We start from the raw sequence: 62,003 nt of genomic DNA, 5'->3' as shown, positions 1-62,003 counted from the left end.
AACAAGAAACCCATCAGGGACATCCCTCACACACTTACTCAGATCTTCACAGAGTTTGTCATCACGCAGATCAACACCCGACAACTACCACAAGAGTCCAGCAGAGAGGCCATATTGAAGCTGGCGAAACTGGCCTTCACTTATCTACAGAGTCAACAATTTTACTTCTATGAGGAGGATCTCAGAGAGTGTGGTATTGACACAAGGGATGTCTCTGTGTTCTCAGGGTTATGCATTGAGATCATCAAAGAGGAGTCGGTCAGTCGTGGAAAGCGGACCTACTGCTTTTTTCATCTGACCATTCAGGAGTTTCTAGCAGCTCTTTATGTGATCCACTCCTTTGTCACTAAAAATACAGAGGCTCTGGAGTCTTTTTACGTTCTCGTGTCGGATAGGAACATGGACCTGTATGACCTGCTGAAGGCTGCAGTGGATAAGTCCTTGCAGTGCGAACATGGACACCTGGATCTTTTTCTCCGTTTCCTAATAGGACTTTCACTGGAGCCCAACCAGAAGCTCCTACAGAGCTTGCTTAAAGGCACACGCAGTCGACCCTCGGACATCAAAAAGAAAATCACTGAGTACATGGACCAGATATTGAAAACACAAATACGCAAACAAACCATCATTTACATTAAAGAGCTCAGAGAGGAGAACCTCTCACCCGAAAGGTGCATCAACCTCTTCCACTGCTTGATTGAGATGCAGGACTTCTCCATGCAGGAAGAAATCCAAAAGTATCTAAAATCAAAGAGGCGCCAGAACCTCTATCCGGCCCAATGCTCGGCTCTGGCATTTATGCTCCAGATGTCCGAAGAGCCGCTGGACGAACTGGACCTGAGGCAGTACAACACCACAGACGAGGGCCGCAAAAGACTAGTACCAGCAGTACGGTGGTGCAGGAAGGCTCGGTAAGTCTATGAGTCTATATGTTGTTTCTTCAACCAGAATTCCTGCAAAGGCCTGTCTCAGCAAATTTCATGGTAGTTTATATATGTAGTATATATATGTATTATAACAACAGAGCCTGGGACTTTGCCCGACAGGCTCTGTCAGCTGTAAGCATCCCTCCCCTTAAAATGTAATCTCTTCCCTTCACTGTTATTTTGCACTGTGTTGTTTGAAATTGCCCATGGAAAATATTAACGTGGTATCCAGTGTACTTTGATTAAATGTAACCAAACTATAAATACCAGCTGGGGAATGGATCCAAGATACAGATATCCTACCATCCGCCCAACCCCTAATCTCAGCATCTTTGTGGTCCTGCAGGTTGGATTGCTGTAAACTGACAGTGAAAGCCTACCAGACTGTGGTCCTTAGCCTGCAGTCACTGGGTTCACCACTGAGTGAGCTGGACCTGAGCTACAACAGCCTGCAGAACTCAGGGCTTGAGCTGCTGGCTCAGGGGCTACTGAGTCATCATTGTAAACTGCAGAAACTCAGGTGGGATACTGAGATAACCAGTTCAACATATTGTGACCTCACTTTCACTTAACCTAAAATGCTTATTGCTTATGTCAATGTTGACAAAGTTAACAAAGCGATTCATTTCAATTGTAATTTGTCATCTTTTGTCTTGATTAACTCAATGAGGTTCATGAACTCAGACATTGTGACTGCTCAAAATGTTATTTTTTTGTTTGTCTTTTGGGGGGGACAGGGACTTACCTACATATTTACAGGTTATACAAAGACTGTGACTTGTGTGTTTGCAGTTTGGTTGGCTGTTACCTCACAGAATTGTCCTCTTTGACAATGGCTTCAGTTCTTCAGTCTGAATGCTCTGCTCTGAGAGAGCTGGATCTGAGCGACAATGAACTACAGGACTCAGGAGTGGAACACCTCGCTGCTGGTCTGAAGAATCTCAACTGTAAAGTACACATATTGAGGTGAATCACTCGGACAGAATCTACATATACCTTGGTACACTGTTGTGCTGAGATGAAGTGGAGAATGAATTGTAGCATGAGAGATCTGATGCTCTCTGCCCCTTATTACTCTCTCTTTCTCTGGTTCAGGTTATCGACTTGTCTTGTGTCTACCAAAGGCTGTGCAGCCCTGGCTGCAGCGCTCACCTTTAACCCCTTTCATCTAAAAGAGTTGGACCTGAGCTACAATTACCCCAAAACCTCTGGAGTGGAGCAGCTCTCCGCTAGACTACAAGATTCTGACTGTGCTCTGGAGACCCTGAAGTATGTTAATATATTGTAAGCGTATCCTGAGTTTGTCATAGAGAAACACCAGTTTGATCTGGAAGTTGAAGTTGGCAATTATACCCATCCTTACAAAATGGAAGTGGTTATGTTGAAAAAGGATTAATTCCTTTAAACAGTTTGTGATGAAGTAATGCTTCTAGTCTATGTCTGTCTCTTAATGTGTGTATGCATGATTGCATACATTATGAGTAAGTGAGTAACTGTGTTAACGTTATGAATGTTATATTGCTTAACCTTTAATCTACCATAACTTTTCTTCTAGTGTCAAGCATGCTGGAAAGTACCGTTTGCTGTCAGCACCACAGAGATGTAAGTAAGCTGTGTGTTGACTCAGTGTATACATAGTTAATCAAATTTCCAGCATTATTATTGGATGTGGGACTTCACGGTTTACACCTGGTGAAAACCGATATATAAACAGTAAACCACTGTAAAAGAATTGGCTTTGGATTAGTATTAAAAGAGGTATTACAGCGTTTTTGTTTGAAACCTGCAAGCTAACTACGTGATAGGCAACATACTTTACATGCAATCGCTAACAAAAGTTGTCACTGATAGATAGTTTGCTATCAGGTCAGTAATCTGACCATTTATCACCAAATATGGTAAAAACCTGCCTGTTTGATCTATAACTAGCAAGCTAACTACCAAAACAGATGTTCCTTTCATTCTAGTATTTCATTTTCCATACTAAAGATAATTAATCAGGGTATGTAGCCAACATCAACTGTTTGTGTGTATATATACAGTACAGTATGTGTGTTTTCCAACAGATTTCCACAAGCTGCATCTAGACCCCAACACGGCTCATAGGAACTTAACACTGTCTGAGTGGAACCAGAGAGTGACTAGGGGGTCAGCTCAGCCCTACCCAGACCACCCAGAGCGCTTTGACTGCTGGCCCCAGGTGCTGTGCAGGGAGCCTCTGACCGGACGCTGCTACTGGGAGGTTGAGTGGAGTGGGACAGCTGCCATTGGATTGACTTGCAAAGGCATAAGGAGGAAGGGAGGAGGGGACGATGTTGTGCTGGGACACAATCCTAAGTCAGTGACTCTGTACTGTGACGAGAAGAGCTACTCTGTGTACCATGGGAAGAGGAAGACAGAGATCGAGTTCCCCCCGTTTGGGTGCAATAGGGTTGGGGTGTTTCTGGACTGGCCGACTGGCTCGGTGTCCTTCTACAGAGTCTCGTCTGAAGGTTCACTGCACCTACACACGATATATGCCAGCTTTAACCAGCCACTGTATGCAGGGTTCACACTATACCCCTCAGACACAGTCATCTCTTTGTGCAGAATGAAGGTGTGACTAGGCACACACATACAGTACACAGAGATTCCAAATCACCAGTTCTAGGATGCAGTGATCACTTTGACACACTTCTTTAAAAAAGGTCAATCATGAAAATTTGTCATTTGTGTGCAGTGATATTAAACTCCACATTTCTATCATGTCATATCAAAGGAAATAGTGGATGTTTAGATGTGCTGCCCTCCATTAGCTTGCACTTTATTTGTATAGAAATGTAGCATGTGTAGCATAGCATGTCAAGATCATTTTCCATTTTGATTGATGTGATGTAGGCCTACGGTAATTGTAGGCTATCAGTGCATTGTTTGTTTTTTTATTTTATCTGGTTTTATCTGCCTGTAAGAAATGTCCAAAACATGTGGTCATTTTTGCATATCATTTGTGTCAAATATTGTGACTTTGACCACCTCAGTATCATGTATGACTCATATCCAACATCAAAATGTCACTGCTGTCTCCATTGTGCTCACTACCTTATGCTTGCCAGATAACTTGCTTATACAAGCCCACATCCTAACATCTTAATTGTTCAACTAATTATGAGCCTATTATAAATATGGTAACTGAGCGATGGACTATCTGTGTTATCTGTAACTGACATACACCTTTTCTTGGTCAGTGAGATGACTTACAAGGCTTGCACTAATGACATGGGTGGCCAACTGTAAGGAATTAAGGTCTTTCAATTTTTTAGATTCTGTGTTCCATCATAAATTGTATGGTCACAGGGGACCTGCAAAATTATAAACAGTGCAAAAAAGTGGATATATCGGTTGTACTCAGTGAGTGCTTGGTAAATAGTGACATGTTTAAAATTTGAGGACCTTTGTCGACAAAATTAATGTATTTCATACAATCATTTATACTATCTATGAGGTCAAGTTGGAGAAGCTGACCCTCCACATTGTGACCTTTTTAATCAGACTATCTGCAGTCATGAAAACAGCTTTTGTAATTATTATGAGTTTACATTCTGTTAGTACAACTAAGTTTTGTTGACTTGAGAAGACAGTTTTATGCCTCCAAAGTTTGCCTTAGTTATGTACACACAATCAATGCTGCCACATCAGCTTCCTTACACACAGAAGTATAATAAATTATCGACATGTCATTTATGAATACAGTGATACCCTGCAATGTCATACCAAAGGCACAAAGAAACAAAAGTATACATAGAAGAAACCTATTAAAACTCACCATTTTATTATGATAATGTTATTTTGATATGTCAAAATTACAAGTGTGTGATGTAACATAAAAACAGTTACAAACATATGTATGCATATTTACATGACATTTATGAAAAGTAACACGCTACATCTGTAATAAAAAGAAAATACAACTATGATATGAGTTATTGACTATAAATTTTACATCGTATAGTTGGTATTTTCAAAAAAAAAAAAAGTGATAGAAGTACCTAGAATGCATATAAACCGTTATAACCGGAAATCAGCACTGTTAAAGTTTAGATGAACACTACAATGGATGTGAGGCACTTGTTGAGGTTGTCAGGGTGTGTGAGTGAGCAGACAGCACTGGAAAAACAGAAAGAAAGAAAAATAGAGATGCAGAAAAAGAAAAGAAAATTCAGGCAGTGTTTATAGAAGAATTATCAGAAGAGTACCATTTATACTGCAATTTTTTTTTTTCAAAAAACACAAATGTTTTTTCCACTACCAAGAACTAACCACGGGATAGTTACACCATCGAGCGCTGGAAGAAGAAGAAAGAAGCCTAGCTACAAACATCAGTGCACCCAAGCATCAGAGAAAGTGAAGAAAGAAACAACTCAACTGCTATGAAAAGTAAATTCTTTCATAAACAATACACTCAAGAAACATGTTCATATATGCATTTCTTTTCTTTTTTCTTTTTATTATTATTATTTTTAACCCAGACAAGTCAAGAATGTATGTCTTTCTGCATTCCAGAGTTATGCACAGTTTCCAAGATTGAAGGAAGATAGACTACTGTATAGCAGCAAAGTGGTTAAAAACTGAAGTCATGTTTATGCAAAGTTAACGGATAGGTTCATAACAATTAGACAAAAAAAAGACATGAAAAATCCAAACAAAAGCAGACACCTTGCATATAAAATACAGTACATGATATGGAGTTGCACTGTGCTAGTTAATGCAGAATGAAACTTTGTGGCATTATACAAGATTCTGTATAAATATTGGTAGCCTATGGGTGTCCTACATTTAGCTTCTCAGCCAGCAAGTTTTGTTATGGTTCCTTAAACCTTTGTGTAGGGTGGTGGAGATATGGAAAGCAGTCCAATTCAATCTGGTGCAAGACTATAGGCATAGCAAAAAAACATATGCTCAGAGACATGGATGCACATACAAAACAAACACACCTACAGAGACAGACAAACAAAAACAAAGAGACAGATTTGTGATCTCAGGTTATATGGTATCAGAGAACTAGGTAATATTTCAACAGTCTGAATTCTGTATTTTAATTTTTTATTTATTTAATATATATTTTTACCCTCAACATAATAAAATTAGTGATTGTTTCTAGCAGCTTCATATATCAAACTTTTTAAAAGTGGAACTGCCACTACTGTACCGCTCAGCACCCCCTCCCACCGCTCTCAATATAAAACTAGAAAGAAACTCTATTTAAAAGCTCACTCCTTGTCTTCAGCTCCCTCTGCTTTTCAATGTGAAATAATACTAAAAGGTGACCTATGTACATAATGCTGTCAATGTCAGCTACAGTACTATACTGACAGCAGTGATAAATACAACTCTATCTTCAAAATTTAGACTGGGATTATTATTACGGTTTAAATATAGTGTTACTTATTTACATTACAAAAAGAAAATAAAAGGAAAGAGTTTGGTACCTGGGGTAACTTTTTTTTTTTTTTTAAAGTGTCATGTTACTGACTGCAAAAGAGGTTGATTTTTTTTCTTCCTTTTAAGTGATCATAGTTGCATAGAAAGTAAATAATGCTGTTACTGGGGTCTGGAAATAGTCATGGTAGCTACCGCTGTCCTGCAGTCAGGAACAGCCAAGATTCTACAGTGAAGATCAGCTCTGCTGCTAAATGAATCAAGAGTGCTGACGCTTCAGAGAATTTTGCTCCTTGGGTTTTGCACTGGAGACTGCAATGAGGTTCATGGAGTTCACATTTAAAGCTTTCAGGCCTGCAATCATGAAAACTACATGCCAAAGTCATACACCTTCCTAAAAGCACTACCTCTAATACTGAAGAGATGTTTTACTTTTAGACACTGTACATGTTGTATATGAAAAGGTACCACACAGATCAGAAAATGGCAGCGGCAACCATTCTGAACTTAGAATTACTTTGATATTACTAGAATAGCATAGTTTCGTTTTAATTTATATACTTTAAATTGAAATACATTATTTTGCCTTTTTATGGAAATGTTCATGAACGAATTACTGATACTACAAAGTAGTAATACAAACTACTGGTATTACTGTGCAAAATGTCTTTTTTGGGCAAGTGTGCGATGATTTTGGCATGTGTTGCATGATGTTTGCATAAACTCCTGTGCTTTCATCACTTTAATCCATCCTAATCTTACAGCTCCAGTGCGAAACTAGGAGGAACATTTTTGTAGTCCGAGCATGTCTTGAGGTGATCAACTTAATTTGGGGTAAATGAAAATTTTAATTGTATTTGTCACTGAACTATTCCTTTATATTACAAGTCCTTTACTTGGAGAGCATCCCTTACTAAAAATGCTTTCACACATGCCTTAGACCTCTAGCAATCTATACATAACTCAGACCAATCTCATTGGATGCTTTTAGTCAATTTTCTATAATTGTGCATGACAGTAAAGGGAAGTTCTTTGAGAGGGGTGTTCCCACACCTGAGCAGAAACTGTGGTTTGTGTGCGTGTGTGTGTGTGTGTGTGTGTGTGAATATGTATATGTGTGGTGGTGGTGGTAGGGGTCTGTGTGAGACACAGTCAAACACAACTCACATATCACAAAAGAAGTGCAACAGACATAAACTAGACATGGAAAAATGAATGTCCCAATGTGCTGTGTGATACTCAGCAGTGGGATTCAACAGATGCATTATATAGGCCTATACATATTTCAAACTAAGAAATGCTTGCTTAAAATGACAGTTGTTTATTCTTCATACTGAGTATATGGTCTGTCTGTGCATGGTTGTGTACCTAACAATTACATACCATGAAGGTGTCCACAGAGGAGTACTTGAGTTCTCCATTTCAACTTGTGAACTCCTGGTGCTTTGATGAGGGGCAGGTTAGACTCCTCAGAAGAGCAAAAAGGACCAGATTCTTTTAGATAAGCCTAATGGTAAGTGCCTCTTTTACAACAAATAAGGGTGCAAGGGTCTCTTCACCCAAACAATAAAAACGACAAATAAGAAAACAAAAACATTTTTCAAATGAAATTAAAAATAAAACTTGCTGGTTGAGCAAACTTTTTGTTTGTTTGGAAATGGTTTTTAAAGCACAAATGCCAAGGAGAAAATGTCAGTTTCATTCTGAAACGCACACGCAAGGGGGTGGACAACACTGACTAAAAAGGATAGCTGCAGCTGGGATTGGGGTGGTTGGTCTTGTGAGTATTAGGCAATGGGCAATATCTTTATTCCTGACAGTAGGGCATGATTTTTCTTCCTAACTACCCCCCTTTCTCTTTTGAGGGAGGTGGTTCTCCTTCAGTTTTAACTAATCCTCCACTGGAATGCAAGTAAATGGTCCAAAACAATTCTGTTTATACAGGGATGGAAGTCCATTCGACATGTTAGAATCGTCAAAAAGCTATTTCAGATGACACCCTTCAAAAGCAACAGTGTTACTGTACTTGAACGGTCTTTGCAAAAGGAGAAACAAGGAAACGTATGTACATCCACCATAGACATAAGAAAAGATAAAACATCTCTGCACAGCTAAAACACAAGAAGGGAGTTCCTGTTAATGTACCATTAGAAGCCATTTGGGTTACCTTATATAGAAGGAAAAATAAACATACCTAGTGCACTTTTTCTTCTGTCTAAATGATTACACTGTCAGCGAATGCTTAAGTCAGAACAGAAAGGCCACGGTTATCCAACTGCAAAGTCACAATAAAAAGCAAGAACAAATCCCTTTTAGCATTTTAACTCGTACAGTATATTTTTCTGTAAGCACAACTGGGTACTGAGTTCCATTTTTTATTGTAATTATATTCATTTGTTATGATTTTTGATCTCTGTACAAAAGGAAAAAAGACAGTATTCCTTCACGAAGATACACATTACTTTCATGAGTCTGAAATGGTGGCCTGTTTGTTTCCATGTTCGAGTTTATGCAAGTATAGGTGTTGAACGTGTGTGTGTGTGTGTGTGTATGTTCAGTAATATCTCCACATCTGGTTATCCTGGCGCTTCTCCATTGCGCATTGAAAGCCTCCGCTGACACAAAGAGCCTTCCAGATCCACTGAAGCCTTTCCTGATGGAGCTTCTGCTGCTGCGCCTCAAACAAATCGCTAAAAGCCTTCCCGACGGCCTGGAGCAGGAGAGAGAAGATCCCTCTCCCTCAACCCGTTTTTTCAAGGCCAACGGGGAGCAAAAAGGGACAAACTACATGGATGCCGACGTTTTGCTCTTCCGCACCACTTAATTCTCTTTTGTTTGTTTCTTTGTTTTTTCTAAATTCCAAAAAACAAAATCCTCTGTGGTTGCGTTGTTATTTTTTTCCAAGGGTGGTCATTGGCGACTTCCGCGGGCGTGGCGAGGAGTTGCCGCTCAGCCGGCTGCCTTGTGCTTGCCGCCGCAGCAGTGGCACGCCTCGCCGCAGTGGTGGCACAGGCGTAGCGGCAGGTAGCAGCACATGCACGGCGCCACCAGTGAGAGTGCCAGCAGCGCCGCCCAGCGCAGGCAGAACTGCTCGTCGGACGTGTCACATGAGCAAGGGTCTGAGAAGTCGCCCTCCGAGTCGGACATGCAGTGGTAGAGCAGGCTCTCGGCGCAGAGCATGCAGCTGACGCGGTGGATGCACTGCCGAATGGGGTCGGGCGCGTCCGGGCACTGCCCGCGCCGGTTGTCCTGTCGGTTGAACATCTCGCGGCAGTAAAGGCAGCGTGAGCGCTCGCCTTCCTCCCGCCGCCGCCTTGAAGCCTTGCTTTTGAGCAGTGGCGACGGCTGCTGAGTTTTTACCGGTTCTTTGTGCTCGTGGCCAATGTCTATGCTGCGGACAGACGCCAGGCCGCCGCCCACGCCCCCCAGAGATCCCTCGGGGTACAGGTAGGTGCAGGGCTTGGAGTTCTGCTCGTCGCGCTCTGCCTCCTGCCTCCACACCACCGGGTGGCGGTAGTCCTCGTAGCCCCGGATCAACACATCCTTGCGGGGGTTGATGCGCACTATCTCCTCCTCGTCTGTGTGGAAGGTGACATGGCGCTGGGAGCTGAAGGAGACCTGGGCAGATGGAGAGTGAGAGCGGGAGAAAGAGAGACTCTCTGAGCTGATGCAGATCGACTTGCAGAAGACACCCACACCATGATGCTATAAACATGACCATAACTCCTCAAGGTTTTATCCAAAAAGGTTTTTTTTCCTCTAGCAACGCAGAATATCTAGAATCTAATTCACTTCTTCTACAACAGTTAGCCTAGCTACATTTAAGATTTTCAATGTGTAATCTGAGAATAGTAACCCACTTGGGTACTTTTATAATGGTCACCCATCTACTTTTTAAGACCTCTTTAACATCAGGATCGACCCATTTTAGTAGTGTCCACTCTTAGTGGACAGACCAGCACAGGAGCATGTCCTTCGGCCTTCACAGGATGCAAAGCCTATTGAGGAGGGTGTGGGGTGGGTCATACCTGGGGTGGCAGGTAGCGGCGGTGGGACGTGGGGAATTCGTCAAAGGGCTGGGCGCGCACGTAGCAGCCGCGGAACTCGTTGGGCAGCATGGCCATGTGGGGCGAGAAGGGCTCCTTCATGGGGCTGCAGATGGAGGGGGGCTCTGTGGGTACCTGCAACACAGATAAACGAACACCCGCATAGTGAGGAGCACAAAATCACCATGCTACAAAACAGAACAGAACACACAGGAAAGTATGCAGAGGCATTAGTATGAACTACTCATACATATACAGTACCCTCCAGAATTATTATTGGCACCCTAATTTAATAGTGAAAAAGGCTGATGGAAATTCCTCCTGCTTTTTATTGAATGTTGTCTTTACACAACAGAAAAAGAAAATAAATACATTCCATATGAGCCCATCGACACAAAAAATGAACAAAAGTCACAGGTGTTTAATAAACATGTTTGTTATTAATTAATTCATGAATTCATGATGTATTATTGGCAACCCCTCATTCAGTATTCTCTGCAAAACCTTTTGCCAACTGAGTCTTCTCTTGTAATGACTTATGAACACACAAGAGGAGAATTTCGACCATTCTGTCAATGCAGAATCTCTCCAGATCTTGTAGACTCCTAGGTCTTCATGTGCACTCTCCTCTTGAGCTCAACCCACAGTCATCACAAGATGTGATTGTGTTTTTTTTTAACCGTTTCTGCTTTAGATTATTTTCCTGCTGGTTCTAACCACAACCGAGTTTTAGCTTCTTCGCAAAGGCAACCAGATTTTGATTTAAAATCACGTGGTACTTCCTGGAATCCATAATCTATGCAAGCAACACTGCCCTGGCCTTAGGAGGAGAAACAGCCCCACAGCATCACAGATCCTCCACCATTTTCAATGCTTGGTATTAGGTGCTTTTCTCTGTAGCCATCCTTATTTCTACACCAAACTCACCTAGAATATCTGGAATCAACACAGGGATCAATTTTTGTTAATTGTTGTTTAGATTTTTTTGTCCCGCTTAAAGCAGATTTGAATATGGAATAAAAATGTAGAGCAGCTCTCACTCTAACCTCTGTAACCAGGGGGAGTGGGCCAATTGTAACGCGATTTTGTTTTTAAACTATACATTTTCATTATTGCTTTTTTCTTAGACTAAGCTTACTTCAAGTAAAGGTATCCTTAGATTTTATAATATTTAAAACTGTTCAGGTGAATTTTTTTTAGAAGCTTTTTTAAATCAACGTTAGCCTGTGTGCCATAATGGTGCGTTCCATTTTCCTTGGAGGTCGGAACTCAGAGTTGGGAATGGCATCACGCCCGAGTTCACCACGTTCCACAAACAAGTCGGTAAACAGATGCAATACCAGTTGATATCAACACATTACTCAATATTTTGTACACACAAACACTGTATCAATGTGTCCACAGATAGAAGTTGGACTGTACTGTTTGTATGACTGATTTAATGACACAAAGTGCCAATAAAGTTGACAAGAGTCGTGGGAACAGTCATCTTAAAATAGTGAATCAGGGTTGGCGAGGTTCATCTGACGGAGTTGATATTCCGACTTGGAACTGGGAAATTCTGACTTCCAAGTACAACCTGGAACGTACCATAATTCTGGATTCATACTGTACAGACTAAGGTGGTCAATATTATTCTCAACTTATAAAAAAACGTTAAACTGCTACATTCCATGTGCAAATGCCAGCAACACACACAAATAAACCCAATTCAAAAGGTACAAATCTTCAAAATGGAAACACAGGTAGAGGGTAAGCCTCCCTTTGTGCAGCAGTAACTAAACAGGTATAGGAACGCAGTCCCAACATTACCAGGGGTCAAATGCTTATACTCATTATAAGCATACTCATATACTCATTATCTGTCTTCAAAGAACACTGAAGAAAGAATAAAAAAATCAATACAAATATTTGCTTATGGTAACCGTATTGTATTGAATGAAGGATTATGTAGCTCATGGGGACGGACGCAGTCTCCAGCTGTCCACAAGGTGGAGCTCTGTGCCTAGAAAACACATGTGCTGCTTGATCACTCCACACCTTCTGTGTGAAGAACTTTCGAGTTCCTGTCGTCCTTGCACACGTTCCTAGCATTTTTTTTTTCTCCCTTCTCCGTCTTTCTGTGGGTGGGTGGCAGAACTAGGGAGCTGTGACTGATGTACACCGAGAACCTTTGAATGTGCCAAATGCAAGAATTCATCACTCCGACACCAGTGCATTCCTCCCAGTGACAAATCCCTTCTTCACCAGCTCCCAGACATCATTATTCTATAATACAGACTTTATCTAAATATGGCTGCAAGGACAGGAGAGGTCAAATTACAGTAGTTTATGTTTCATGATCGCCTCCTGATATTTCACAGCAAGGGGAGATAAGAGGGGTAGGGAGGAACTGAAAAGGAGAGACAAAGCCTTTCGTACGCACACACACACACACACACGCACACACGCACACACGCACACACGCACGCACACATATATAAACTTCATGTAGATAAAAAAGGGTTGACTGAGTGAAGACATCCCCCTTGTCATCCTTCCTGACCAAATGTCCACCCTAGGGCCAGCGTGAATTCCCTGCAGGAGAGGCATCCAGCCTCATGAAGGACGTCTGTTTGGGTTGCCTGCTTACTGTGCCGACTTTTGCCTTCCTGCACTATTGCTAGCATCACAACGACAACCTGTGTGTAAACATGAGCGCAATGGCTTTGTCTTTGCCCCCTCTCTCGGTCTTACTTGCACGCAAACACATGCAAACCTACATGCGCACGTGCACACTTTCTCTCTTCCTATCTCTATTAACCACAGACAGACAGACCGACAGACAGACAGACTTAAAGACAGGCCGACAGACAGGCCGACAGACAGACAGAGACAGACACACACACACACACACGCACACACACATTCACACACACCCACCCACACACACACACACACACACACGTCCTGGCTTCTCTGCGCTCCGTGTGGAGGAGGCTGCTGGCACTGGTTTGTTGCTGCCGTGTTTTGTGTGTGTGTGTGTGTGTGTGTGTGTGTAGTAGCCCACGCCAGTGTTTTTAACGCACAGCGGAAATCTGGTTTGCTCCCAGCTGCTGCTACAGTAATTACTGTCCTGTGGTTGCTAAGAGATGCTTCCTTTGACTTCTTTTTTTCCCACTCTCCCTATCTCTCCCTCCCTTTTTTTCTTCATTCTCTTTTCCCCCACTCTTTCGTTCTTTGCCGTCTCTCTGTATACGCATGTATGTGTGTGCATGCGTTTTTACGTGTGTGTGAGTCTCTATTTCCCCTAATTCTGGAGTGTAGCATGCTGTGTGAGTTTGCGTCAGAGAAAGAAAAAAAAAGACAGGAAAAAAACGTATGGACAGAGAGTTAAAGCGAGAGCATGTGTGAACGAGCGAATGAGTGAGTGAGGGAGAGGGTGGCCAATGAGTCTGCCGGGACATTGTCATAAACCAGATCCAGCTGGAGAAATGTTGCCCAGAACTTAAAAAGCCAGATGACAGCTGTGTGAGAGTGTGTGTGTGTGCGCAAATGTGTAGGAGTGTAGGGAGAAAAGGGGGGGGTATTAAAATGGGAACCAGACTCTTCTAGCAGTCCAGATTCTTGCATGGTCCTAACCCTAGATCAGGCAGACAGCAATGAGTGGGGAGGCTAACAGCTAGCGATTCGCAGCTAGCCTCATAGACCTTACAAAGGAGCTGCAGAAGAGCGGCTTTCATGATCAAAAAGCCCAAAGAGTCGATCACAGAACTAGCCACACTTAAGGTTAAATCCTACAACAACAGGTTGTGAAGTAGTTGAGCAGATGTGAATGTGGTCACAGAGGAAAAGAGAGAAGTGATTTTGGCTTAAATTCTTTGTTCTCTGTAAAAGATGGTCGGTTAGAATACAGGTTTTGCACGTGTGTGGTTTACAGGATCCGCTTTTTTGATGGAAACGTTTCAGAGACTGATAAGACGGTACACACACACACACACACACACACACACACACACACACACACACACACACACACACACACACACACACACACACACACACACACACACACACACACACACACACACACACACACACACACACACACACACACACACACACACACACACACACACACACACACACACCTTTTGCGCGCCACTTCCAACACAGGGTTAAGCGTCATAAGATTCAGCTAAAAAAACAAGTTCAACACCACAAGTCTTCTTTGGGGCCCATTAAAAACATCTCCAAAAATGAAATGATCACCCCACAAGACTTGATTATTCCTCTACACAACTTCCTCGGCTCTCGGGAAGAGTAAGCAAAAGAGAGAGAGAGCGAAAGAAAGAGAGAGAGCGCTCTAGCCAACGGCCCCCTTGGCTGCAGTTAAGATGGCTGCAATCACACAGGGAAGGGGAGACTGAGACGGAGTGCTCCTGTTCCCAGTGGGCCAATCTGGCTGTTCCATTCACATGTGTGGGGCTATCACAGGCATTTACACAACACTGTGGCATTCCAGCTCAATCGCACATGTGCAGCTCTTTCAGGCCTGGAATCTGCTGCTGCTGCTGCTTTATGGAAGTTCATGCAAGAAGCATTCTCTCTCCCTTACACACATACACGGACCCTCGCTCGTTTGCTCATTTGACTTGATTGTGCGGTATCTCCTCTCTGTGTGTATCTTGGCAGAAGAAGAAATGGCTTTATCAGAGAGAGCAACAATACCAAAACTGTGCCAGAAACAGGGTAATGTGCGAACGGTGACATGTCTAGTTAAGTGTGTGTGTGTGTGTGTGCGTGAGCATGTGCTAGTGTGTTAGCATGTTCTAGTGTTTGTGTGTGTGTAGGTGAGACAAATGTGCCCTTGATGGTGTAGTGTGCTGAAGGAGGGCTGGATCACTGCTGGGCTGTGGGCGCTGAGCAGGAGGAAGACTGTGGTCTTCAGTCACAAGGAAAAGGCAGAAGGGGGAATGGGTGCTGCTCACCACCCGGCAGGATGTGGGTCATGGTGTGTGTGTGTGTGCGTGTGTGTGTGTGAGGGGGAGGCGAGGAGTTATCTGAACATTTGCTGCTCCAAAGCTGCAGCTGGACTGTGAGACGAGATGTGTGTGTGTGTGTGTGTGTGTGTGTGTGAGTGTGTGTGTGTGTGAGATCGAGGGGGTGGTAAGGCCATGGTTCCAGATGCCAGGACACTAACGTGTGTGAGCTGTGAAAATGCGCACCATACCAAGGCCTGGGTCAAATCAGATTCCACAAGTCTCTCCGAGTGTGTAAGACAACATGAACATAAAATTCCCTACCCTCTCAGTAAGAGTTTTTGTTTTGTTTGTTTGTTTGTTTGTTTTTTAAAGATAGAAAACCAAGCCTTCAAGCAATTAACGTGTCAATACCATGATCTATTGCTGTCTATGCGCTGAATATCAAAATGACAGCAGTTCAAAAAGAGAGGCTAAGAAAGCCCTCATCCTTTCACATTTCCAGAAGGCGAGATAAAAGAGACATCCGTTGTAATTATTTTATGGACGAGTTCCGAGAAAGGAAGTGATTGGCTCATTGCCATCTGGTGTTTGTGTTGTTTTGTGGTCTGACTGTGTGCGCCTTTTGCTCTGAAACACTGCAGCGTTTCGGTGACTAAGTGTTTCGTCCGCTCCCAGGCCTGAAACCCTGCGTGCGGTCTGATGCCATGTCACCATGGCGACACCCTCGGCGGCTTCGCTGCCGCTGCCTCCCCCTGCCTGCTCCTCTGCCGCCTAGCAACAGCCGAGCCACTGGGCTTCCTGTATCATTGATCTCAGGTGATCTCCGCGGGAACAGCTTTTCCCAGCGATGTCTGTGAATGAAGGAGCAGGAAGGGGGAGGGAGGAGGAGGAGGAGGAGGGGGGAGATGGCTGCTGCTGCTGCCACTGCTTTCCTCCTGAAGGCTAACTAACCAGCACCTCAGCACATTCACATGTTGTGTACTAGATTAGATCCATTTTAGTACACTACTTACCGCTTTGCTTTAAAATATACAATCTCTTCTATAAGCAGTACATCAAAAATGCTACACACTGGTCAGAATAATTAAAAATGATATCCATGTTCATTTCCAAACCACAGCTCTTCCAAAATGGCAGGGGTTAACACGGCACTTTACCTCCCATCCGATTGCCATACTATCCAGCTGATTGGAATGTATGACAATTTAAAAAACAAAAAACAAATCAACCACCTCACGAAGGTAATCATACATACTTGGATTTCGCAAAGCTCAAAACTTCACAGACTTAAAATAACACTAAAAGAACACTGTTCCATACTACAGAATTATAAGCATGGGAACCATACTTCAGAATGATCAACACAGGAGCAGCCGGAAGTGTGCACTAGAAGAAAACAAGTTGGATCGAGACGCAATACATAATATGAAGGACACAGGCGGCAAACACGGGAGACACTTTGGGGACCTGGACTGCAATTAAATATAGCCTCAGGGGTAACATATTGTGAGGCCAACCTTACCATATCCCAACTACTCAAAACCCACTATAGACTCATTTTGTGACATTCACATTTATTGGGATCTTATGCATTTGGGGCTTTAGTGAACAGTATTTTTTTATTTCTTTTTTTTATAACTCAAAATGGACCATTAAAACAAAACAAGTCCTCTCAGCTACAGTATCTGGAGGAGGACAGGGGACACTTGGCCAAAGCCTTCAGGAGTCGGAAGCCTTACCTGCAGTCCGTCTTCAGTAGTGTCTGAGTCGCTGTGCACTGGACAACCTGTGGAGGAAAAGATGCACAGAATGAGTCATGGCTTTAGCTGCATGCATACCTCAACATTAGCATGGAGGCGGACCCTGCATTAAGGGCGGATTATTCCATCTGTTAAAATGGAAGACGGTTCCATTGACATTCAGTGACCATTTCTGTCTCTGCCAAATTGTTCTGTGAGGGTGAGTGAGGGAGAAACTATGCCCACTTTCTTATTGTCATTACAAGCAGGCTGTGCAGTGAAGGGGTTGGCTGTATTTGAGTAGAGTTGAGCCCATGTTGACTGTGTATAGATTGCTAGCAACCAAAGAAAGAGGCAGGGAGAGAGGCAGTGGGAATTTTGTGGTGGTTTGTCTGAACAGATATGCCTAGAATTTTAGACGATATAGTTGATCTTCAGCATTGGCAGAGAAAGTGGTGAATGAGAGGGGAGAGAAGAGAGACAGACAGACTGACAAAAGAGAGAGAGAGAGAGAAAGAATGAAAGGCTGAAAGAAAGATCGAGAATGAGAGAGAGAAGCCAAGAGACAGAGCAAGACAAAAAGCAGTAGGGTGAGAGAGAGAGAGAAAGAGAGATGAGAGAGAGAGGAAGGCAAGGAAAGGGAGGGGTGGAAAGAAAAAGCAAGAGAGAGAGAGAGAGAGAGAGAGAGAGAGAGAGAGAGAGAGAGGAAGGCAGGCAGGCTTCAGCTTCAGGCTCCCTGCAGCACGACTCCTCCAATGCCAAGCCACTGTTCTGGATGAGCCATGTGCGCCGTTGCCGTGGCAACAGAGCCGTGCATAGCTGACACACACTGCGGGTCCGGGCAGCGGCACGATGCAACAGGAATACAGAGGAACCTGCTCACTCTCTCCCTCCCTCCCTCCCTCTATCTCTCCCTTTCGCTCTCTCTCTTTATCTAGCTTGCGCGCTCTGGCGGCATTACACAACACACCCGTGCCTTAACTACTCAAGAGACGGACACTGGTTGTCTGGCCGGCCTGCTGCCCTGTGCTGTGGCGCTCTGATGTGGCCACTTCAAATGCGCTGAGGATGTGGCCACTTCAGATGACTGACCTTCGGGTTAAAAAAACAAACCTCCCAAAACCACCATCAAAAAGTTCAGATGATAAAACGTTTACCTCAAAACAACCTCAGTGCACTTTGCATAACTAAAAGCCGTTCAAACGCTCTCTTGGTTTTCCAAAAAAATCTAAAAAAAAATCCTTCTTGGTGTGTATTTCAATTTTGGAGTTAAAAAATAGCTATAACGTCAGAAGACGTTTATGGTATCTAACATGCGAGTCTGACCTTAGGCAAAACAAACAATGTTATTTAAGACATAACTTTTGTGCTATAAATCTATTTATTTATTTGGATGACACAGGGAAACATTTGTTTATACATTAAAATCACATCCAGATCGAAGCAGATTCAACCGTAGTCTGGCCGGATGGTCGACTATTGTGCAACACCGGTGTGGTATATAGAGGTCTGCTGAGCTGGCTGTTTCCATGCTAACCACTTGCCTCGCGTTTCTCTTTCCTGCTTGCCTACTCTCGGGACCTGACAGTCCTGTGTCAATCAAACTCTTCCGCTCATCAACACCACAGACTTGATCCTGACCTTAATGAATAGGATCCTGTAATGTGATACAGTCGCTCCAAAACACTATGACAATGAGTGCCTCCGTTTTATACGGCTGGAGTTGAGCAACTCTGAGATGCATATACGAGAAAATACGCAGAATCATGCTTGTTTAAAAACAGATACAGATCAAATCTATACAGTTGTTGGTTGTTACACAGTGTCAGACATAAATATAAATTCAGTCAGAACACTGACACAAGCAGTCAGGTTGGGAGAGCACTGCGACACATACAGCCGCGGAAAAAATTAAGAGACCACTTCAAAATTATCAGTTTCTCTGGTTTTACTATTTATTGGTATGTGTTAAAGTAAAATGTACATTTTTGTTTTATTCTATAACCTACTGGCAACATTCCTACCAAATTTCAAATAAAAATATTGTCATTTAGATCATTTATTTGCAGAAAAATGACAATTGGTCAAAATAGCAAAAAAGATGCAGTGTCTTCAGATCTCGAATAATGCAAAGAAAACAAGCTCATATTCATTTTTAAACTACACAATACTAATGCTTACACTTAGGAAGAGTTCAGAAATCAATATTTGGTGGAATAACCTTGATTTAAAATCACAACTTTCATGTGTCTTGGCATGCTCTCCATCAGTCTTTCACATTGCCGTTGGGTGACTTTATGCTACTCCTGGCGCAAGAATTCAAGCAGCTCGGCTTCTTTTCATGGCTTGTGACCATCCATCTTCCTCTTGATCACATTTCAGAGGTTTTTTATGGGATTCAGGTCTCGAAATTGGGCTGGCCATGACAGGGTCCTGATCTGGTGGTACTCCATCCACACCTTTACTGGCCTGGCTGTGTGGCATGGAGCATTGCCCTGCTGGAAAAAACATTTCTCAGAGTTGGGGAACATTGTCAGAGCAAAAGGAAGCAAGTTTTTCTTCCAGGACAACGTTGTACTTTGCCTGGCTGAGGTTTGTAAAAGACCATAAGGATTGAAAAAAGCGGACCGGAGGGTCTTCTAGTTCGTCTTCTCTGATGAGTCCAATTTTCAGCTTTGCCCAACACATGGTCGTCTGATGGTTAGACGGAGACCTGGAGAGGCCTACAAGCCAGAGAGTCTTGCACCTACTGTGAAATCAGACTCATCAGAGAAGACGAACTTAGAAGAACCTCCAGTCCGCTTTTTCAATCCTTATGGTCTTTTACAAACCTCAGCCAGGCAAAGTACAACGTTGTCCCGGAAGAAAAACTTGCTTCCTTTTGCTCTGACAATGTTCCCCAACTCTGAGAAGTGTTTTTTCCAGCAGGGCAATGCTCCATGCCACACAGCCAGGCCAGTAAAGGTGTGGATGGAGTACCACCAGATCAGGACCCTGTCATGGCCAGCCCAATTTCGAGACCTGAATCCCATAAAAAACCTCTGAAATGTGATCAAGAGGAAGATGGATGGTCACAAGCCATGAAAAGAAGCCGAGCTGCTTGAATTCTTGCGCCAGGAGTAGCATAAAGTCACCCAACGGCAATGTGAAAGACTTGTGGAGAGCATGCCAAGACACATGAAAGTTGTGATTTTAAATCAAGGTTATTCCACCAAATATTGATTTCTGAACTCTTCCTAAGTGTAAGCATTAGTATTGTGTAGTTTAAAAATGAATATGAGCTTGTTTTCTTTGCATTATTCGAGATCTGAAGACACTGCATCTTTTTTGCTATTTTGACCAATTGTCATTTTTCTGCAAATAAATGATCTAAATGACAATATTTTTATTTGAAATTTGGTAGGAATGTTGCCAGTAGGTTATAGAATAAAACAAAAATGTACATTTTACTTTAACACATACCAATAAATAGTAAAACCAGAGAAACTGATAATTTTGAAGTGGTCTCTTAATTTTTTCCGCGGCTGTAGATCATTTAAAAATGGCACTACACACAGAAAAAAGCTAAAAAAGTATCTACATGTATCAAATCATGTCAAGATATCAAGTAGGCTATGTGTGGAGTCAAAGTCAAATAATGGTGAAAAAGTGCCTTTATAAGATGTGGCAGACATGTTTATAGTAGCTTTGGGATTGCAGAGAGTTTCATTAATGAAATGCAAATCTGGTTGAAAACACAACTTATCAACCTCTGAACTGCCCAATCTGTAGTCAGGTACGCTAGGCACAGGATTATAGGGCTCACAACGCTTTCCCACTTGACCACAGAGGAGAGACAGAGAAGTACGACATAAGCCGATACAATTCTTGACACTTTTAAGAAACCTTAACTGGCAAAGCAACATTTTGGGCTTTCTTTCCATAGCTTCTCGATGCCGGTATACCATGAGCATTTATGTTATGCACAACAAATAACTATCGGCTAGCAGAGACAGGACCCATTAAAGACTTCTACACACCAATAACGTACTTCTGGTCAAAGAGAGACCACAACATTTTCCATGACTACCGGCGAAGAACTCAGGACAAGTCTTGCCAGTTTGGACTGAAGATGTCAAGTTGTCATGGACCACACTACTCACATAGAACAGGCAGTATCCAGAAGATGTGACTTCCTCAAATAAGCAGCACCAATTCTCTGAAAGTGCTTGACTACACATGTTAAACTACAAAGAGACTAGTTATGAGGCTAGACCTCAAAGGCACCCAAAGATCACAAACCATATCAGAATTTCATTAAGAAATGAAGTATAAAGAGAGGTCCCACCTTGCTTAATGTCTTCCAGTGCTCTGCGTATCCCCCTATCGAAGGCCCGTGCATCAGCCGGACTCTGAAAGGTCAGGCCAAACTTTTTGTTGTCGATCCTCCAGTGGTGGAATATGGGAGTGACTTTGTTGTAGACCAAATCCCTCGTGATGCTACACTCCAGTACGACCTATGGACAAAGAAAGGGTAGGTATATGAAGCTTCATGGTCAGAATCTTGACTCTGTTAAAGGAGCTGGCATACAAAAGACACATGGCTGGCACATTGTATAACACAGTAATGAGATGACATTTCATTAAACTGTTTCACAGTTGATAAAACCAATTGCCAGCAGAGTCTGTGGAATGGTTTCAGACACTTTCATTTTGATGTGTGAATTCTTAAACAAGCCTTCATGAGAGAGAATTCTTTTGGCAGATCCAGCATTCAGAAGTCCTCCATATGCCAAACTACGGAGGAATATTAATTGTTAAAGTCTCAGGCAATGGTATGGGGCTTATTAAAGCAGCACATGAAGAGCAGTCAAAGTGTGCATTCAAAAGCCCATTATTAATGAAGACCTTTCAATTGGCTCCAGGCCTTCCCATGAGCAGATGAAATGAAACCAGAGAGGCCTATTAGTCTTTGGGGCTTAGTGTGCGAGAGGGTGGGTGCGTGCGTGCGGATGTGTGTGTCTGGTGCCGGCATGCCCGAGAGCATGCATATGTTTAACATGTGCATGCTTGTGTGTGTGTGCATAGCATTCTCAAAAAAGAGCAAAACAACCTAGAGTAGCATTCTTTTCTGAGTAAAGCCATTCTAAACAGAGTTCCCTCCCCTTTGACATACGGCATACATACAACAAACACACATTTGTCATAATCCAAACCCAAACAAGGGGCAACTAAACCCAAAAGCCCCGGAGGGGGTGGATTTCAAACGGGGCCTCCAGAGCATTTCCAACTTCAAAAGCCGGAGGTGTCAGGAGGTTGGCTAACCCCTCAAATAAACTGAATGTAAGTGGATTAGGGCCAGTAAATGCCCTAATGCAAAGGCTAGGCCGATCTGCTTGTAATGTGAGCTGGTTAGTCCTCTGGGCGGGCGGGCGGGCGGGCGCACACACACACACACACACCACAATCGGCATGTGTTGCCTGCTAATGCTAATTGTGCAGGTGAGCTGGGAACTGCCATTAGGGGCAGGTGCATGTACACACTAATGGTTAGATGATCTATTTGCATTGGTGTGAGTGTGTGTGAACACATATGTGTGTGTGTGTGTGTGTGTGTGTGTGTGTGTGTGTGTGTGTGTGTGTGTGTGTGTGTGTGTGTGTGTGTGTGTAGATGGGTGAGAGTTGAGCCCCATGTTTACCCAGTCGCACACAGGGCTGGGGGTGTGCTGGGAGTGGGTGGAGGGGTTCTGTCAAGCAGCCTGATTGTGAGGGCGAGACTGAGCGGAGCCAGGGAGAGTCAGGTGAGCACAGGCGCGGCAGAGGAGGAAGTATCCCCGTTACAGCATACGAGGATGACACTCTACACCGCATTCCACCAGAAGGGGATAGAGAGGGAGCAAAAAGAGGAAGAGAAAGAAAGAGGGGTGGAAACAACAGCAAAAAAAAAAAAAAAAAAAAAACTGGGGTGAACTGGAGATGGTGTGCCTTGGAGGATGTTTGTGTGTGTGTGTGTGTGTGTGTAAGTGTGTAAAAGAGAGTCTAAATGTAGCTGAATGGGATTTGAGCTGAGCGTCCATAGCCAGTGTTTAGCGCTGGGCTGGGGTGGCCTCACTGAGATTAGAGATGCCCCATAGGCCCACTGTTGGGTAGGGGAAGAAGAGGACCAGCAAGGATACAACATGAACAAGAACCCACAGGCAGGCACAGCTCAAATGGTTATCTCCCTCTCTTTTTTTTCCTTCTTAACTTCACATTTCAATGCCTGTTATGGTTGCATATTTCAGGTTTCCAATCTTATATACCCCACCGCCCCCTCTGGCTGGCTGGCTGGCTGGCACACACACACACACTCTTTCCGATTCATCCCCATTTAAAGCCATTTGACATGTAGTAATTGTGTAGTCAATTAAGCCCGAGTCCTTAACATGGGAATATTAAGTGAGTGCAGGCACATTGGGAGGCTATATTCGGCACTAGCTGACTCATCAGTACACTCTGTACCACATCGTTACACACGTGTGGGCAGACCGCCCCTTCTGACACTGTTGTCATCAGCTCTCGCTCTCGGTTCCGCTCTTGCCCCGTCTCAGTCCTTGAGTCAGGGTCGGTCTTCTCGCTTTTCAAGTCTGTTGTTTGCTGGTCTCTTTTTTGGTTTTTAGTCTTTGCCTTGGTCTCCTCCACCATACCTCTCATTCTTTACCCTATTTCTTTCACACGACATCCTCTTGGCTTATTCTGTGCACGCAATTCTTTTCACTTTAAGCAAAAGCTAAAATGTTGTATTTGTCAGGGAGAAAATGGTCATTGTCATCATAGTGAATTTGACATCCACTGAGAGCTGGTATGCTGCAAGTTACATCATAAGTAACCTCAGGCTGAGGAAATAAAGTGCATCTAGCATGTTAGCATGGTAGCCAGAGGATACAGTCCTCTGCAGTGAGCAAACCTCACTCCCTGACACCTTAGCACCCATGGTTTATCGCCTTCTTGTGATCACACACGCCTCCCGTGCCTGAGGTTGTGAGTCCGTTGTGGGACTCTGCTTGTCTACACAATGCAGGTTCCATTAACACTATGTTTACATGTCCCTTAATTCCTGGCCCTTGTTTTAATGAAAACTGCTAAAAGCTAGCTGGTAAGGCAGGGCTCTGTTTGGGTGTAAAGGGTTACTATGAATTTCCTGTATCCTCTTCTGCAGCTCCTCAACACTTAAATACTGCGGCAGATGCAGGACCGAGGCAGTGAATCATCCTGTTTGGACTCCCCCGTGAGCTCTGCACAACAGAAACCCAGCCAGCTTTATCTGGGGCTTGAGAACGCAAGGAAGCGGCTACTACCGGGTAAATCTAATTCAGGCCCGGATTCACGTCATGCATCTAACCAGCCAGTGAGCAATTGTCAACCCCACACGCACATACATGCGCACACACACGACCACTCACTAGTACAGCAATGGAGTCTCTCCTACTTGATGAGAGAATGATGCTTTACCCAGGAGCTAGGCGGCTATTTTCAGGTACCTGTGCTGTGGAGGAGAGCCAAAGGCTCACTTCCTGTGCAGGGTGAGAATATGACGCCAGGACCTCATCCTTATCTCCGGACACCCCCACACCACCCGATAGCACACTCTTGACTAACCTCCTAAGTAACCGTGTAGCAGTGTCGTCACGTGTTTAATGAGAAGGGGAGTGTGTGTGTGTGTATGTGTGTGTGTGTGTGTGTGTGTGTGTGTGTGTGTGTGTGTGTGGTGGGTGGGATCTGGAGTGGTGCCTGCATGTATGACGCATGTCATGCGGGACTGTGTGCTGAGGTAGTTGTGAATGTTGTAGCAGCGTACCGATTTGTCTTTGAGCCGCTCCCCCTGGATGAGGAAGTCGGCCCCGCAGCCACTGCCGTTGCCACCGTTACTCCCGTTGCCGCCGCCGCCACTGCTGCTGTCGTCGGGCCGATTGACTCGGTGGACGGTGACACAGCTCAAGCCTCCGCCCCCCAGGGGGAGCCACCCTCCGCTGGAGTCGTCCCGTGTCATCACCACTGCTCTCACACGCGCGTAACTGTCACTATGGGAAGATAAACAGAAAAAAAATATATCATAAACGGCAACATAGTTTCAGAGAAAAACATAAACACACTTTCCACGTCTACTGTGCTCAACTCTCATGATGTTGATATATGAATATTATTTTAATAAACGTCAAGCAGTAGTATGCAGTAATGTACCAGTTTTAAGGTATGTTTTCATAGGCAACAATTTTGTTTGCCAGCATAGTCAAACTCATTTTGATGATATATGGTCTTGTGAAAGATAGATAAATAAACCAGTCCTTCCCACTGGTTGCAGAGGCTATGCACAGCACCATGTCACCAACAGAATCACCAAAATAGACTCACTAGCATGCTACAAAGCTCAGTCATGACATGCTGCTGTTTGCATGGTTTTGCATGCTTTATAGATTTTTTTAGCTGGCTAGTTTTAAATCAAAACACATTACTGCTGCTTTAAGAATAAGCTCAACCGGAATGGCAAGCGTGCTTTCCAGCAGTCATGGTGTTTCTACAGTGCTGTGTGCCAAGCTCTTTAATATTACTTTGACTGACGAATTTCACTCGTGTGCCACTGGAAAATGGTCAAAGTTCACGGCAGACAGCCCTTTACAGATCCACTGGTGACACATTAAGGAAGGTGGGACCGGGAGAGGAGGAGGGGGGAATTTGACCCCTGAAGACATCTCTCGCAACACACCACTGACGTTACATCAGCTGCTTCCTTATCTTGTTGAAAATTGATGGCAACAGCAGGATGCACTCTCACTCCCCCCTCCCTCCCCCCACCGGGGCCGAACTGGTCAGAGAAGCGCTAATTAGCGAGGTCAATAACTCTGAGGCTAGAATAGTGTGCTCAACCATGTGAGAAACTAACGTGAATTAAACAAACTAGCTTTTATGTAACATCAGCACAGCTGCACTGGAATGTGGATCTGATTGGTTAGAAATTAACCTTGCTTATCCGTCTTCCTCTTACTTCTGTCCTAGGAAAACTGCTACTTGTCTGGTGACTGTTTGCCAACCCTCCGATCAGGATCAATGGCCCGGTTAATAAAAACAGGGCAGTTGCTCTGGCTGTCAAAGTCAAACAGGGTCACACAGCCTTAAAATACCCTGACTACAACAACAAAAAATGAGATGTGTGTGTGTGTGTGTGTGTGGGGATAAAAGTCAGCTTGAACTAAGACAGTCGTGATTGTGAATGTGTGTGCACTGTTAGGCTCCACCATCTGAAGGGGGAAAAAGGACAACAGATTTATATATAAAAAAAGGCTGTTTTTTTTGGCTTTGGGACACTTTTCTCTTTTTCTTGTTTAGTAAGCAAAAGAACCACTCTCATATCCCTCTCGGCAAAGAGAAGTTCACCCCAGGGGAGAAGGACTGAGGGAGGGGTCACTTCCTCCTTGAGACCTCTCACGCCCGCAGTTTCTGACCAACGTGCCTGAAGTCACAGAGACATGAGAACGGGCTGGGAGGGTTGGCGCCTGGAGCCTCGCAGGTAAGGCTTGGCTGGTTCTCCACACACCAGCGAACAGAAACACACACGAAAAAAAAACCTGCCCGTCTAACAAGAGGAGCTGTCACTCACACAGCAGGGAAGTGGCAGAGGAGAGGCCAGAAATGCTGTTCAGGCATGACCAAGGCACAATGACCATGACCTGCCTGGATTAAAACATGTGCATGCAGATATGTGCTGACACACACACATACGCACACAGCACTTAACATCAGAGGCAGCTATAAGGGGTTAAATCACAATTTTCAAAAAGACGACATAACGTAAAAAAAAAAAAAGCTTGCCAACGCAATAACATGAAAGGGTTCCCCTACTTTACCATTTTCTATATGCCCTTGTGTTGCTGACGCAAATACATTAGAGGACTGGGGAGAGGGAGAAAAAAAAACACACACACGACGTTCCTGTGACTCCAACAGAGCCTCCATATTGTGCACTTCCCGGTTTTGGCGTGCACCATGTTTGACGTCAGACTGGAGGTTTATCAAATCATCACGGTGGGATGGTCGCTCCTCATTCCTTAAAATAGCCCCTGATTTCCAAGCACACACGTGAGCATCTGTGGCCTCACTAGTGGCACGAGCTGACAGATTAGGGAGCGGTGGGATGCTTGTGCGCTGACGTCACACACACACACACACACACGGGGGTTTCGTTCTCTTTGCATCCAAGCCACGACGACAATGAATAACCTGTGTCTTTCATATTAAAATAAATTTAAAAAATTAACCAGCGGGTCACACCTACCCTCCATTATGGCCCTTGTTTTCCATTTGGCAAAGCACGACCCCTTCTTTAACTATCTGCTACCATCTGGGGTACCCCGCAGTCTGACAAGGAGAGAAGGCTCTGTCTACCAGCACCAAGGTCACGGGCTTCCGAGGACATTCATGTTATATGCCCATACCTTCATTGTGCTTTGTCCGGCCATCTGCTCTGGACAACTTACTGATCAAATGTAAGGGACTTCTGAGACTACATGTTATATCTTCTGGAGATCTGAAGATCTTGCATCCTGGGAATGGAAGACGTTTCTCCCTGTTTTAAATTCATCCCAGGAAAAGAATGAATTCGTAGGAGACAAAAGGTTTGGGAGCCGTAGCCCCCCTCTCCTCACTGAGAGAGAGAGAGAGAGAGAGCACAGTCCAGTGGTCACACAGAGACAGGCCGGAAGCAGGATCAGCTGGTCCAGGGAGGCGAGGGTCAGGGGCCGGAGGGGGGAGGGGAGGAGGGACCAAATTATCCTAAGTTAGTCTGCTGGAAGACTGACTTCATTTCCGAAGGGGAGGGACAGATGAAAACAAAGGAGTGGGAGATGTGTGTGGAAGTGTGAGAGAGTGTGCGTTGGGGGGGGGGTCGAGTGCAGGCTGTTGTCATTCATGTTCACTGCCAAGATCAGTGGAAGTTGCCAGCCTTGCCAAATTATAATAAAAAAGGGGAAGAACAAAAAAATAAAAATATTTCACTGGACTGATACAGGGTTCAGGATGCTTAACCCTTACTGTCCTGTTTGACACTGGGGGGGGGGGGGGGGGGGGGGGGGGGATTTAGACATTCACTTAAACCTAGAGTTTATTAGGATGGGAGGCCATGCTCCAGCCATCAAGTGTCTGCGGTCTAGCATGAACCATTTGTCTTTTCAGGATCCTGTGCTCCAGGGGCTTGAGCATAGCATCATTAGCTTAGTCTCCATGGAACTCCATGGAACTCCTTGAAACATGTGTGCTGGACCTTGCATAGTGTTTGTTATGGTGGGATGAGAGGCACTGGGATGTGGCTTGAGCCCTGAGTTCTCGCCAAGTCAACTCCTCCTCCTGGACCCTCTGTGTACGCCACCCTCCCATTCCCTACCTTCTCTACACAATGGCTGCTTCTCTGCTGAAATTTCACGTTACTGGATCCCCGAGCCTGGAGTTTTGTGCCCTCACAATGTCCAGGCAGTGGAGCATGTAGCCGGAGAGACACGCTCTGCAAGCTAAGGCTAGAGAAACCTCCCCTGGTCATTACCATCTCAAAAGAAATGGGCAGGGGGGTGTGGAGAGGGAGAGCGGGATGTGTTGCTCCTTTCCTCCATTCTTTCCTTCACCCATCCAGGGGAGGCCGGGCAGGCTCCAGTGGGGTCCTTAACTTTAGAAACAAACATTTCTTTTTTGATGAAGGGCATATTTTTGAAGACACAAAAGGGGGCAAAAGCAAGTACTTCAAGCATAAAACTAGTCATTCTGCACCATGTTCACAGTATGGACACAATCACCAATATCCATGACGCAAAGAATAGGTTAAGCCAGATCTTTCTTCGACAGAATCCACGAAAACAAGGGAATGAAATGTGAGAGCTAATCACAATTTGGGTAGCCTAATCAGATTAGCAATAATCTGTTCACTAGATTGGACTCTATCCCCCCAAACAAACAATCAAAAAGGCTTAGTTATGTTAAATCATGTATAAAACAGACGCAAAACAAATTTGCTCTTAGACACCAACACAACCATGGGAAATTGTCCTTCACTGACATAAATTACAAAAAAAATGTGACAAACTCCAAGAATCTTCTCAGTTTCTCACCTTATTTCACATGGTTGACATATCATGTTATAAACAAATGGCTGCTATACAGAAAATATCTAGATAACCAGCCATTACATAACACTTGATCAAACCATGGTTACAGTCATTCCATCCATCTTCAATGGTCATCTCTGCCTAACCAACCTTAGGGGGGGAACGGTTCTCACCTAAACTCAAGATCAAAACGACTAGCTGCGCCTGCTCTCCCACTGCTTTACTTTCAGGGCTCAAGGACGACCTTGTCCGTTCCTTTAAATAATAGCCTCATTCTGCCAAACATCAAGACCAGGTACCTCATAAGGCATCACTGTCATTCTGCCACCGTTAAACGGGCTTTGGAAGGAGAGAGCTTGATTTGTTCACGCAGTGAGGGCTTCTGCGATGCCTTGTGTAGAGATGCACCTACACCGATGGCTGATGACTCATCTCCGGCTCACGAGAGTTTCCATCTTGAGCAGTGCAGGCGACACCGAGCGAGGCCGCGTGAGAGGCAACATCAGACAGACATGGAGCTACAAGCTGAAGAAGCATCAGCTCCAGTAAATGACTAAAAAAAAAAATCTAGGCTAGACCCCAATAAAGAGTATAGTTCCTGAGGGTTTTCTCCTAACAGTAATCACCCGCCTCATGCTAATATTTGCCTACAATTGCTGGTAGCACAATAGATTCTTTTTTTCCCCTTGACTACCAAGATGAGGGTTCACTGCTGCCACTTCACACCCATGAAGTGATTTTGTAAGATTTCAAGCAGAATTCAGAACGTAGAAATTATATATACATATATATAAATTAAAGACAGTTTTTCAAAGTTTGAACGTTTTTCAAACGTTTGCTAGTTGAGGACTAAAGCAAGCAATATAATACATTGTCACAAAGCAGCAGGGGTGGGATAATATAATACAGAGGGGCCTAGGACTGTAATGCCTACATTTAAGACAAAATCAACAGTTTGTACCCCACCTCGATGCTAATCCTGCTAGTGTTACTGGATCGGACAGCTGAACCCACGGTGCGATTCAAAATGGTTCTGCTACCCTGCGACTGTGGCACAACTGTAAATCTAGGTCTTCCATCTGCATATCAAATGCAGAAACAAACCATTCTGAAGACATCAATCATGCCACATATTGAGATGATCTTAATTTCCACCGCAAGCATTTGGAAAATTAAAACCTTGCGCTGCAATTACAGGAAAGAGAGAGGGAAAAAAATGAGAAGAGGAACCACAGATTTGGACTGCAACAGCAATGCTGGGAGGCTTTGATGTGAGGAGTCTCCAGGGATCCTGCTCTTGTTGAAGGAAGGAGGGAGAGAACACAAAGCAGGAGGAAGGAGGAGAGAGATGAGGGTTTGCTGGGCGAGCCACCATTACAAGTCAGCGCTTGGGGGGGGGGGGGGGGGGGGGGGAGTGTTATTGTACACTCAACATACAATCTGGCTAAAATCCCTGTAAAAGCCCTGCACTTCCTGACCCAACTTTATGGAGGTGACAATGCAGAACTTGGTTCCTCTAAAAGCAAGGTCTTCTTGTTTTGAAGACATGAGGTTTGCTTTCTGCATGCGTACACATGCATACAAACACACACACACACACCCTTTAAATCCTTCCTGTTTTTCAAAGACTAGGGGAAACTCAAAGACACAAGGCTTGAGGTTTCCATCTGTGCCCTGTTATGTTTGTGGTATTATGGGGGTAGCTGTGGGGTGCAGTCGTATACTCCATATGCCCCAAAACCATGCCTTCATCTAACAGTATGCAACATTCTAAAGTCCTCTGCATTTCTACAGTGTCCATCTTTGACAGCTATGAAAGAATTTATATATCAAAGTTACGCATGAATATGAAGGCGGTTGAGGGTTAACAAATGGAAAAAAAAAAAATGATTGGCTTGGTATGGGCAACACATGGAAGCTTGGGTGGTCAACAATCTCTACCCCTAGGGGCATATTCTTTATACCAAGATCTTCATGTTGCATCAAGAACAGGAAATGAATGAGTCAAAGCCTTTCCATTTAGCTACCAAGCTGAACCTGACTGAATATCATGAGCTAATACCACTGAGGACTGGGGCTTTAAAATACATCTCACCACTGAAATACCAAAGGGAAGTACACAGAATTTAGCACTGACCATGGGAAGAAACACACTGATCTCACACTGTTCACGATAAACAAAGCATCACACACAGGGAACAGTGGTCGCATGTCTGAACCTCAGCAATAAACTAGATATGAATTTCCGCAAGAAAATCTGAGTGTGATTGTGCCACAGCAATAGTCTGTCATTGCATACTGTAGCTGCAATTATGCAGATACTAACACATCACCCCTAAGAAAAGAAAGGTTCAACTTTCCTAACCCCATTGAATGAAAGGTAATCATCTAACAAGGCGCAGGGCAGCGAACAGTAGTTAAAAAAAAATACAAAATTCAAATATTTGGCCAGCTTGTGTGAGCCTTGTGTTTACAACCATGTGTGCAGCTTGCGTCAAGACTGAAACGGCCTTTACATTACACATGATTGCCTAGGACAAACTCCATTACCTTTGAAATAAAATGAATAATATCCATGAACTTAAATACACAATAAACTCATAGTGAATTATGCTGCAAAGAGAAAAGCTATGTTAAGAATGCTTCAGACTAAATTTAAATAGGAATAAATGACTGTACACAGGCATAAGACCAATGCGCAACTGACATTCTGGAACACATAGGCAGTAGGCTACACACTCAGCAATTCAAAAGTAAATGTTCAATCAGTTGATGGTCTTTCATTCATCCTGTGCAATGCACGTTATAGAGATCTAGGTTGCATGTTCATTCTTTGTGATTAAAAAGCACAGCTGATATTAGAGCGGTGCGTGTATATGCTGTACCCTCTGTTATAACAGACTTCACTCCCACCACACGCACAAACACTGTTTGTGGGTTTTAATAATCATCATCATGACACGAGATATTTGTCTCCAAGTTAGACCTATAACAATTAACTGAGGAAACATAATAGTGTTGCATACTAGGCTACATATTAACATTTCTACAGCGCTCAGCAATATTCTGGTACCTCAAAAACCAATGCGTCCACTCGTTTCATGATACAAGTGTCATAATGGACAAATACTGCTCTACACTGCTCCTAGAGAGTTAACTATTTTTGGGAATGATACTGTCTGCCTAGCACTCCAAATTCATCGTCACGACTAGCATGCCAACTTCACATAATGAACATGCTTACTTTCAGCACATACCCACATAGCCAATTCTTCAAATCTGCAAATTCTTGATTTGATTGATAAGTAATTCTGACACTTCATATAGACTAACCAAAGGGGTCGAGTGCACACAAACACATTTTGAAACTGCAGCAGTGTTGTGCTTCATGTGGCACAAGATACTGAAGTTTTGTGAATATAATAAATGTTTAGACAATATGATTTTTATGTTACATTAGATCATATTTGTGTCAACTCTTCTCAGAAGGGTTAAAAAGTCCTGACTGCACGACACCAACATTGCAGTGCTGGATAATCAATTTAGCCAAGAAGCTAGTCTCTCTACTGAAAACGTTTCCACCAACATAATAAGTAAAACTAAATGCACTAACCTTCACAACCAAGTAGGCTATCAGTAACAGTAACATAGGACAGACCATGATACATTTACATTAAATTGCTCACGTTAGTCAGACACCCCCGCAAGTGAGCTTATTTGAGCACAAACTACAGTGTCAACGTTAGCCAACCAGAAATTGCCTTAAACTATATTGATTTGTCATAACATAGGCTACATATAAAAGGATATTCTGGGGTAATTAATGAAAATGTTCCCATGTTGCCCCTTGCTCCATGCCTTGCACATTCCACCCTACTGAAGGGTTGAAAATGGCATAATGTTCTGAACTGAACCCATACTCATAGTTCTTCGAGAAAACAACTTCAAATTATGGAAAATGACCAAGATCAACAACCTTTACACTGGACTGATACTGCCCCTTGAATCAACCGTGGGCACTAACCACAGCAAGATGTGAATAGGAGTACTAGTCATTTTTGAACCATGTCTCCACCTCCATGAATTGTCATAGAAATGTCAAGACCACATCGAGACTTTCTGTGTGAAAACAAGTAAACACTTCTGTAACCTTTATGTTAAGGCAAATTCTAAAAAGAGACACTTGTGCTCTGTGTACTCATAGGCTATAAAGTCACAGAGTGTCCCTTTAAATTCAGCTGATGTCACTGTAGCAGTGGCTCCAGCTAACTGGCTAGGATAATAATATATAGGTACTAATTGAAGGGTAAGAAGCAAAACATGCAAGTTATGGTGAACACTTCAACATAAGCAAATGTGCCAAAGGCAGTCCACATCCTTAAAAAACAACTAATTAGGGCATTGTGGTTTACTCTGGTTCCCAGAATCCTGAGAATTTGCTATGTTTTGCATACATGTAAAGCAAGTCCCATCTTAACCAGCTAAAGGTTCACCCTGTAGTTCTAGACTGGATTTCAGTTTGAAGGTTTAGGTTAAGACACACAGGTTTTCCTGCCTGCCTGCCCACCCCTACACCACCACCACCACCACCACTACCACAATATTCAACCTAGAGATCTGATCAAAAAGAAAATCTCACAACAATTTGTAACCTTGTAAACATCTATCTTTTTTAGCCATAAATTATCCAGTCAGTTCAACTCAGAGCCCTTGCGAAAACCACTATCACAGGAAATACAGATGCTTAAATATAGATGTGTGAAAACTAAGGACATGTGAAATTAGTGTTGAGAGGGGATATGGATTGGTTACCGTACACTGCTAACATTTTAGTAAAAAAGCACTGGGTTAGTTTAAGACATCTGTAAGGCTAGCTTACAATGTCCTCAGTAAATAAAAAATGATAGGCCCCCTCAGAGCCTGGGAAAGCTTCATCAAAAGGACATGTTACACATTTCCCAGATCACGCTCACACAGTCCTGGCCAAGTCTAGTTATAAATCCTGAAAAATAGTTACATAGATAGAATATTGTGAATGGAAATGAAACCCCTACTATTTTAAATGATGATAATTTGCCCTCAGTGTCAGATTGCACTAATGGTTCTGGCTGATCGTAAATACTCATGAAAAATGCAGCCCTCTCAAATTGGAAATGGTATTGGGATTTAATACTAAAGAATCTCTATCCAGGACCACCAGCAAAGCCTAGTAACAAACCATCATTTCTTACACTCCAACTGATCTGAGGAAGAACAAGCCTCTGCTCCATCCATTATATTACGAAACATAGAAACCAGAATCTAAACATGAAATGAGCATACACCATACCACACACAGCTATCCTTCAATGTCATCTGGCACTTTGGGTGTTAAATATGCAGTCCACGATTTAGTTTCGCAAAAAGGTTGCTGATATTCAGCCAGTCATATTCACAACCCTCCCTTCCATTCTGCTGAAGCACATGTTTTGCCTGGAACTGTTTATGGCTCGGTCCGAGACACTGTTTGTTTCCCGCAGTGTAAGGACTATGTACGAATACCAATTCCTTTAGTGCAAAGACTGAACAGACAGATAGGACTGTGTAAGAATTCACTTAATCTGACAAAAAATGTATGGGATTAGAATAGCCATCCTGACCTTTAAACTGGCCTAAATTTGTTTTACACCACAACAATTATGACGTCAACTGTGAGACGGTACTTGTACCATACAGACTTAATCCATATGTTACAACATGAAATGTGTTAGCCACTGTAATGTCTGTATTTTGCTTATAGTTTACTTGAATGGATTCCTTTTTCTCATGACATGGAGCACCTTTTCAGACATTGGCTATGCTTATTCCTGATAAACAATCTATAGCCTAGTTTGAAACATACATCATCAAATATCAAGACACGTTTAAATATAATAGAGAGACAATATATAAATAATGCGATAATTATTATTACTGCAAAGACAGACGAAAACTAGCGAACAGACACATTTTCTGTCTTCTGGTAAGAAGGAAGGAAAAATGATCAAAATGGCATCCTCAAAGCCCATCAAAAACATCTCGCTTCTTTGTGCATGGCTTTGTCATCAGAAGCATGTGCTGTTCTTGGGTGTTACGTAAAAGGGCTCCCCATGCAGGGGGGGGGGGGGGGGGGGCAGACTGCTGAGCATCAATATGCAAATGTCTCATCTCTTTCACTTCTTTCTACTGTTTCGAAATATGAATTAAAAGCTCCAACTGTGCTTGCAGGTTTACTGGTTTGGTTACGAAAGGACAAAGCAGCTACTATACCAGATGACCATGAGTCACATAGGAAATAATGCCACTAGGAACATATAGGACATATTCAAGGACAAAGAATCTGTTCACTGACGTGAATGAGCCTGATATACAGGAAAAGAATGCTAGCTAGCTGAAGAAATTGTCGTCTACTTTGTCATGAACCAACTCATTCACGCCTGGAAATCGTATACATTTTTTATTATTTTATTTAAAACAATTCAGCGTCGTGAATTAAAAAAAAAAATAAAATACTGCCAGCATTATACAAACTTAAGGAGTGGTAGTCGATCTACAAGATTAAGATTAAGAAGAAGATTCTTTGTGCAATCCTGCGGGCGGTGCATAGACACACGGCACTGTACAGCTTGCTGTGAATGGGCAGCCAGGTACTTTATGAATGGAGGCGGTCACGTGACCACAGCACCTCCCGAGCAGATATTTCTCAGTGACTGTCAACAAGCGCACGCAAGCGATCACCCATTAAAACAACATGTCTTTACGGCTAGAAATAAACCGATTTCGAACAAATGTATCGCTTTTCTACTTCCCTTTATAAAAAGGGTTCTAAGTTCACAAATCCTTCGACTAATATTGCGAGCAAGAGTGATTTTTTATCATTTTTATGAATGAAGATTGTGATATGCAAATTAGTGTGATTGAGAAAAAAATGGCGTCTTCAGCTTTTTTTTTAGTCAGACATTGCAGTAACCATCTTATAGCAATGCACTGATTAATGAAGAAAAAAATAAACAACAATTGTAAGAGACATGCTGTAAGTTACTGAATACATTAAGACGGCGTTACATACATTTTTCCGACACCGATAGACACGGGTTAGTTCTAACTAGTGGTCACAGCATTTTGAACGATTTCAAAGTTTTCAGAATGTATTCTCCAACACATCAGCAAGCTTTAGACATGCAATATAATAAACGTTGAACTGGCCTAGCTTTTCAACGTCTTATAAAAGGGTCTTGATGAAATGTAGACAAGCCGCCTATTTCCCTATATTTAAGGTTTTAAAAGGCTACGTAAACATGAAAACTAAGACGATGTACTTCTTGCTTGTTTAGTTCCTACATTAAAATGTATACAATATGATGGCCTACTATCCATGGAGGTTAACATAGACTACTGTATCACACATACATTAATTCACCATCAATTACGTGGCAAACAGGATTGAAAAGTAGGTTGTGATCATTTCATTTTAGAGTGAAATACATGTGTCTGGATATAAGAAACGAGGAAAGAAAATACGTGGCCGTCTTAAAGAAGTAACTGAGCTCACAGCCGAGATAGTAGCCTAGCTAAGAGCCTATAAATGGAATTACAAAATAAAAGGCCCTGAATTATTGACCTGCTTGTAGTTCTCCATTAAGAAATAATGATGGTGCTGATGACAAGATTGTGACATAAAGCGAACGGCATCAAAATCGTTGTTACACACAAGTATGGTGTGCGAAACTAGTCCTATATATTTAACTAGACCATGACATCTTGACAAGAAAATAGCTTTGACTCCTAACTGGAGGCAGAGATTAGAATTACACATCTGTAATTGACATTTTCCTGCAGCGATATGCCTCGAAAGACTTTCTTGACTAACTTTGTTACATTGAAATCATGACAAGACACATACCCGGGGGCAATATTGTAAGCATGAAGGCTATATAAAATTATAGATGTTGACTTACTCGTTTGGATTTGTCGATTCTTCGCTCATTTTTTTCTCACGGGGATCCAAATACTGGAAATAGCATCGACAACGCAGTCACGGCGGAGAAATTAACCGCAAAAATAACCATTTTCGTTCGAAGAAAAAGCCAGTTATTCAATATAAATAAAGGGTCAACAATGATGCATGCCGTTTAGCTCTCAGAGGAAAGCGAAGAACTGAAATTAGAACGGGAAAGGCAACCGCTGATTCATTGTATGTTCCACAGAAGTAAAATCCGATTGCAATGAAATAACCATTTTCAGCATTGTCCTCTGCCACGACGATAACCAAATTCCAATACGTTCAATCGGTTACAAATGCAGATGCAATTCGACTCAGGCTCGTTATTCTTGTTCCAGCTAGCCATCGAGCTATTCCCTCTGCAACTTCTCAGGGACAACACTTGAAAAAGGCAGCAGCGTTTCTCCGACAATATTTCAGTAACTGTCCTGACGAGGCTTCCAGAAAACGTGAGGTATTTGGACAAGTATCCGAAATCCTTTCCTACACAGCAAAAGTGATCACGAGAACAGACCTAGGAGATTTCCTAATTGGAAGTTCTGAGCATCTATCTCACACGAACTCCATTTTCAACTCGGCCAATGCATAGCCTATCTAAAAACTGGGCGGAAGCGTTGACCTCCGCTCTTGAACAAAATCCTTCCGCGGATAGCTCGAAAAAAGCTGAACAGCTCCAGTCTTTCTGATATCTTATATGCTGTCAGATGCGATGCCTCGACCAAAAAGTAATGTACATTTATTGATTATCATATGAGAATCAGCTATGCAATATCTGCGAAAACGGTTTTCTGCAAAGTTGTTTGAAAATAGTCCCGGCACTTCCCAAAAGAAGTTTCCCCACAATAACGCGGAGTGGATTGATACATAGAAAAGAGAAGAGACTGTGTGATAGCACGCACCGTTGAGGGAAAAATCTGCAAGACAGGGTACAGGGGGAAAAAACTTCACCAAACACTGGTCAGTCCTATTCCTTCAAACACCCGGAATTAAGCCTAGGTGAGATATATACAAGTTATTCGGGAACTAAGTTTTAGAAAATACATTCGTGGAAGACAAAACCTATCTCACACTGGTGCTACAGCACGTGGAATTACATCATATTGCTTGTCGCTAGGTACACAGTAAGGATCCTGGAGGGAGGATATTCGTGTTGGAAGAGGGACGCTTAATATCCTGGAAGAATCATCACTTTAATCCTTAGGATGATAATGTATTATTGTACATGTAAAATAACCACTTTAAATGAGACTTCCTTACCTATGTGGAATGTTTCTTAAACATGCTGACCTGCATATATCAGCGAAAAGGTTGAAGTGTCATTAAAATACCTTATCAGGCCTACAGGCCTGTTGATGCAACTGTCTACGGCCTTTTCAGTAGACCATTTTCCAACACGTAGGCTACTAAAACGCATTTAAGTCAGGTACAATTGGCCTGTTGTGGTGAATTGCTATTGAAGCGTTTAACATTACATTTTAATCATATATGAAAACGTGCATTAAGTATTCATCCTTCGCAAAAATGAACCTGGACAGGAGATTCTCTGAAATGCTTATTCCCTAACAATTCACAAGGTGGTACAGAAAAAAAAATATTTGTTAGTTTTTAAGTATTTTTGGCTCGTGAAGAAGAATATGGAAGAAGTAAAAAAAAAGTAGGTGGATGAGAGTGGGTGAGGTTGTATCACCTACTTTTTAGTGTATGCGCATTACAGTGAAAGTAGGCCTATGCCTAATGACAATCCTTCAAATACCTGCAAAGATTTAAGAGGAAGTATTTTTAGAAACACATGAAAGACTTGTATACATTAACAAAAATAGCAGCAAATGTCAACTGGATGAGTCTTATCTTAGTGTTCAATACTCTACTCTGTATGTTCTATGCTATGCACAGCAGCCAGTAGGAAGGTTATGTAAGAGTAATGCGATTGGATTTCTTTGCTATGTGGAATGGAGAGAGATCAGGCTGAATGATTCTGCCCGGTTGTCATAGTGACAGTATGTTGTGTGAGAAGTTTCTTTGTGTTCCACTGGCTCAAATACAGTTTGTGCCTCAGCCTTAGTTGAAACAGGCATCGCCAGATATCTACCATCAGCATGTATATGTAGGCCTAAATGGTTATGTAATAGCATTTTTGATAAACATTTGTTATTTGCACTTTTGTAATGTCTTAAGGAAACAGCAGCTGTATTGTGTCTGATAAACAACAGATACTAGAAGAGCCCTAAACATGAGATTGATAAATGACTAATGTCATAATGTCAATTATGCAAAAGAGGGTAAGGTTAGTGGGTAAATAAAAAAAAACAAAAGAAAAAACTGTGGAACTTTTAGTTTTTTACCATCTTTTTTTGGAAAGAAATGTAATGTCATTATGCACTCCCTCCCTGTCTTCTTTTTATTAGTTTTTCAAATTACAGCCTGTGATGATCCCAATAGATCCAACTTTAAAATTTCTTCAGCATGGCTCTGGCTCTAATCATGAAAAAAAAAATTCATTTCCTGATCAAGGCCATATAAAGTGTCCCTTGTCTAATTTTTGTGTTACAGAACAACAATGACCATCTTTGAGATTTCAAAACAACATGCCTCTATCCTTTGGAGTATTCAAAGTTCAGGAAGTCAGTCAGCTTTCTCATCTCACAAATATGGATGTCTCAGTGCATTTCCTGTGTTGATCACACAGAAATGTGTACCGAACACAAGGGCAACAGGATGTTTAACTCAGAGAAGTCTCAAGATCCCAGGCCATGCACATTCGGGATGATCTCTGAAATGTACAGGACTGAAAAGGAGTATTGGCAGTGACTGGTGTTCTTTACTGTGACAGTTGGATGCATTGGTCAAAGAAGTGCCCTCTCGCGCCGTAACGCTGATTATGTTAAATCTACGCCTTAAACAAGCCCAGTGTCTGCATTTACTCACACCATATCAAAAGTGATTTTCTCTTTCAGCAGCACTGTGAGACCCACTAATGAATTGGAGCATGCAAGACCCTGTTCAGTCCTACCACACTGTTTGCATTAGCGAGTGAGGGAAGAAAACTGTAGACATCAAGGTCCTTTATGAATATCATACAATCTGGGTGTAGTCTGCCTTCACCTTGACATTTGAGTTGATCCAACAAAACATTTACACTAATGTAAACAGGAGGCTTTTCTTGAGAGAATGAAAGGTGTAAAGTATGAAGAACTGTAATTCTGTTTTAAGAGTAGAGATTGTAGGAAATGTCTAAGAACGACAGCGATCATTGGTCTGAACCCCCTTCTGTTTTTACAGTTAAATGAGTACACAAAGCATCTTTTGTCGGCAAAGTGTGGGGTGAAAACAGTCAGAACAGTGTAGCGCCATCACACCAACCTCCGTCGCTGCCATTATATTTATGTTTAGCTGTGTTAGAGAAGTATGCAGGCATAATGCCAAGCCTTAGATCTTAGCCTTACCCATTGTGACTCATGAGACACAGTTTGGGTGGCAATTGTCAAGGGTCACAGCTAAAGAACATCTATAGAAACACTCTTGTAGGACAAGCTGACAAATCATTCCCCGTATCTCTTAACCGTCATAACTCCTGCCCCGCAAGACAGTCCTTTTCCTTTCAATGGTGTCTCTTTATACATGTATATGCAAGACTTCAGCAAACTCATTTTGAAGGGTGGAGCCAGTGCAAGGTGCTGTTTATAGCGTCGTCACCTGATTGCAACAACAAATGCCTATGATTAGAGCAGGCCCAGCCTCGGAAGCGGGTGGTTGTCAGGCATGCTAATTGCAGGTTGACAGGAAGCAATACAAGGGTGTAGTAGCTTGAGGGAACACATGGCCTTTGGGTACGTTTCACTGAGCCGGTCTCACAACAAACTGTGCACGAGGAACAAGTCAGTCAATGTAGCTGCACTACAAATTCATTTGAATCTGAATACTGCTAGCATGTGACTAAATGTTTATGAATCTGAAGTAGGCTTGTGCCTCCAGGAAAAGTGCATTGCCTTAAATGAACCAGCACTGATAACAGAACAACAATGGGCAAAATGTATTGGACTGCCAGTAGTGGTCTCATGATAGCAAGGTTACGGGTTCAAACTGGGGGTATGGTGCTGTTTTCAGACCTCCTGGTAGACCCTTTGTGAATCCAAGAATAACCACAAAACGGTGTTATATAATTATAATTGTAAGTACTGCATTATGCATTAAAGCATACATTGTAGTCTATTAAAAATGGGTGCAGTCTCTCAATTTTTCAGAGAACTAAGAAAACTGAGTGAGCAGTTTATGTATGAGCATGCAGAGCTACTAAGAAGACATGGATATTCTAGATACAAGAGCAATTCATCCCCCATCAAGGTGGAACACAATGGAGCTCTTTGGCGGCCGGGGAGACCGGATGAAATAGCTAATCCCTTGTGAGGGAGTGTCCATCTGGGAGGCGTGACTTGTGTTCCCTCTAATTAATGGAAGCCATGGGATGAAAGGGATTAATGCACAGGTGGCAGAGGAAGTCGCTGATTACTGTTTTCCACCATTCCTGAGACTACCAGTAATGGTCATTTCTGAGTGTGTGTGTGTGTGTGTATGTATGTGTGTGAAAGAGAGAGAGAGAGAATTGTTTGGAGTTTGGAACACTGAGGTACATGCTATTGCTTACAGATGTGTGCAGCAGTGGGGTCAATCCAACATTTATTTGTATTCATATTGAAAAAAAAAATGTTTTGTGTTTTTTTTTTGTCCACAAAAAAGGATACAGAGAGTGACAATAGAATAATAAAATGCTTGAACTGGAGCGGAAGTTTATTTTCCTCTACAAGTCGTGAGTCAAAATGACTGCTATATAAAAGTGATGCACCTCTAAACTATTCAACATGATTTCTCAATATTGGTTGTTCATTTTCCCCCTCTTTCTGACTAAATGGAATTATCTGAGTGTTTTTCCCCCCATGGTAACCATTAAACCCTAGAAATACTCCTCTCTGACAGAACAGTATTAGATGCAGAAAGTGCTCTCTTTCAAGTCTGTGTGCTGCCCCATTGACACACCCGAGCCCAGTCTTTCTTGGGAAGCAGTGACAATGCACCCGCCCTTTCTCCTCCATGTCTGTATGATCCGCTTCTAATCTCTCTAGCCTCATCTGGAAGCCACCGGCAGCCCCTCTCATGAAGAGCTGCATTGTGCCCAGATTATTTGATTGTTTTCAGATGTCGGAGCGTCCTACACAAAAGGAATGGACAGGGTCCTTTCCAAAAAAGCTTCCCAAAAAAACCTCCGCACAGATGCTGGGAATGGGAGGGGAAAGAGTTTGGGGTTGGGTGGGGTGAGGGACGTGGGATAGGGGGGGGAGTCTGGGGGTCTTGGGGAACGGACATACAACTCAGGAAGTGACCCCTGCGATGAGAGATTACAAACAATGTGCTCTCTCAACTTCTGCAGTGCTGGAACGTACCACTACTGAGCCGCTCAAAGGGGGTTGCTTGTGACTGCCTCGGCTTTCCCCCTGCTACGTCGATTAAAAGCGGGGGAACGCTCGGCACTCCACTGATGAAAAGTGGCCATATGGAAACGGGGAGTGGGTGGGGGGGTACGTGGGTGTGTGTGTGGGGGGGGGGGGTTAGTGGTGGTTGTTGGCCTGGTCCCCTTTGCAGACATGAGTAAAAGGGAGGGGGAGGAGGAGGAGTTGGAAGCGTGAAGGGAAGGTTTAGTCCAGCAGGCTGCAGAATAATGGGCTTGATTCAGGCTTTTCAATCACAGAGTCTCGTGCCTGCGAAATAGCATGTACCACTGGACCTTCTTCTGAGTGTGTTTGTGTGTACGTGTACTTGTGTACGTCTGCATGCACTTTGTGTGTGTACAGTATGTATGTATATGTGAGTGTGTATGTATGCATGTATATGGATGTGTGTGTGTATGTGTGTGAGACGAGTAGTGTGGAGGGGAAGAGGCTGGACACGCTGAATGGCGCTTTTGTTCTCAGGCCGCTGTGGCTTTTTCACATTGGGCAAACCCTCCAGATACAACTGCCTCTGCATGAGAGGAGCATTGAAATGAGCTCTCTCGCTCTCTCTCTCTAACACACTTCTCCCTCTCTTCTTTCCCCTCCACCCCCATTCTCTTCTCTCCCTCATCTCCTCTTCCTCTGACTTCGGTCACTTGTGGCAGTCTTGTGTGTCTGTTAGTGTGTGCCGACTGAGCTCACTTCAGGACACATCCATCCCTGCACCTAGCTGTTGGAACAGATGCTGAGCAAGGCTGCTGAAGGAGGGAACAGAAAGACCCGGATGGTGCCCACGACCAATCCCCCGATCCACCCACCCATCAGCTCTGTCCGTGTGTGAGTCACACAAGCGAAGCTGCGGCATCGAAAGAACTTCAAAAATGAAGCCTCTCTCTGGCTTTCACAGCGCACCCAGCACACTGCTTTAAATAGCTGCACCTCTTCCAAAACACAAAAAGGAAGAAAATCCATATATTACAAAGGGTTGAATCATACATGAGATAAAGCCATAGAGAGCAGATTCTTATGCAAATCACTGTCTGAGGAACGCTGAACCCGAACAATGGCAGTTTGTCTGTACCTACAAACTGTGCGTGTGTGTGTGTGCATGTGTGTGTTTATATTTATTCATGCAGGTTTATTGGGTGTGCTTTTGTATTATCTGGATACAAGTGATCCTGTGTTTGAAGGCTTGTTTGTAAATGTGTGTGTGCTTGTATGTTTGTTCAATTTGTTCCCAGTACACATTTAAGTGTGTTTGTACATGTTTGTACAAGTGTTTTTTGTGTGTGTGTGTGTGCTAAGCTGGTAAGATTGTGTGAATGTTTTGGTACACTGTTTGTGTGAATGTGTTTCCTTTTCAGTGTGTGTATGACTGTCTGTGTTTATGCTCAGTGTGGTATGCACCTGGCCTGACAGGCAGGCAGAAGAATGCTTCAGGCTCACGGCCCGCCCAGGAAGACAAGCTGGAATGTGGCCCAAGTCTTCCTCACTCTTCATTGCACAGAAACCTGTGTGTGTGTTTGCAACCAACACAATCAAACCCACGTGTGTGTACCTCCCCCCTTGCCAGCAGGCCTCGGGTCAGCAAGCAGCCAAAGGAGCAATGTGCACCTGTGTGCGTGTGTCTTTTATCAGAGGTGTTTTCTCGTGTGTGTGTGTGTGTGTGTGTGTATACGTGCAAGCACGTATGTGTGTGTGTGTGTGTCTTCAGTTATTTGAAAAGGAGAAAAAAAGAGATCTGGTTTACAACCTGAGAGCAATTCATTTTCCCCATGGACTGGAACCTAGGTAATTTTCACTGCTTCACGCATTGTTATCAAGAGGTTCTACAGTGCTGTGAATTTCACCCATCCAAGTTAGCACACTTCTGGTTGCAAAGACAGACCGTTCTCTTCCACTTTCATGTCAGAGTCATGAGGCTTTTAGCCAACATAAGCCACAGGATGACACCCTGAATAGCACCTCCAACCACGGATGTGTTTGTGTGTCAATATTAACAAAAGACAAGCATGTCTTTGCCAAGATCCTATCTTGAAAAGTACTATTTACATGGGATAAATTGTGTCCGCCAATGTGAATAAGAACTGACTTCGGCTTGAAGACAGAGAGAAATTAATTTGTTTGGTCTCTACAACAAATACAAGCTCCTGGGTGATGTGGAAAGACTGAAGTTGTTTAAAGATGTGGTTGTTTGGTATGTGATGGTAAATCAGAAAAAAGTAAATGAACACCCCGAAGAAGAACAGCAATGTGTGTTTAGGACAGTGTGTGGTGAGATGCAGTTCCTCATTTGGAACTACAGACATACATCTGACATCAACAGGTTTGCCTACTAAGTAGTTCTCTAACATTGCAAGGGGGAGAGAGTAATTCCTCCAAACAAGCACTCAAAGAGTGAATACCCCTGTGGATTGCATGCGATTAATTTATATTCTTTCATTTGAGTTTGTTTGCGGTCATCTTGAAAAAAAGTGGTAATGCTATGATGATATTTAAACAGAAATCATATAAAAAAAAATATTTAAAATAGAATTAAAATAGAACAAAACATCTATCTGTACCGTGATTCTCTCATGTTCAGATTATTTGATGTAATGTAGTTTGCCGTACAGTATTTTATTTAATACACAGTCTTCGGTTCAGAGAGCCAGAAGTGAAATGTCAAACCGACACATGCACATGCCCATATGGCATGAAAGCTTTCCTAAACAGCCTCCTCACATGTGGGAGCTTGTGTGTGAGTGTCTGCATGCGTGGGTGGGTGTGGGTAAGCGCTTGGTGGCGCATTTGGAGACCGTCAGCACTTCCTGTTCCTCTGCTGCAGTGAGCCGCCCCACAGGACGCCCTCCAGCCCAGGCTTAACACACATAACACAGATCAAAGAGCTAATTAGCCAACCCGGGAAACTTAGGGGAAGTTTGGCTTCCATGGTTTATGTGGCTGAAAAATACACACACACACAAACTGCATACACGCACAGACCCGTGCATGCACAGGCACAAAAAAACACACACAGACTTATTCCCATACGAACACACACGCATGACACAAAGCATGCCACAAAATAGAGAAATGAAACTACAAACAGCCAGGGAGTAATTAGTTCATTGCCTCCAGATAGTCAAGCATGTTTCAAGGTCAAGGCAGACTCAGTGATTCCTATCTTTTATCCCCCAGCTGTTCTTTAGCATTCTGTTTGCTGACAACCCAGTGCAAGTAATTAGAAGGATGTGCACTGCAGTGGGTCAGAAGTATATTTTGAGGGGGAACATTAGGTACCGCTTCTGAAACTGTCCTCCATGTAAAATCAATCCAGAGAGGGTTTGAGGAAGGAAAGCTTTTAAACCTTTTATGAAATAAGTGCTGCTTGGAAAGACACAGAGATCGAGTCTCTGGCATAGTGCTGTCTTTCAGGGCCAATTTGCAGCATGCTTGTCTTGGGACTTGCAGAGCCAATTGATTTCTGCATTGCCTTTTATTGGTATCTCTCGCACACAAGCTTGCCGTATCAGGATCTGTTAGTGTTTTCACAGACAGCACAAATAGTCACGGACTGTCTGTTTATTTGAATTGGGCACAGGGCAGTTAGTGGGCACAACCCCATGGGAACTCAACTCAGGGATCTGTTGCACTGACTTTCAAGCGTGGCTAGAAAGCTAAGGCAAAACCCTCCCTTTCACATTTAAAGTAGCCAGTCCAGTTTTGGCACTGGTCTGACCAACTGAAAAGTGTGGGGTGCGGGTGGGGGATAATCCCCATGTTATATAAAAATGATTTCAATATGAAATTGCCACTGTGCTTTTCTTTCATGCAGAAGACCAGTTAAGTAACCGAAAGCAGTAATACGTATTATGAATGCAAATCTCCATTCATTAACGTGGAGATAAACGTGTACTACATTTTGTTTTATGGTTTCTACCGCCACCTGCTGGTAAAAAAATATACTCCCCATTAATCATGTGAAGGGGAAATTCCTTCACATGCAAGATGAGGTAGAATCAGAAACACGGCTTCCTTATTCACTCTTATGAGTTGTCTTTGTGGCTTAATGTGAAAGGAGAACTATTTAATCACAAATAAACAAGCACCGCAGTCATGGTGACACACAGACAAACATTAACCCATGTTTTTAACAGGCATGCAAGTCAATACAAAAGCTGTCAATATGTTACCACATTGATTGATACAAATGTTGGATACAAACACTCGACACAAACACAAGTGATATGGACATTGCCAAATAAATGACAGATTGTCTAGTGTCAGTGTATTTCCTTACCTCAGTTACTGACACCATTTTTTAATATAACAAAAGAACTCAAAAACACCACTGATGATAGGCTGTACTCCCCGTCTGCGCCTTTCTGAGGAAAGATACAACTAATCAATTTACCATTTAGGCAACTAAAGAATAAACACAAGTCACATGCACCTTAATCACCACCTGAAACTTGGGTGAGCATTAATCCATCTCTTAAAACTGAAGCGTGTGGTGAAGACAAGTGTCTTTGAGTACACTATAAAAGAGACGTGTGGTTTGGAGGGCCTCCAGTATTGATTAATAATGCATGGCTGGGCTGAGCTCATTATCTCTGCTGATCTGCTCAGCTCTGTGGGGCTGTTGTCTGCCTTACTGAGTTTCGTCTGCATTCTCTACACTATCCTGGAGTGTCTCAGTGGTTTGGGATTTTAAGTATTTTCAGCACATTCCCCTGCTGAGGACGATTCTCTACAGAAACGGCTAGACTGAGAAACTGTTGACTCTCCCTACAGCCTGCTATATTAGTGTCTAATAATTTCTGTATTGTAGTCTGGCTGTAACCGTTGAATTTGATTCTGTTACATTATCATGACAGTGTCTGACCTATCATATATTCACGTGGAGAAAAAGCATATACAGACCATAAACAGCTGAGAAACAATGGAGAGAGGGAAACTGACATAGAGAGACTCTGCTTCAGTTAAGAAAAACCTACCGCCATGCAGATGAAGTCATAGAACAACATACTTTGTATTTAAATATTTAGATACTGTCGATTGCATGTATGACTGAGTCAGTACCACCGGGCTTAAGATGTTTTGTGAAAAGGTTCATACATCCGTCTGAAGCCTCTGTACTCACACTGTGCAATGTGACTTTCAGCAGTGAAGACCTAGCATGCTGAAAACACACCTTGGACAGCATCTGAATGTATGGATATACAAACAACCACACTACACAAATTCATGAGTGAAGGTGAAATAGAAATATCTATGAAAGGACGCAAGTCAATTAAGACATGAAACATGATGACTAAGGAGGATAGTAACCTGCAAACAGAACAACAAACTCTCACAAAATCCTTCCTGGTGGCCCCAATAGTTTTCAGCTGCTCTCTAATGGCGGCTTCATTAGGTCTGATAATTATTTTGACTGTCTACGTTTATAATAAAGTGGGGCTATGTTACTAAAAATAGTTCCTAAATCCGGTGCAGTGTCATTGATTTTTTTATAGAAATGACAAAGTATGTGACTCTTGATACTTCCACAACTATTTAAACTCCCCTTGAGGGTAGTCTACAGCTGTTGACATTTAGGTAGCTGCAAAAACCCCAGTGGATTTCGGAATGGTTCAAATTCCCCAGAATATATTCTAAGAATGAAACTAAGAGGTTAAAGGAAGTCCTCAGCCAATGGCAGTGAGGGCAGACAAGAAGTGTTGTCAAGCCTGCTTCTGTATAAGCCAGAGCACAAATGTTAACAGGTGCTGATTTGTTTGTTTGACACATGTGAGGTCAAGGGGGAGAAGGAAATGGGGAAGTTCTGAAGATTTTACTGCACTGGAGTGCACCTCCGGGTTCCTGTTACAGTCAGTTTGGGAATTGTTGGTGGTCATAATATGTTACATCACCTAGGCCTTAGTACATTATAGTTATTTAATATAAATTCGACTTTAGTGGTTTCTCCTGTTGGGACAACCACATGTTTAACATAACATTATTGATTTATTGTATATTAAAGCTATATAAATACACATAAGAATTTGATCACAATAGCTTTTTTTTTTCTCAAATCTAACACAGAACAGCCTATTTTTACCTTTGTGTAGGTACTGCAAAATTACTAACAACACATGTTTCATAGGTCCATTTAAATAGAAAAAGGGAAGGATGGCTTGGTCGCAGTCTACAAATCTTTCTTTAATCAAAAAGACTCATTTCAGAAACCGTGCCACCAAAAAAACTATTGTGTGATTGTGGTTTGAAAATGTGACAAGCAAACAGCTATGACCAGCTATAAGCTGCTCGTAAGAGTGACATCTGGTGGAGAAGCTGAGTAATGCATGTAACTGTCACACCATGCCCTGAGAAAAGGGTATTTCAGTGCAGGATATGGAATTCATGTGAACCACAGTGAATGAACTATGGTTTGTAAAATCTTCAAGCCATTCAGCGATTGCGACGATACCTGCCCCATAATTCCTGTTTGTGTGTAATCATAACTTGCAAATACAGTATTCGTAAAATTACACCTGTTTTTTTCATGCCTCCTGAGGAATAAAAGTATCCAATTTCAAGTTTCTATGTAATTTCTGCAATGACAGTTAAAGAACAATTAAAGCCAATTGCACTGTGCATTACATGCTTATGTTTGTAGTATAAACCTAAATCTTTTTAATCCTCATTCTCATCTCTAGCCAACTATAAACAGCCCTCTCTTGCGACTACACTCGGTCTTCTTAAGAGGAACATTTAAGAGCTACCCACATTTTCTTTGAAAAGCATAAATTCCAGTTATGTCACTTAAATAAGGTCATGTTCCTAATGTATGTGTTTATGTTTCTTTCACAATAACATAAACAACTCCTGTTATATATTGACAGACATGAGGTGTGCTGGCCAGCCTGGTCTCAATCAGCCGTCGTTAATTTGATTACGAAAATCTTGGAACATACTAGTTCATAGACAACTTACTAAAGCAAGGGAAATGTTGGCATGACATCATTAACCAAGCGCAATGGAGGGATTCCCTCCCATGTTATTGTTTGTGTTCAGTCTCTCTTAACATGGTGAAGGAAATGCCACGCTTGAAGAGAGCTCTGCAGTTCTTATGCTGCTTTAGGGCAGCAGAAGATGAGATAGAGGACAATGAATATGCTGACCTGCTTGAAAGAGCAAGGCTGCGACGGGAGACATGGCGCAAGTGTGAACTGGCCCGACTAAAGATTGAGTTGGAGAGCCAAGGGGTCAAGACTGAGGAGGTGCCCAAGAGTAGGAGCTTTAAGAAGAAGAACTTCAGGCAACAACTCTGGGAAGAAAGCAGGGCTGAGATCCAGCAATCTTTCCAGGCAACTCAGGACCTTGACAACGATAAGGCAGCTGGAGGGGAAGGTGTGGAGATGGAGAATGAAGCAGAGGAAAAGAAAAGAGCTCTGCTTCAGGAGGAACAGGAGAGAGAAAGAGAGGAGCAGAGAGTGGCAAACGATAAGGCAGCTGGAGGGGAAGGTGTGGAGATGGAGAATGAAGCAGAGGAAAAGAAAAGAGCTCTGCTTCAGGAGGAACAGGAGAGAGAGAGAGAGGAGCAGAGAGTGGCAAACGATAAGGCAGCTGGAGGGGAAGGTGTGGAGATGGAGAATGAAGCAGAGGAAAAGAAAAGAGCTCTGCTTCAGGAGGAACAGGAGAGAGAGAGAGAGAGAGAGAGAGAGAGAGAGAGCGAGCGAGAGAGAGAGAGGAGCAGAGAGTGGCAGGCCTGATGCAGATCAGATGCCAAATGTTGAGGAGGGCAAAAAAGGTCAGACAGAAGAAACTCTGTTGAGAGGATATAGCCTAAAGGCCTGTTCAGGACTGGTTAACATTCATTCTGTCCTTTTAATCATCATAGGTCCGAAAGGCACTGGCCGTACGGGTGTTTGAGTCTCAATTCAGCATTGGCACAGTGTGTGAGTGTGAACACCATACTAACCATTCAAGGCCATTCAGACAAAGACATGTATTTACTTCTAGAAAAAGATATGGGGTATCTCGTCATTAATTTAAGCCAATATGTTATGCCAAAGCATATGAGCCATTGAAACAGATACGATATGTAGGATGTAGGCAAGGGGATGACCAATTGTTTCTTTGTCTCTCAGTGATAAATCAGGGTGTCAATGGGACGTCCACATATGTCATCTGGAAGGGCTCTCGGGTCACCCACCACTTACTCACCCACCGCAAGGTAAATATGTTACACATCACCAGGGAAATTCTGGTGTCAACAGGGCAGAGATAATTTTGGAAGTCATAGAATTAAGGCCATTTGGCATTTTGGATTTGGAGGTACAGGAAGTAACTGGAAGTTGGAGATCCTGGAGTAAACCACTGTGTATGTTTTTCTACCCTTTATGAGGGAAAGGACTTTGGGCAGCTAGCCCTGATTAAATGCCCCAAGACACCTCAGTCGTCACTAGGGATGGGTATCGTTTGGGTTTTTTCCGATACCGGTACATAACCGATACTTTTAAAACGATACCGGTGCCTAAACGGTGCCAGAACCGATACTTTTTTTTTTTTTTTTTTTTAAATTAAAGACATTTAAGGCTTATTTATTGCCAAGGCAAATAGTTTTCTTCAAATTTAACAATATATTAACTGTTTAAGGTATACTATAAATAAAAATAAATACAAAACACTTGGCTTCAAACCTTTTAACTTCGAACAATATATTAACTTATAACAACTGTTTACAGTATACTTAAATAAATACAAAACACACTCTGTACACACACTTCACACTTCAGTAATTATTTTGCAGAAATATGAGCATGTTTGCCTTCAGAGTAAAAAAAATATTATTTTGTTTGCATTTATTTAAACCCACTGGTTTCGTGAATGTGTACTGCCCCTTTAAGAGTTTAGGTTCAGGGCCTCTTGAGTTCTCTCCCCCATTTACACGAGATTTTGTTGTTGCATATGCTGCACGTCGCATTGAATCTTTTTGTGCGAAATACAGCCACACTTTTGATCGTTTACCTTTCGGCATTTTCTCCGTTATATTGATGGCTAGCTCTGTTTGTGCTTGCTCTGTGCAAGGCTGCCTGCTCTTCACTGTCATTAAACTGTTGCAATGTTATTGTAGCGTCCGAGTTAGTGCTCTCTTAAGAACTCACATTGAGAAGGAATATCTTTGGGTGAGACGGTAGCTCTCCGTTTAATAAAGCTTATCCAACTTCTGTTTAGAACAGTGGTCCCCAACCACCGGGCCGCGGCCCGGTACCAGTCCGTGAGGCATTTGTTACCGGGCCGCACAGAAAGAATAAATAATTTATTTAATTTCCGCTGTATTCATTATAAGCGTCTGAGAGGTGTTTTATTTTGAAAAATGACCGGATTTTCTAGGACGTATCATTAGCCTGTGCCTCTTGTCACGTCAAGACGCTTGTCTCGTTCAAGTGATACGTCACTCAAAAAGAATCCCGCAAACTAGCGAAAATGAGTAGCCTACAAAACTAAAATCTTTGGAGAGCTTATTTTGAAAAGGCCCACTAAGGAGCCTACGGCCTCCAAAACATAAAGCTTATTTTAACAGACAATACCAGGAGTCATACTTAAAATACGGGTTTATCGCAACAGGTGATTCTCACGCAACAAGTCTGCTCTGTATAATATGTGGCGACAAAGCTAGCAAATAAGCCAATGAAGCCTTCAAAACTGCTTCGGCACAGGGAGACCAAGCACTGATTCAGCGTTATGGTGAGTTGTATTTTTCATGCACTTAACATTCGCAATACAATGGTGTTGGTCGCAAGTTAACGCCACTTCACGTTAATGTTAGCTTTTATAGACTCAATTATATCAAACTCGCGCTTGCCTTCACATCAATATGAATGGATGACATGATTTACAAGTGGTGAAAAAAATTGCCTCGTTAAACTGGTCCGTGGTGCAAAAAAGGTTGAGGACCCCTGGTTTAGAACAACCACACTTATCTTGAAACCGAAACCACACACGTCAACCCATTACCATGGCAACTCCTCAACACAAATCCCGTTTCCACTAGTCCCATATGGAATGTTACATTATCACCAATGAGCGTGAGCGACACAGGCGAGAGTCTACATTGGGAGCAGTTTTATATGTGCCCAACGAAATCTGTTAGCAACACAAAAAAAGTATACAGATTGTACTCAGAAAGATCTACGCCTCTAACGTTACTTCTCGTTAGCTATCGCTAGTTTTGTTAAATTATTAATTAAAAAAAATTAAAAAATCTGCTCAGGCACCGAAATCTGCGTTGCCGGTGCCGTATTGGTACCGGTTCTCGGTACCCAACCCTAGTCGTCACTCGAAAGCATGACTGTCACTTTCTCCGAGTGGGAAACCTGGACTTAGTGAGCATCCTTAAGGTAAGATTCCCAAGAGGAAAGGGTTCAGAAGTATAGAAGTGAAAGCAGCATGGGGACTGGAATTATACATACATGTGTTGGGTGTCTTTAATTATACATTTGTTTGGGTTGAGTCGTGGATGTTTGTGCATGTCTTGACACACTTTGAGTATTGAAGGATGTGAAGGCAAACATGGTGCATGTGGAAGAGAATGGCACAACTGCACTGATCCTTCAGAGGAGCTCCGGCCAGGTGCTTACCCAAGGACCATGCTGAGCCATCAGCCTCCGCCCTGAAGACCAAGGATAAAATAATACACCTGGTTGTCCAGTGGGTGGCGCTATATGGCCTGCTCCTGATGGATTGGCATTGGCTACGCAGCTAACAAACCCACGGTCGTCATGTGTCGCAGTGGAGAATGAACAGCATTTTAAGATCGATACTAGCTTTACTAACTTCATGAAATGTTTTAAAATGTATTTTTTGTAGTTGCCTTAGATTGGAGTAGATGAGTGACTTTGCTATTTCCTCTTCCCAGCCTATATAGACAAAAAAAAACATGAACTCATTCACTGCTGTGATGAATGGCCTGACAAACAGTGCTGTATCAAGACTCCATAAAACTTGGAAGGTATGAAGAGTCTCAGAGTTTAATTTACTCAAAGTAAAAGATGTAATCATTTAATTCAATTATTCATGCTCAAACTGCATTGCTGTAGCAAACACATCTCTCAATTGTGCCTCACAGAAAGTGCCAAACACCATGATGAAGAGATTCCAAAGATATGAGCACATGCTGGTGAGTTCATCTACATTTCTCTCCAAATATATGATACAGAGGGAAAGTTCAGTGATGAGATACCATTTTGTCTAAACTATATATAATGTGTCCTTAACTAGGAGGCTATTTCTAAATTCTGCTAAACTGCTGGTAGTAGATTTTAGATCAGGTGTGTGCTTACCTACGATTTCTGAATCTTTGCTAGAGAGTGGTATTATGTAAATGCTTTTTTTTTTTTTACTGAAGTAAATTTCATGTCCTTTTTCTCAGGATCCTTTCAGTAACCATGAGACTATGAGGCAGGTGGTTGCCAAACTGAGCCCACCTTATATTCCCTATCTTCTTCTCATTTTAAAAGGTAATACTGACAAGGCTAATGCATTTTATTAGATGAACAGCCATGTTCCATTTATTAGGGCCAATAGTTTTCCGTGAAAACGGAAAACGGACGGAATACGCGGAATGGACCATCTGAAACGGAATGGACCATTGAAAACGGAATTGCAACTTTTCAAACGGAAACATAATTTTGTGCATCAAAATCGCCCAAAACTCCCTGTATTTTACCCTGTAAGACTGAATTTCTTTCAAATAAACACAACAACGATCGCAACAATGAACAAACATTAATTAAAGAACAAAAGCAGTCAGAAAATGTCACGTCTGTACTGAACTCTGCTCCGGCCACGCCCCCCTTTTCAACGGTAGTCACGTTCATTTGCTCATCTTCCCAATCGCATTAAAAACAAAAAATGTTAAGTCTTCTGTTCTGTTGATGGCCGGCAAACAACAATCTAAGAAGGGCACGTATTATTCAATGAGTTACCAAATCAGTCTTCTTTATGGGGACTAATTAGCACTGCACTGAATTACATTAACATGAGTTATTGCTACACAATAACAATTACACAACTAATATTACTAGATACATATAATAGTGGACATTACACTAGGCAACATAGATCTCATTCATATCTCATCCAGTCGAAATCTTAACAGGATTGAACCCATCTTTATTACAGCGTATCAACATAAGAACAGAACATAGCTAAATCTCCGCTTAGCATGCATGCTAACACTAGCAGGTAGCCCAACATTTGGTATTTAAAACACGATCTATCACAGTAGGAACTTCATGAAAACCCTTACTTTCATTAGGTATGCACATAATGCCTCACATACAGGTCAAACAATGATGCTTTAAGCATTGGAAATGTATAAGGCACAGTACGGTCAACTACTTGGCGACAAACTGAACTCTCACTAGTTTGTGACTGAGGGAGCTGCAGGCATGCAGAAAGCGTTGCTAGGCAACATCACTATCAACAGAGTTTTTCATACAGTTAACTTGCAGAAAGGCATTTTACGGCTGTGTTTTTTTTTTTACGCGGAAACACGGAATTACCAAAAACGTGACACGGAATTTGCTTTTTTTTGACGCGGAAAACTATTGGCCCTAATTTATCACATTGACTACAGCCCTTACTCATCCACATGTGTCCCCTGTTAACAGACTTGACTTTCATCCACAAAGTCAATAAGAGTTACCTAAATGGCCTGGTAAACTTTCGAAAAATGGTGAGTGGAAAATAATTTCTAAAGGTTTAATGTTTTAGCTTCATCTTCATCTGTTTGAGTCATGTTACATATCCATGTTCCATGCCTGTATGTTTGTTTGTTTGTTTGTTTGTCTGTTTGTCAGCAGGATTACGCAGAAACGCATGGACCGATTTCCATCAAACTTTGTGGGGAGATTGGGTCATATAATGGCAAGAACTGATTCGATTTTCAGATGTCAAGGTCAAAGGTCAAGGTCACAAGGCGGAGGTTTGCATTCTCTGAAAGCTCCCATTCTTGTTTCCACTGTTTTCAATCTTCACAGATCATGTTTGCCAAACACTTGAGGACAGTAAAAGACTGTAGGAATCAGCCCTACTGTAAGCATAACCATATTTACTTTTCTTACCATCACAATACTGTGACGTCAACACTAGATCTTACTTCTGATGTCTGCAGAGCTGTACTGTAAAATCATACACACAAATAAAGAAACAAGCAAATACCCTGAACTTTTGCCATCTTTCCCTCTACAGTGCCAATTTCACCCCAAAATAGCCTCATGGACAAAAAGTTTCTAAAGAGTCCTCTCAAACAGAAACTCACATGTAAGCATCCATGCACAGCTTTCACTTACTGTACCACTTTACATCTGTTGTACACTTTCACCACTGACCTCATAATCATGACTTGTAATCAACATAATCAAACAACCATTTCCCCATCTACTCAATAACATCATCAAACAACCATTTCTCCATCTACTTCTTTAACCCTACAACTCTTGTTCTCCTTCATCTAGTTTCTGACCAGTCACTGTCAGTGGAGGGAGTTCAAATCCTATGCCTCTATATCAGGAACCTCAAAGTCATTGATGACCAACGGAAGCTAAGTCAGTTGTCCAAGAACATTGAGCCCTGATCTACCACAGGGGGTTCAGAGAAGACAGAGAAGAATCACCACAGTGATGTCTCTATATATCATCCAGAGGCTAAGCACTGAACCAGGGGACACGTCCCCCCCAACGCATAACGTTGTCCCCCCCCCCCCCCCCAAAAAAAAATATTAGTAATATTGTCAGGTCACCGGAGTCGGGATGCGAACCCGGGTCGCTGGCGTGGCAACCAATGCTTAACCCAGTATGCTATTGAATCTACAGTTTCAAGTTTTAAACAAATAAAACAATATAAAATACAAGCATATGTCAACATTCATTGTTTCCATCAGGTCCGCTCGCTCGCACTAATATCCGACGAGGCAAAATCTTGGACAATTTTGGAATCCCTGCTGGACGCATTTTTTTAAACATTTTTAATGTTAGCATATAAAACGCTAAAACATGTGTTCTGTAACTTAACGAGATGATTCATTTCAAGGGGTATAACCTTCAGATACATTTGTATAAAAAAGTTAGCAAGCATATGATGTGATTAGCCTGGTTACGAGACGGCTACGGTGTGAATAACTGATGGAGTAACGCCCGACTCACATTGCTGCGTTGGAAGGCGTTGATGCAACGGACGGTGGAGGAGGAGTTTGGCGCATGGGGTTCTGTTGATAACGGAGACGTTATAGTGATATTGACAGGTCAACAAACCAATCACGTCACTAGTAAGCTTTTACCCTGTGAGTAGTAGCATGCTAACCCTAACCCATCATTAGACAGTGTGCTCAGACACCTCGCAAATCCTATGATACGTATTTCTCAGTTACAATAAAGGGGTTTTTACATTGTACTGTGTCTATTTCTCGGTAACTTTAAAAAAATCTAACAAAAAAAAAGTCAAACAACCAACTTGTAGGTACAAATACGACCATCTACGGAGTTTGGCAGCCATGTTTTTTTGTTTTTAGTTTGCCGCTCTGTAGACGTGAGCATATTCGGGATATGATTGGCTAGTGCCTGTGCTGTCAGTTATGCTTGAAAGGCAATATGATTGGCTGACGCATGCATTGCCTGTCGAAAAGTTGAACCTTCTTCAACTCTTGTCGCGAGCAAAGCATGAAACGCAATGCACGCGAACCAAACGGAGCCACAATTCAGTTCGGCAAAGGATGACGTCACCCCATGCAAAGTGAATGGGGATGCGTTAACCCTGACGCATCAACGCCTTCCAACGCAGCAATGTGAGTCCGGCGGAAGATCATTTAGCTTCATTAACTCAAACGCCACGGAGACTCCCTGTTCTAACTTTGAATCGCTCTGTTGGGGCAAAGTGACCATTGCAAAGGTGTTTGACTACAGACGTAGCAAATAATTCCTACTATTGCAGCCAGTCAACCTACAAGCCTTGCAGGTATAAAACAAATCATGACGTCAGATGACGATTTTCAGTCTCGTTACCATAAACAAGACTAGGGATGCACCGATCCACTTTTTTCACCTCCGATACCGATATCTGAGGTATAGTATCGGCCGATACCGATCCAATACCGATATCAAAAAAACTGCGCGAAACTGGTAACTGTGTGTATGTGTGTGACCACACGTGCGAGAGGGAGAAATGAGGAGTGCATGACATGAGATCTTGTTGCATTTTTTGCTCATTTGCTACTTGACATCATGTCTAGTCATCACTATCAATTCATATCATCGGCTAAAAATAATCACAAATAATGTACGTTCTAACTAGCGCTAGTGTTCATATTAGTTATCAATCATATATCCGCTAGCGCCAACTTTTACGTTACATTGTAGAGGCTCAGCATGGTGACCTGTTAATGTATTTGCTGGTTCTAGTCTGTTAAAAGACCCACGATTACCAAAGCAGTATTCTTTATCTCCCTTTAATGTGCATTCATCAATTTCCATTACATGACGATGCATGTGATCCTACATATGTGAGTGTCTGCAACGAGAATGGGGACTAATTAGCACTGCACTGAATTACTTTAACATGAGTTATTGCTACACAATAACAATTACACAACTAATATTACTCGATACATATAATTGTGGACATTACACAAGGCATCCAGTAGAAATCTTAACAGGATGAACCCATCTTTATTCGAGCGAATCAACATCAGGACAAAACTAAATCTCCGCTTAGCATGCTAATCGCTAATAATAGCAACGTGCACTCATTATAGACTACCATATACATACACATAAAAAAAATAAAAATAATAATAATCTTTTTATTTTATTGTCACCGATCTAGAAATGTCTTCAATATCGGTACCGAAACCGATACAAATATCGGATCGGTGCATCCCTAAACAAGACCCAATACAGAGCAACCCTGAGCACTGACATGATAAGCACTTTGGTGACAAGAAAGATGAGCATGGTTGCAAAGGGGACTCTTGTCACATGAAAGACTTCAGTGATGATCTGCTCAAAAAGGCCAAGTCGTCAAGCTATGAGGCAAAGCAGTCAAGAGCAAGTGCCACTGGAAGTAGATGGATAGTGGATGGATACTTTAATAGGAGCTTAACATATATTTAAATATACAGCCGCGGAAAAAATTAAGAGACCACTTCAAAATTATCAGTTTCTCTGGTTTTACTATTTATTGGTATGTGTTAAAGTAAAATGTACATTTTTGTTTTATTCTATAACCTACTGGCAACATTCCTACCAAATTTCAAATAAAATATTGTCATTTAGATCATTTATTTGCAGAAAAATGACAAATGGTCAAAATAGCAAAAAAATATGCAGTGTCTTCAGATCTCGAATAATGCAAAGAAAACAAGCTCATATTCATTTTTAAACTACACAATACTAATGCTTTAACTTAGGAAGAGTTCAGAAATCAATATTTGGTGGAATAACTTTGATTTAAAATCACAACTTTCATGTGTCTTGGCATGCTCTCCACCAGTCTTTCACATTGCCGTTGGGTGACTTTATGCTACTCCTGGCGCAAGAATTCAAGCAGCTCGGCTTCTTTTCATAGCTTGTGACCATCCATCTTCCTCTTGATGACATTTCAGAGTTTTTTTTATGGGATTCAGGTCTCGAAATTGGGCTGGCCATGACAGGGTCCTGATCTGGTGATACTCCATCCACACCTTTACTGGCCTGGCTGTGTGGCATGGAGCATTGCCCTGCTGGAAAAAACACTTCTCAAAGTTGGGGAACATTGTCAGAGCAAAAGGAAGCAAGTTTTTCTTCCGGGACAACGTTGTACTTTGCCTGGCTGAGGTTTGTAAAAGACCATAAGGATTGAACCAAAGCCGACTGGAGGGTCTCCTAGTTCGTCTTCTCTGATGAGTCCAATTTCACAGTAGGTGCAAGACTCTGTGGCTTGTAGGCCTCTCCAGGTCTCCGTCTAACCATCAGACGACCATGTGTTGGGCAAAGCTGAAAATTGGACTCATCAGAGAAAACGAACTAGGAGACCCTCCAGTCCGCTTTGGTTCAATCCTTATGGTCTTTTACAAACCTCAGCCAGGCAAAGTACAACGTTGTCCCGGAAGAAAAATCCTTTATAGTTAGAAGCAGTGACGTGCGGTGAAGTCAGTACGAGGGTAGGCACTGAGTTATGAAAGCCAGATTACCTTATTTATTGTTTAGGCTAATAGGCTACGTCACGACAGTAGGTACAAGTGCGGCACACAGACACGGTCGATCGATATATATAAAAAACAATCCAATCACGATAACATATCGTGTGGCCTACTACTCTCAGTCTCGCACACGCACGCACACACCAGTTAATGTCCATCATCAGAATGCAACCATCTTTTTCCGCACAGCGGCCAATTATGTATGTCAGTCAGCAGCAATGAGAACACACACTGCTCAATTGAATATGAAAGCAAATGGCTTGCAGTCGGCATTAATTCAACCCCACACTTGTTTCAAAATTAAGCTCAAAATAGTTTCTAACTCACCTGACTAGCACAGCCACAATGCCAATCTTTTTTGTCATACCAGTCCGTTTGAAACGACAATTTTTGGTACCTTTTTCTGCAGAAGTTCATTTAGTGTTGGAATAGGCCTCCCTGTTGCTAGTTACTCCTTTTTTCTATTAAAGTCGAGTTTAGAGAAATGTCTAAGTTCCACAATATCGGTAGATACCGCTGTTGTCATTTTTACTTTGATTTTCGCGGGGATTACGCTTAGCTTGTGTAATTGTTACGAATTGGGGTTGGGGTGTGAACTCAATAGCACGACTCAGACACAAGGGGTAGAATAAAGAATAAACTTTTACTGTCCAGGTTTCGGTACACGGGTAAGCAGTCCACTGGCAGGCAAACAATCCAAAAGGGCAAAGGCAATAGAGAAGTCGAAAACAGTCCAGGGTCAACACGAGAAATACACTGAGAACACTGAGAACACTGAGAAGCAACACGCAACATTAATGACGAACCAGCAACGAGAGACAAGAACACAAGGACTATATATACACACACACACAAACAGGTGAAAACAATCAAGGCAGGGCAGACAAGGAGACACAGGTGGACTAAACGAGGGGAATTAACAGGGCACAGGAGAACCAATAAGACAAACAAACCAGGTGATTATTGGGAACAGGTGAGGGGTGGAGACACGGACAACAACAAGGGCACATGGCATACACAAACAAACACAGGGAAGCACATGGTGGGAACAAGGAATCACAAAGACTAGACAACAAAGATCACATGACACACAAGGGAGACAAACTAATAAACAGCACAAGCACAATAACAAGGGAAGGGCGTGAGGAGACAGACACGAGGAGACAAGGGTAAACAAACACAAAAGAAGGAACACAAGGGATACATACAATGAAACAAGACAGGGACAGAGCACAGACCTTACAGTAATGACGTCAGCTGCGCAATGTCCAGTAATATCTCGATTTTAATTGGTCCATGTTTGATACGTAACGTAGATGATTACTGGCATAACATATTTACGTGCAAAGGCACAGTAGAGTTGTGCCTTTCGACGTACATATTAAAGAATACAGAATCGAAGTGCGCATGCGCGACATGACTTTTTCTTTGCCGTTCAAAATGAATGGACAGTAAAGGCACTGCTTATTCTACCGTTTTTTTGTATTTGTTTATGCGTAACTGATACAATTGTCATCGTAACGTCTAAACAATTGGAATAACGTATGTATTGCAGACCTGCCAACATTGGAAAATGTGTTTGAGTACCACCCCGGTGCAGCGCGGCGCGGCAAGATTTTGTGGCCTTCATTTTATTAGTTATAATGCTGTTGTTGCATGATTGAACCAATCAACGACATTCTGAGCTAATAAATAATGCAGTTCTGAACCACTTTAGAAGGCCTAATGAAATAAAATAAAAAGACTGTGATAACAGTTATAAGTGATAACTGTGACAACAAATTTGTAGCCTGGGATGTTATTTCACTCTAGGCTCCTTAGGAACTTCTCACACAATGGTCATGTTGTATTTTTTCCCTACCTCATACCTATCAAGTGTCATGATTCATCATTCTTTTTTCTCCCCACGTCTGATGTTCGAATGCAAGCCCAATTACATGTGATACCAGGACTAGACAACTGCTAAGACCAAATGATGGCGCTGTGTTTGCTTCTTTATTATTTAATTAAATTCTAGTCAGTGGAAGAGTTTTTTTTAGGCTATTACAGATATCCCAACCTGCAAAAAGTCATTTCAGGGAGGTATTCACCCAGGCCTACGTA

The 62,003-nt window shown here is 42.5% G+C and overlaps 1 protein-coding gene across 1 annotated transcript; it reads right to left on the bottom strand.

The window, feature by feature from the left end:
• Positions 1-4,717: 4,717 nt before the first annotated feature.
• On the bottom strand, positions 4,718-37,775 carry spred1 (sprouty related EVH1 domain containing 1). Its single transcript, XM_080849650.1, has 6 exons — positions 37,171-37,775; positions 24,907-25,129; positions 21,418-21,586; positions 17,091-17,137; positions 10,370-10,522; positions 4,718-9,959 (listed from the first exon to the last, which is right to left on the bottom strand). The coding sequence occupies exons 1-6, from the start codon at positions 37,197-37,199 to the stop codon at positions 9,291-9,293; spliced, it is 1,290 nt and encodes a 429-aa protein (XP_080705776.1). The 5' UTR covers positions 37,200-37,775; the 3' UTR covers positions 4,718-9,290.
• Between the last annotated feature and the right edge of the window lie 24,228 nt (positions 37,776-62,003).

Source organism: Sprattus sprattus (genome assembly GCF_963457725.1).
Source record: "Sprattus sprattus genome assembly, chromosome: 13".
Classification (NCBI taxonomy): Eukaryota; Metazoa; Chordata; class Actinopteri; order Clupeiformes; family Clupeidae; genus Sprattus; species Sprattus sprattus.
Note: the sequence above shows the minus strand (reverse complement) of the source record. Positions and strands in the feature narration are given on the sequence as shown.

Excerpts from the sequence above, each read along its gene's own strand:
- spred1 (XM_080849650.1), bottom strand. The coding sequence starts at position 37,199 with ATGAGCGAAGAATCGACAAATCCAAACGA. Across the intron at positions 17,138-21,417 it reads ACTGGAAGACATTAAGCAAG|GTTGTCCAGTGCACAGCGAC; the intron begins GTGGGACCTCTC and ends TTTCCTCCACAG. Across the intron at positions 10,523-17,090 it reads CTACTGAAGACGGACTGCAG|GTACCCACAGAGCCCCCCTC; the intron begins GTAAGGCTTCCG and ends TCTGTGTTGCAG.